The sequence below is a fragment of the Plecotus auritus genome (assembly GCF_963455305.1).
Source record: "Plecotus auritus genome assembly, chromosome: 5".
Taxonomy (NCBI): Eukaryota; Metazoa; Chordata; class Mammalia; order Chiroptera; family Vespertilionidae; genus Plecotus; species Plecotus auritus.
Genome location: NC_137776.1, coordinates 134,339,508 through 134,411,596, shown reverse-complemented (window position 1 = coordinate 134,411,596; position 72,089 = coordinate 134,339,508). Strand labels below are relative to the sequence as shown.

General features: G+C 39.4%; 1 protein-coding gene across 6 annotated transcripts; it reads left to right on the top strand.

Annotated features, from left to right (window-relative positions):
* Window positions 1–17,214: 17,214 nt before the first annotated feature.
* IL33 (interleukin 33) lies at window positions 17,215–70,233 on the top strand. 6 transcript variants are annotated; one of them, XM_080668138.1, is made up of 9 exons: window positions 17,217–17,261; window positions 54,519–54,626; window positions 60,164–60,289; window positions 60,817–60,843; window positions 61,025–61,168; window positions 65,282–65,389; window positions 66,064–66,114; window positions 67,674–67,771; window positions 69,856–70,233. In XM_080668138.1, the coding sequence occupies exons 2-9, from the start codon at window positions 54,542–54,544 to the stop codon at window positions 70,057–70,059; spliced, it is 843 nt and encodes a 280-aa protein (XP_080524264.1). In that variant the 5' UTR covers window positions 17,217–17,261; window positions 54,519–54,541; the 3' UTR covers window positions 70,060–70,233. The 6 variants fall into 6 exon arrangements, with proteins under 6 accessions (XP_080524266.1, XP_080524264.1, XP_080524263.1 ...); XM_080668137.1 differs by having other exon boundaries at window positions 65,282–65,380; window positions 69,856–70,188; XM_080668136.1 differs by lacking the exon at window positions 17,217–17,261 and adding an exon at window positions 37,166–37,276 and having other exon boundaries at window positions 69,856–70,188.
* Window positions 70,234–72,089: the final 1,856 nt, after the last annotated feature.

Below are 72,089 nucleotides of genomic sequence, written 5' to 3'. Positions count from 1 at the left end.
TCATTAGTCATTTTTATCATTTCTTTGAATATGTTTTTAACTCCTTTGCTCCTATCTCCCTCCATCATTCTCACCCAACATAATCCATTGTGTGCGTGTATAAAACATCTTTTTATCCAGTCATCTATTAATGGACTTTTAGATTGCTTCCATATCTTGGCTATCCTATCTAATAAAAGAGAAACATGCAAATTGACCATACCTCCGCTACGCCCACAAGCCATGCCCACCAGCCAATCAGGAGTGAGTATGCAAATTAACCCAACAAATATGGTGGCAGCCATGGAGCTGGAGCCAGCTGGAGGCTTGGGTTGCCCCCGGCAATGGAGGAAGCCAAGCTTCTCACCCGCCTTGGCCGGCCCTGGCCTCTGCTCAAGGCTACAAAGTTTCAATTATAGAAGATAAATAAATCCCAGATACCAGGGCCTCCACGTGGGTCGCCGGGGGGCGTGGCTGGCCTGCAAACCACCACAGGCCCCTCGCCCAGGCTGCCCCGCACCCCAAGGGAACCCCCACCCTGACTGGGGACACCCTTCAGGACAAACCAGCCGGCCCCCACCCATGCACCAGGCCTCTATACTATCTGATAAAAGAGTAATATGCAAATTGACCATCACTCCAACACACAAGATGGCTGCCCCCATGTGGACACAAGATGGCCACCACAAGAGGGCCAGCAGGGGAAGGCAGTTGGGAGGGACCAGGCTTGCAAGGGAGGGCAGTTGTGGGCAATCAGGCCAGCAGGGGAGGGCAGTTCAGAGGGACCAGGCCTGCAAGGGAGGGCAGTTAGGGGTGACCAGGCCTGCAGTGGAGGGCAGTTAGGGGCAATCAGGCTGGCAGGGGATTGGTTAGGGGGCGATCAGGCTGGCAGGCAGAAGCGCTTAGGGGCAATCAGGAAGGCAGGCAGGTGAGCAGTTGGGAGCAAGCAGTCCTGGATTGTGGGAGGGATGTCCCAGATTGGAGAGGGTGCAGGCTGGGCTGAGGGACACACCACCCCCTGTGAACGAATTTCATGCACCGGGCCTCTAGTTACTAATAATGCTACAATGAATAGAGGGGTGCATATGCCTTTTCAAATTAGTGTTTTTATTTTCTTCAGATAAATACCCAGAAGTGGAATTGTTGGATCATATGGCAGCTGTATTTTGGATTTTTTAATGTTTTTTTAATAAATCTTTATTATTCAGATTATTACAGTTGTTCCTCTTTCCCCCCCCCCATAGCTCCCCTCCATCCTGTTCCCATCACACCCCATGCCCTTACCCCCCTCATTGTCCTCGTCCATAGGTGTAAGATTTTTGTCCAATCTCTTCCCGCACCCCCCACACCCCCTTCCCCCCAATAATTGTCAGTCCACTCCCTTTCTATGCCCCTGATTCTATATTTACCAGTTTATTCTGTTCATCAGATTTTTTATTCTCTTGATTTTTAGGTTCACTTGTTGATAGATTTGTATTTGTTGTCACTTTGTTGTTCATAATTTTTATCTTTACCTTTTTCTTCCTCTTCTTAGAGAATACCCTTCAGCATTTCATATAATACTGGTTTGGTGGTGATGAACTCCTTTAGCTTTTTTTTTGTCTGTGAAGCTTTTTATCTGACCTTCAATTCTGAATGATAGTTTTACTGGGTAGAGTAATCTTGGTTGTAGGTTCTTGCTATTCATCACTTTGTATATTTCTTGCCACTCCCTTCTGGCCTGCATAGTTTCTGTTGAGAAATCAGCTGACAGTTGTATGGGCACTCCCTTGTAGGTAATTAACTGTTTTTCTCTTGCTGCTTTTAAGATTCTCTCTTTGTCTTTTGCCATTGGCGTTTTAATTATGATGTGTATTGGTGTGGTCCTCTTTGGATTCCTTTTGTTTGGGGTTCTGTGTGCTTCCTGGACTTGTAAGTCTATTTCTTTCACCAGGTGGGGGAAGTTTTCTGTCATTATTTCTTCAACTATGTTTTCAATATCTTGCTCTCTCTCATCTTCTGGCACCCCCATAATTCAGATGTTGGTACGCTGAAGTCCCAGAGGCTCCTTACACTATCTTCATATTTTTGGATTCTTTTTGCTTTTTGCTTTTCCAGTTGGGTGTTATTTGCTTCTTCATATTTCAAATTTTTGGCTTGATTCTTAGGGTCCTCTAGTTTGCTGTTGGATCTCTGTATATTATTCTTTGTTTCAGTCAGTGTATGCTTAATTTCTGATTGGTCCATTTTCATATCCTTGAGGGTCTCACTAAATTTCTTGGAGGTTTCTATAAGATTCTTGAGCAACTTTATAACCGTGGTTTTGAACTCTATTCTATATCCAATATTTTGCTTTCATCCATTTCTTTCACTTATGACTTGTTTCTTTGTCTCCACATTTTGGCTGCTTTCCTGTGTTTGTTTCTATGTATTGGGTAGCTGCTAAGTCTCCTTGAGTTGATAGAGTGGCCTTGTATGGTTGGTGTCCTATAGGGCCCAGTGGCTCAGCCTCCCCAGTCACCTGAGGTGGAAGCTCTTGGTGCACGCCTTTGTGGGCTGTTTGCACAGTCTTGTTATAGTTATCCCTTGATTGCTGTTGGTGATATCCAAGGAGGTACAAGGTCAGCCACTGTCTGGGGCTGCCCAGCAGGAGCTACAGAGACATCTGCAGATTCCTTGTCTTTGTATACGGTTTGGAAGAGCCCAGATGAGGCCCAGCTGTGAAGCAAGGCCGCTGTTGCTGCCAGGCAATAGGCCTTCTTTTGGAATCTCTGGGGCTCTCTGACCCAGTTTGTTTTAGGGACAGGCCATTCATATGCAAAAGCCGCTGCTCACAGATTGGGTGGGGTTTAAATTGGGTGGGGTGGGGTCACTGGGAATCACCAGGGTGGAACAAACAGCAATGGCTGCCCTGAACCAGAGAAGTTCTCGGTTCTCCGTGTCCCTTGCCCCTGTGCAGGAACAATGATCGCTGTGAGCACTTCTAAGAGAAAGCCACCCTCACATTCCTGTCCCGATGCCAGACAGTCCAGTTTCACCCCGTATGTGCCTGGGTCCCCCAGAGTCTCACCCAGAACTGGAGTTCAGAGCAAGCGGGAGCTTGTATCTCCCGGTTTAAAGAGCAGCACATCCAGGTGCCAGCACTTTCTGCACCTCCGCACCTCTTACCGGTCTCAATGCGCTTTCTTCACCTCTCTAGTTGTGGAACTTCCACTCAGCAAGCTTTCCCGCAGTTCTAGGTGGTAGTTGTTCTGCCTTTTAGTTGTGGCTTTGATGTGGTTGTGAGAGGCAGCAAGTATAGGTGATTACCTATGCCGCCATCTTGGTTTCTCCAGATTTTATTTTGGATTTTTAAAGAAATCTCCATATTGTTTTCCATAGTAGCTGCATTAATTTACAATCCCACAAACAGTGCAGGAGGGTTCCCTTTTCTCCACATCCTTGCCAACACTTGTTATTTGTTGGTAAACTCCTAATGAGACTACTATTTTTTTAAAATATATTTTTATTGATTTTAGAGAGTAAGGGAGAGGGGGAGAGATAGAAACATCAATGATGAGAGAGAATTGTTGATCAGCTGCCTCCTGCACATGCCCACTGCGGATCAAGCCTGCAACCCAGGCATGTCCTCTTGACCAGAATGGAACCCGTGACTCATCAGTCCACAGACTGACACTGTATCCACTGTGCTAAATCAGCTAGGGTGAGTCAGTTACTTTTAATCATGTGGAAATTTCAATTCATTTTATTTTTTAAACTTAATTAAATTTAATATTTTTTCTTTATCATTTATCCCCTCTATGCCCTCTTCCACCTCCTCCTACTCCATGCCCCCAATCACCAAACTGTTGTCCATGTCCATGAGTTCTCTCCCTTTTTTTTTTTTTTGCTCAATCCCTCCACCGCCTCAACATCCTCCCACCAGAGCTGTCTGCCTGCTCTCTATCTATGAGCTTGTCTCTATTTTGCTTGATAGTTCAGTTTGTTCATTAAAATCCATATATGAGTGAAATCATATAGTACTTGTCTTTCTCTGACTGGCTTATCTCAGCATAATATTCTCCAGGTCCATGCATGCTATCACAAAGGGTAAAATTTTCTTCCTTTTTATAGCAGAGTAATATTCCACACATCCACTAATGGGTACTTGGGCTGCTTCCAAGTCCTGACTATTGTAAATAAGACTACAATAAACATATAGAAACATATATTCTTTTGAATTAGCATTTTGGGTTTCTTTGGATAAATTCCCAGAAGTGGAATCACTAGGTATAAGACAGTTCAATTTTTAATTTTTTGAGGTAACACCATACTGTTTCCCACAATGGCTGCACCAATCTGCATTCCCACCAACAGTACACAAGGGTTCCCTTTTCTCCATATCCTTGTCAACCCTTGTTGTTGATTTATTAATGATAACCATTTGACAGGTGTGAGGTGATAACTCATTGTGGTTTTAATTTTCATTTTTCTGATGATTAGTGACATTGAGCATCTTTTCACATATCTGCTGGCCCTCTATACTAGTATGTCCTCTTTGGAGACGTGTCTATTGAGGTCTAAATTTATTGAGACTTGGTTTGTGTCCTAAGATGTGGTCTATCCTAGATAACATTCCATGCACACTTGAAAAGAATGTATATTCTGCTGCTTTAGGGTGGAATGCTCTGAAGATATAAATTAAATTCATTTCATATAATGTGTCATTTAAGGCTGCCATCTCCTTGTTGATTTTCTGTCTGGACGATCTATGCATTGATGTCAATGGGGTGTTAAAATCTCCTACTATATATAATTGTATTACTGTCAGTCTCTCCCTTTATGTCAATCAAGTTTTGCTTTACATATTTAGGTGCTCCTATATTGGTTGCATAAATGTTTGGAAGGGCTATATCTTCTTGTTTGATTGATCCCTTTATCATTATGTAGTCTCTTTCTTTGTCTCTTACTATAGCCTTGGTTTTAAAGTTTATTTTGTCAGATATAAGTATTGCTACCACAGCTTTTTTTCTCTTTCCATTTGCATAAAATATCTTTTTCCATCCCTTTACTTTTCATCTATATGTATCTTTCATTCTGAGGTAGGTCTCTTGAAAACAGCATATACAATGGGTTTTGCTTTCTGAACCATTCAAGTGATTATTGATAGGTAAGTATTTATTACCATTTTATTTTTTTAACTATGTTCCCCCACCCTCTCCTCTTCCTTCTTCTCTTCCTCCTCCTCCTCCCTCCTCTCCTTTCTCCTCTCCTTCTTCTCCTTCTTCTTCTTCTTCCAAGCCCTGTAACATTTCTTGTACTACTGGTTTAGTGCTAACAAACTCCTTTAGCTTTTTTCTCTCTGAGAAGTTCTTTATTTCTCCTTCAATTTTAAAGAATTGCCTGTCTGGGCAAAATAGCCTTGGTTGTGAGTCCTTGTTTTTCATCACTTTGCATCTTTCATGCCAATCCCTTTTGGCCTGAAATGTTTCTGTTGAGAAATCAGCTAACAGTATATGGGAGCTCCCTTGTCAGTAACTTACTGCCTTTCTCTTGCTGCTTTTAAGATTCTCTCTTTGTCTTTAACTTTTGGCATTTTAATTATGTCTTGATGTAGGCCTCTTTGAGTCCAATAATGACTGCACATGTACCTGATAACAGGCTTTAAATACATGATGTCAAAATTGATAGAGAAACAGACAATTTTATAAGCATGGTTATAGATTTCACATCCCTTTCTCAGCACTTGATAGAACTAGACAAAAATTATGTGAAGACATAAAATATCTGAACAACACCATAAACCATCTTGAGCAATTGACATTTACAAAACACTACACTTAGGCAAAAATTGATGGTGACTTGGATCAGATGAGAGCAATGAAGTGGTAACAACTGATCACTTCTAGATATATTTTAAAGACTAACTTGGGAAAGTCACCTAACATTTCAAAACACTGGTTATAAACCAGTGAAATGAGGATAAATAATACCAACCTCATTGAGTTATTGTGGGATTAAATGAGATAATACATGTAAGGTGCTTAGCATAGTGCATGGCTCAGAGTAAGCAATCAGTACACTTAGAATTAGTCTTACTATTACAATCTTGGGAAATAATTCATTCAGAAAATACTTATTGAGCTCTTCTATGTGCAAGGGCCTAATATGGGCACAAAGGATACATATTTGAATATGATGAGGTTCATTAAGGAGCTCACACCTTATAGATGCAATGGAAACCAAACATTACACTTCACTGAAGTACCAATGGGAGCAGGAATGCCCATCAGTGATAACAATGGGACATAAAAGCCACCACACTCAGTCAAATAAAGAGAAATACCATATGATTTCACTTATATGTGGAATCTAATGAGCAAAATAAACAGAATAGAATCAGACTCGTAGATACAGAAAACAGATTGACAGCTGTCAGAGGAGAGGAGGCTTGGGGGCTGGATGAAAAAGATGAAGGGATTAAGCAAAAAACAAACAAACTCATAGACATGGACAACAGTATGGTGATTATAAGAGGGAAAGGAGAATGAGGAGGAGGTAGAAAAGTTAAAGGCGGGATAAATGGTGACAAAAAGATTTGATGTTAGATGGTGAGCACACAATACAAGATACAGATGCTGTATTACAGAATTGCACACTTGAAACCTATATAATTTTATTAACCATTGCCATCCTCGTAAGTTCAATAAAAAACATTTTTTAATGAAGAAAAAAGAAGCCACCACATTCATTTGCTAATATGGCTTTCAGGAGGACACAGCTATGATTCTCTGCATTTTACAACTCCCACAATTTTATCTTTGAGTCCCTCTGCAGAGTCAAATCATCCAATAATAGCTTTAAGTCAAGCAAAAATTGGTGGAAAACAATGTGATAACCTGATACCAGGTTTCAGGGTTGAACTTAGTTTTTTTCTATCTTGAATGAATTCAGGGCTTCTATTGTTTTTAACTAAAGGAAGACTGACCTTTAAGCAGTGCTGGTTTCTGTGGGATTAAAGGAGAATAGGAACTCTAAGAGCTGGAAACTCAAGATGGAACATTTACAATAGATAGTTGAGAAGCACATTGTTTAAGTCATACCACATTCTGGCCAGTAAATATCTTGACATGAGGACAGAGCCTTTTCAAAGTAAATTTTCAAAGGTATTAATTCCAGAGGATCTTATATGAGTTGGAAGAGAAATAGGGAAATTGTATAATATAATCCTGTAAAATTAGTGGGTTGGAAGTAAGTGTTTCTATGGGTCAACACCTACATCTTTATTACACCTCCCATGAGCAAGTGCTGGGCCCAGAGAATACAAAGAAAAATGAGGTACTTCTAGAGGTTTCTTCCAGGAGGTGATGTCTGTCTTGGAGGACCACCCAGTGACCCAAGGATCATGCCACCAGCTCTGACTCAGGCTAGATTCCTAGCCTTCAGAGAGACATGACTACTGAAAGCAAAAGCCTAAAGAAAGGGACCCCCTGACCTTTGGGCTGTATGCCTTCTAGTGCCCCGCCAGGCCCACTCTCTACTACCTACAACCCTGCTTTGTGACCACAAAGGCTGACATTCTAGGCTTCCCCACTTGTTTCCATTGCCTTCAGGCTTCTGGTGAGCTTTCACTAAGGGATGCTGCATAGCCAACAACCTCAGATTATGACAACAAATATCTGTTCCTGTCTCACGTTACATAAGGACTGATTTTAAAATCTGCTGCCAAATATAAGGTCATAAAGACTTACCCCTATATATCCTTCTAAGATTTTAATACTTTTAGTCCTTAAATTTAGGCTTTTGATCCTTTTTTATGTATTTTGTACATTGTGTGGTAGGGGTCCAACTTTATTCTTTTAATTGTGTATATCCGTTGTCCCAGCATAATCTGTGAAAAAGATTATTCCTTCCTCCATTGAATAGTCTTAGCACCCATGTCAAAAATCATCTCATCATATATGTGAGGAATTACTTATGAGCTCTCTATTCTATTCATTGTTCTATAAGTCTATCTTTATGCCAGTATAACATTATGATTACTGTGCTTTGTAATAAGTTTTGAAATTTGGAAGTGTGTGTCCTCCAATTTTGTTCTTTTTAAAGATTATTTTTGCTATTCTGGGTCCTTTGCAATTATGCATAAATTTTAGAATCAGTTTGTCAGTTTCTATAAAGAAGTTAGCTGGAATTCTTGTAGGGATTGTGTGCATCTGTAGATCATTTTGTGGAGTTATGCCAACTTAACAATATTAAGCCCTTTAATTCATGAACATTGAATGTCTTTCCATTCATTTAAGTCTTCTTTAATTTCTTTCAACATTTTGTAGTTTTCAGTGTATAATTCTTACACCTCTTGTAATCAAATTTATTCCTAAGTATTTTATTTATTTACTAGAGGCCTGGTGCACAAAATTTGTGCATGGGAGTGGGTCCCTCAGCCTAGCCTGCACCCTCTCCAATCCGGGACCCCTTGGGGGATGTCCAACTGCCGGTTTAGGCCCTGTGGGATCAGGCCTAAACTGGCAGTCAGACATCCCTCCCGCAATCCAGGATCATTGGCTTTTAACGGCTCACCTGCCTGTCTGCCTGATCACCCCAAACCACTCCACCTGCTTGCCCGATGCCCCTAACTGCTCCCCTGCCTGCCTGATCACTCTTAACCTCTCTGCCTGACAGCCTGATCACCCCTAACTGTCCTCCCCTGCCAGCCTGGTCACCCCTAACTACCCTCGCTGCCGACCTGGTTGCCCCTAACTGCCCTCCCAGTTGTCCCTAACTGCCTCTGCCTCAGCCCCCACCACCATGGCTTTGTCTGGAAGGATGTCCAGATGGATGTCTGGAAGATATCCGGTCTAATTAGCATATTACCCTTTTATTAGTATAGATTTATTTTAGAGAGAGAGTGGAAGGGAGGAGGAGAGACACAGAAACATTGATGTGAGAGAGACACATCAATTGGTTGCCTCCCACACGGACCTGACCAGGGCCAGGGATTCAGCCTGCAACCAACGTATGCGCCCTTGACTGTAATCAAATCCAGGACCCTTCAGTCCACAGGCCGATGCTCTATCCACTGTACCAAACCAGCTAGGGCAGTATTTTGTTCTTTATGACACTATTGTAAATACAATTTATTTTTATTTTTATCTTTTTATTTATTGTTGTGGTGTAGAAATACAACTGATTTTTATGTGCTAATCTTGTAACCTACAACTTTGCTAAATTTATATATTAACTCTAATAGTTTTTTGTGAAGTCTTTGAAATTTTCTACATATAAGATCATGTACCTGAAAATAGAGATTTTACTTCTTTTCCAATTTAGATGTCTTTTATTTCTTTTCCTTGCCTGGTTGCACTGGCTAGAACTTCCAGTACAATGTTGAATAGGAGTGGTGAAAGCAAGCATCCCTGTCTTATTCCTGATCTTAGGAATAAAGCTTTCAGTCTTTCACCATTGAGTATAATGCTAACTGTGAGTTTTTCATAAATGCCCTCTGTTTTGTTAGAAAGTTTCCTCTACTCCTATTCTAAGTGAGTATTTTTATAATTAAATGGTAATGGGTTTTGTCAAAAGTGGTTTGGTGGGTGTCTTTTTTTTTTTCTTTCTTAAATCAAAATAATCATGTGATTTGTTTGTTTTTTCCTTCTTTCTATGAGTTTGATTTTCATATACTGAATCATTCTTGCATTCCTGGTATAAATGCCATGTAGTCATAATGTAGAATCTTAATATTTTGTTAAATGTGTTTAGCTAGCATTTTGTTGAGAATATTGGCATCTATATCCATAAGAGATATTAATCTGAAGTTTTCCCTTCTTGTGATGTTTTTTATATGACATTGACAGAGTATTTCTGGCCTCATAGAGTGATTTAGAGTGTGCCCACCTCTTCTATTTTTTGGAAGAGTTTAAGAAGGATTGGTGTCAATTCTTCTTTGAATGATTAGTGAATTTCACCAGTGAAGCCATTTTATCTTGGATTTTTCTTTGTTATAGGTATGTTCAGATTTTCTATTTCTCCCTCAGGCAATTTTAGTAATTTCTGTGTTTATAGGAATTTGTCCATTTCATCTAGGTTATTTAATTTTTTCCCTTCTATTTGTAGTTTATTGACAGTTTTTTCTCCTTCCCTTCTTCCTCCCTTCCTTTCTTCCTCTAATTTTTTATTGAATTTATTGGGGTGACATTGGTAATAAAATTATGTAGGTTTCAAGTTTACAATTTTATGATACATCATCTGTGTCTTATACTGTGTGTTCATTGATATATTATTGTTCATGGTATTCTCTTGTAATCCTTTCTACTTCTATAAGGTCTACAGCAATATACCCACTTTCATTTTGGGTTTTAATAATTTAAGTGTTCTCTCTCCCCCCCCCCCCTGCCCCCCCCTTGGTCAGTCAAGCTACAGTTTTATCACGTTTGTTGATTTTTTCAAATAATCAACTTTTGGTTCCAATGATTCTCTATCTTGTTTACTTCTCTATTTTATTGATCTCAGTTCTTATCTTCATTATTTCCTTTCTTCTACTAGTTTTGGATTGAGGTTGCTCTTCTTTTTCTAGTTTCTTAAGGTTTAAAGTTAAATTATTGGTTTGGGGTCTTCTTTTCTTGCATAGACATTTACAAAATGTATTCCATAATTTTTGTCTTGTTACACTTTTACTTTCATCCATTTCAAATTATTTTCTAATTTCACTTGTAATTTCTTTTTTTTAATATTAGTTGTGTTAATTTCCTCATATTTGTAAATTTTTCCATTTTCCTTCTGTTAATTAATTCCTAGTTTTATTCCATCATGCTTAGAGAAGAAACTTTGGATGATTTTAATCTTTTTAAATTACTTAAGATTTGTTTTGTGGCCTAACATTCTCTTGGAGAATGTTCCATGTACACTTGAGAAAAAAATATGTATTCTGCTGTTGTTGGGTGAAGTGTTCTAAAGACATCTGTTAACTCTTAGTTGCTCTATAGTGTTATTCAAGCTCTATATTTCTTTCTCAAACTGTCTTGTTGTTTTACTCATTATTGAAAGTGGGTGTTGAAATCTTTAACTATTACTGTTGAATTGTCTGCTTTTTCCTTTAAATCTGTCAGTTTTTGCTTCACATACTTTTGGGTTCTGTTATTTGGTGTATTTGTTTATAATTGTTAATTTTCTCAACGAATTGACCCTTTAATCAATATGTAATACTAGTGGCCTGGTGCACAAAATTCATGCACGGGGTGGGGGGTTCCCTCAGCCCAGCCTGCACCCTCTCTAATCGGGGACCCCTTGGGGGATGTCTGACTGCCGGTTTAGGGGATTGGGCCTAAATCAGCAGTTGGACACCCCTCTTGCAATCTGGGACCGCTGGCTCCTAACTGCTCACCTGCCTGCCAGCCTAACCTCCCTAAATGCTCTCCCCTGCCTGCCTGATCACCCCTAACCACCTCTGCCTCAGCCCCGCCACCATGGCTTTGTCCAAAAGGACATCTGGAAAGTTGTCTGGAAGTTGTTTGGTCTAATTAGCATATTACACTTTTATTATTATAGATTCTTACTCTCTTGTTACAATTTTTGCCTTAAAGTCTACTCTGTCTGACTTTAGCACAGCCACACCAAATCTCTTTTGGTTACTATTTGCATGGAATACTTTTTATCTTCCTTTTACTTTCAACTTATTTGTGTCTTTGGATCTAAAGAAAGTTGTTTTTATTTTCTTAATTATTTTTATTTTTTTTTAATTCTCACCAGAGGATATTTTTTCCATTGATTTTCATAGAAAATGGAAAGGAGAGGAGCGGGGGAGAGGGAGAAGGGAGAGAAAGAGAAAAATATACATATGAGAGGGACACATCAATTGGTTGCCTTCCACACTCACCCTGACCAGGGCCGGGAATCAAATCTGCATCCCAGATATGTGCCCTTGACTGGAATGGAACCTGCAACCCTTCAGTGCACAAGCCAACACTCTAACAACTGGACCACACCAGCCAGGGCATATTCAGAACTTTTTCATCATGCCAAACAAAAGCTTCGTACCCATTAAATAATGATTTCCTTAAACAACTTCAGCCAAAATTAGAAAAGAAAAAGAAAAAAATTACTGTCCAACCCTGGTTGGAGTGGTTCAGTTGGTTGGAGCATTGTCCCATACACCGAAAGGTCATGGGTTCAATTCTGGGTCAGGGCACATACCTAGGTTTCAGGTTCAATCCCTGGTTTGGGCGAGTTCGGGAGACAACCAATCAATGTTTCATGCTCACAACAATGTTTCTCTCTCTCTCCCTCTTTCTTCCTCTCTCTCTAAAAATCAATAAAGGCATATTCTTGGGTGAACATTTTAAAAAAAAATTACTGTCCCAATTTTTGCAGAGTGGTTCTGTATTAGGCATGCCTTCAAAGCTTAGCTACATATTTTTTAACTATATAATAGCCTTAACTTCATGTTAGTATAGAGCCTAAGGGTCAGCCAGAGGTGAAAGTGTAGGGTCTTCTCAGGCCTGCTCTGAACATGTGTCTAGCCTTAGGTATGAGCAAAGTTTTTGGATTCCCCAGTATACATGAGAACAAAAGTCCTTACTCTCCCACGTATCTCCTTTCTCAACTTCTTCCTTCCTAGGATTAAAAAAAAAAAATTGTTTGTTGCTTATTCTAATTGGTTTATCTCTTGCCCCAGACTGCTGCAGCAAATACTTTTGCCTCTAAATGCTTTCGGCAAACACTGCCTGGGAAGCCACTCCAGCCCCGGGAACACTTCCAATCAGATAAAACAAAGGCAAGCCTTTGTACCAGTCCTTTCAGGTACCCCCAGACAGGTAAAAAACACACAACCACAGTTATCTGAGTATAACGTTCATCTTGCTCCCTCTGGCACTAGCACCTGCATCAGGTGTGTAGGCTGCCATCTGCATGGCTGCAATTAATTTGGGAGGTAAGGGATGGCAAGTTGGCAATTTAAAATAGCACAGCACTATCCCACTGCAATGCATCAGCTTCTTTCTTCACTAAGCTTTCTGTGGTTGTAAGTCTTCACTAGAATGCAGGGTTATGAGACATTTATTCCAACAGTTTTTACCAGTTTATTAGCTGCCTTTGTGGAGGAATTCCCTACTCTGATATACTCAGTGACATAAACTGAAATAGTTTTACAACTCACTTTATGAACAAGAATATGTTTAATTTTATGAATGTTCTTTGTGTGTGCGTAAAGAGTATGTAAACTCCACTCTTAGATTAAGTATAATTTATATATCCATATGATGTAATTTATTGATGGTATCATCCAAAATTTCTATATTCTTACTAATGTTTTCTCTGCTTAACAACAATTGTTAACATATATGCATTTTATTTCTCATTAGAATAATAGATATGTGTATTTCCTCCTGTAATTCTGTTCATTTTTGTTTTATACACTTTGGACTGTGTTAATACGGTGTTTGTTAGTTTAGATATATTTCTTCCCAGTGAATTGAATGTTTTGTCATTATTCAGTAAACTTCTTTATCTTTAATGTTCCTTAATCTTAAAGCATAACATGAATGGAGCAATATCAGCTTTCTAATGATTAGGATTTGCCAGCATATATTTTTTTTGTCTTTTAACTTATAGATTTGTAGATATGTCTCTTAAAAACAGGATATAGATGGGCCTTTTCTTTGCCAGTCTAATATAAGTTCTTTGATCAGAGCTTTTAATTCGTGTACTGAAATTAAAGATATATTGGGTTAAATCAATCATATTTTGTATTTTCTCTTGTTTTGCCTTTCCTATGTTTTATTCTGATTCCTTGATTTCTATTTTATAGATTATTTTTTTCCTCATTGCATTTTTTCCTTTCAATAGCCTAGAAATTAGCTATGTCCTCAATCTTTATTATTTTGAAAAAATTCTCCTAGAAAATGTAATAGGCATGCTTAATGCATCAGAGCCTAAAATTCAGTAATATTTTTATTCCCTTCCTGACCAACACATAATCTTTGGGAACGTTCATTTTTATCATCACCTCTCCAGATGTATGGGCTACTTTCATCATGTATTTAGTTTTAGCTTATTTTTCTTAATATTACAAAATATTATTAGCATTATTTACAGTTATAGCATTACCTTCATATTTATCATACTCTTTGCTCTTCAATTCCACCTTGAATCTCAGACTTACCACCTAGGGTCATATTTCTCTGTTTGAAATATGTCCTTTATAATTTCATGTTTTAAAGTCTGTTGGTAGCAAACTCTGTGTTAGCTTTTTTTCTTTCTGAATAAAATAACATCACCAGATGTATCCATGGGTCAGCAAACTTTCAAATATCACCTGTATACCTTTAATCTACCCTGAAAGGAGGCAGTTGGTAGGGAAGATTTAGTATTTGAGAAGGAACCAGTAGTAGAGAAAGAACTATATAAAAATCATAAAACATGACTAAAGTGACCATATCTCAGTGTTCATCCATTTTGGGGGGGACCTAATTATTAATAACATTCTTTATTTCAAAAGTTTTGTGGTTTGGATAATAAATTCCATGATCACTTGAATCAAGCCCAAATGGCATGTTGTCCTGGCTTCTGGAGCCATGCTTTCATTTGTATTTAACTCAAATCGCTAGGGACTTTCACTTCTGATGAAATGGAGAAGTTTGTGGCAGTCCAATGTTTTAACTTGATAAGAAGAAGAAGAATGAGCAGATAAAATACCAGAAGAAAAAAGAATTACAGGCAGGAGAAAGCTGCTAAAACACTGAGGGCAAGAAACCAAAATTCCAAGGGAAGAGAAACTGGCAGTTACAGCTGCTTCTTCTCCAGAGGCATTTGCTAATTCTGTGTGTGTGCAGCATGAGGCAGGGAATCTAAATTTTGTCTAGGAAGAAGCCTGGTTGTTTTATGGGGCTGGATAGACAAAATTGGAGGCTTAATGGGCCAAGCATTCAGTGGAAAGGGTGGGCTGGAGATTGAGCCTAGCATACAAAGAGCTTTCTCCTTAAAACTTTTGCCAAATTATACAACTGCATGAGGTAGATTCAAAAAATAAAATTATAAAGCCTCTTAAAAGCATGGTTAAAGTTTGTTTTCCAGTGTTACTCTACTGAGGAGACAGTGATTATAGTGCATGACTACCAGGGGAAGATTTCATAGTTTTTAAAACTGATTAGTCCAAAAGATGCAAAAAAAAGGAAGAAAATGAGGTATAAACCAGTGGGACAAAATAGAAAAGGGAGGAGCAAGATAGGAGAAATAAATCCAAATAGCTCCATAATTACAATAAATGTAAATAGACTTTTCCAGTTCAAGGATACAATGGTACTCAAACTGTGTTTTTTAAAAAACAACAACAACCATATGCTGATTATAAGAGACACTTCTTAAGTAAATAAGGAGGGATCTATATATATAAAAGGCTCAGCAACCAACCAACTGGCCAGTAGGTATGATGCACACTGACCACCAGGGGGCAGACACTCAACGCAGGAGCTGCTGAGTGACCACAACTTTGCAGAGTGCCCTCTCACAGTCTGGGACCCCTCAGGGGATGTCAGAGATCTGGTTTCAGCTGATCCCCACAGGTCAGGCTGAGGGACCCCACCTGCGAGAGGGACCCCGCTCACTTCGCAGATGCTCTTTGAGCCCCAGCGTGCCCCAGGTGCAGCTGGCCAGGGAGGGACCACAAGAGGTTGGCTCCAGGGTGTGTCCAGCCCATCTCACCCAGTCCCACCCACCGGCCACCTTCTAATTAATTTCCTTCCAGTGTGCACGAATCTGTGCACCAGGCCTCTAGTATTTTATAATAATGTAGAGTACAGCATACATGAAAAAGTCACACTATCCCTTGTAACCTCAGTATTTGTAAGAATTCCCATAATAGAGTATGCTGACATTCCCTTGGTTGTACGAACCTCTCGCTCCCATTTACCTCACACAGTTCAATTTCCTATTAGCACGGGTCATCTTGGCTTCCTTCCTGTTTGCCTTCTGTCTTCACTGCTTTAGCCCAAGAATGGACACAGCCCTCTTCCTTCATTTCTGACAAACACAACACTATGGCTTGTAGCAAATAATTGCTCAGAAGGAATTTACTACACAGAACAGTAAATTCCTTTAAAATAGATAAGACTTCTGTGTTCCTCATTTCCTTGGTTGTTTTTGCCAAAGGAAGTCTATCACAGTAATAAGTTTCCCAATTCCTGACCAGCTACCTATTGCTATCTCATCTCCGCTTTCCCCTGGATTTCAGAATCCTAAAGTTCTATTTTTTTCAGTATACCAAGAGTAAAACTAAAAGATTCCTGTTATTTAATTTTACAGAACATTTTTTTCTGCCCCTTTGTTTCAAGTTCACCCTTCTAAACTCGTGGGTAGGATGATTGTGGGGCTTGCTAAGCCTGCACATATTTAACAAACAGCCCCAGCACAATGTCCTTCTAAGAACAACAGCAGTCTTTCTTCTGATGTGTGATCTTAAAATGCAGAAACAGCCCAAGTTTTTAAAAAGCATCTCGCAACCCTTTGTTTCCTGCTGTTGTTATATTACAGATGCCAAGAGAGAGGGAGAGGGGACATGTAACAGCAAAATTTCTTATGAGGTAAGAAGAGCTGGGATCTATAGTTCAGTATTTGCTTTTGCAAGAAAAAGCAATATATTCTGTGAGATTTTGGGGATAAATGGAAATGGGGAGCAGAGAGACATGTCAGGTATGTTAAGATGCATGGAGTATCTGAGAACTTCTCTTTGCAGATGAGTAGCATATTACTGATAAGCAAGTGAGTGTGACTATGCATCAAGGAGTTTAGAAGAATAAGCTGATCACTTAGTGAAGGCTGCAAGTGAAGAAGCCAATTGCCCAAAGTGCAAATATAAATAGCCAAGAGTTTCAAAATAACAGCACTGAAGGTGAAGTTGTGAAATTGAACTCTGAAGGGAGCCAAGTTGAAATTTGTAGGGGGCAGAGGAAGGTTGTGAGCCGGACATGGGATGAGGGTTGCATGTGAAATGATTCTGATGTGATTAGTAAGTAAAACACACACACACACACACACACACACACACACACACACACACACACAACCAAGCAAAACAAAAATGCAGAACATAAAATCTGTAATTGCTGTATTAATTTTCAGATGAATATGGGGAGATAGCAGTGAATCTTAGATGTTGACAGGACTGATCCCTCTACTGGCTTTTTACATGTAATTCAAGACCTAAAATCTCACCCACTCAGATTTCCCCTCTGCAGCATCTTGGTTCTCTACCAAGTTTTGGGTAATAAATAGAGTCTGCAAGTTCTCTGAACACAGAGCTGCAGCTTTTCAGGGAGAATTCAAAACAAGATCACAAGGTAAGAATGAAACCACTATTTTGATAGATTTTTGTCACATTTTGCAAACTAAGATCTTAGAAACCATGAAAAACTGTTTTATATTTATATGGAATAAATGAGGCTAACTTGCTATTATTATTGCAAATAGCAGTATAAATTGATTATGACAGTTGCTACCAACTTATAATACCGCTTTGATTTCCTTTGGGTGATTTGGAAAATCAACTAATTGCTAAAATAGATTGTAATAGACTTTATAGTAAATGTTCCCTTCCCTCACCACAAAACTTCACAAAGGAAGTTAGTGATTCTCCTAATGCTTATCTAAGACAAACTTACAATTGTTTAGGTGCCATCTCCTCAAAATCATCTGTTAAAAAAAACCCATTTGTGTAAAAAAAAAAAGAAATTGACATCCGAACAGGATAAATACAAAAGCTCATTAGTTTTGATACTTTTCTTTATTTAAATTTTCCTTTAAAGTTTGTTTTGCTCTCTTTATTTCTTCCTGTCCATTTCATGGCATTTTTTTTCTCCTTGTCTATTTTTCTGCCTTATCTTTCCATGCATGAATATATGCCTCCAGACTATTTTAATAATGAAGGTGAAGCAAGTCAGAAGCAGTCACTAAAGGAAATTGTTGTTAATTACTGAACATGCACTAAATGTAAGATATGTTTCCCACATTACCCCATTTGCTCCTTATAGTACCTCTGTGACAGAAATACTGTCTTTTCCATTTATTAAATTAAACAAGTGAGATTTGGAAAGATTGTACTAAGCCAGGATGACATAATCAGTAAATTTTAGATGAGAGATTTAAACCCAGATGCAAGAAAGGAAAAAGAACCATGAAGGAAGTTGAATTCCAAACGATATCATTTAGTGCATTTCTAATCCTCTTTGAGAAGACATCGTCTATTCAAAGTTTCCATCATTATCAAACATAAAATATATTAGTGAGATGACCCATTTTCTTTAGGGCTACATTCATAGCCATGTGAAAGAAAGAATGCCCTGCCAAAACCGGTTTGGCTCAGTGGATAGAGCGTCGGCCTGCGGACTGAAGGGTCCCGGGTTCGATTCCGGTCAAGGGCATGTACCTTGGTTGCAGGCACATCCCCAGTGGGAGGTGTGCAGGAGGCAGCTGATCGATGTCTCTCTCTCATCGATGTTTCTAGCTCTCTATCCCTCTCCCTTCCTCTCTGTAAAATATCAATAAAATATATTTTAAAAAAAAGAAAGAAAGAATGCCCTGCCAGCCACCATTCTTGTATGTAACTTTCATTTGCCATTCCATTGGTATTGCCTGATTCAAGAGGAGTCCATCCACAAAATTGGCTAGGTGCTTCACTTTTAATCAGCACACTAGTCTACATCTAATTCCCCTTCACTTTATAAATTGGATGATAGTCACAATTTTTCCTAGTTCATCTGAGACATTTTGTACAAATGTTTTGCTCATTATGACTCTTGGATGTCCTAGCCGAAGATTCAATTTTTTTTTATCCTAACCCAAGCACATGCTGAGAGAGAGAGAGAGAGAGAGAGAGAGAGAGAGAGAGAGAGAGAGAGAGAGAGAAACATGACTGGTTGCCTTCCCCAGGTGCCCTGACCAGGGATTAAACCTGCAACCCAGGTATGTACCTTGACCGGAAAGTGAACCGGCAACCTTTCAGTGCACCAGATGATGCTCAACCAACTGAGCCACTCTGGCCAGGCTAAATATTTTCTTGAAGTGTTTGACAGAACTTCATTGTTGTTCATGTCTGCTGGGTTCAACTCTAAACTACTCAAACATCTTAGCCTGTTGGCTCTACCAATGGCAGTTATTTAAGAAATGCGATTTAAGCAGTTCTATTTTCTTTATAAAGAGGAGATTATATGCTGTTTCCCATCTATAAATGAATGCCCAAACCTGTAAATATTTTTATTTATTTATTTGAGAGAGAGACAGGAAGAGTGAGAGAGATTTGTTTTCCCACTTATTTATGCATTCATTGGTTGATTCTTGTATGTGCCCTGACCACTGAAAATAACTTCTACAAGAATTTAGTTGAACCAAAATGACATCAATGCCAGGAAGCAAGATCTCAAATGCTCCAAAGAATGAGTTTTGCAATTTCCTTTATAACTGTGGAATGAAGGAGGGAACATAAGGAAGATTACATGAAGGTGGAAGAAAGCAGGTGGAGATTGAATTACAGGATAGTTAACAAGATTATGTGCTCTCCTGAGAGTAGTTACACCTTGAGAGGGGTATTACTTCTGGCATTTCAAAGGTGTGTTAACCTAGATGCACAAGAACAATGGACAGGACTAGTTAAAAACCTTTCACTAAAGACGTTATAGGCCTGAGATGAGACTACCCACCATGACCTGCTCAGTGAGGAATTTATAATCACATCACCCTGTGAAGTTACTTTTGGTTCCATTTATTATAGTTCTCCTTTTTTTTTTTTTTTTTTTTTTTGTCCACACCCCTTTGTTCTTTTATTTGGGGGCTTATTACATCCAAACATGAATTTTTCTCTAACTTGAATTTATTAGTTCTAAAGTTTTCCCTCCTGAGGTTTTATTTTTTTCATTATCATGTATACATTTTTATGTATTATTTGTCCACTTCTTTAACAATCCTTTTTAAACAATACTTCATCAGTAGTCAACATGATTGGTTCATAGCAGTAAATTAGTGGTAGTAGTAGTATTAAGTTTCCTTGAGTAAGATTTCTTTCTAATCTTTTTAAAAGTTCAGTCACAGACATAGATGCCAACATTCTTTCTAATATAATTTGGTGACTATCTTCAGCTTCCTCTTTTTTTTCTTTTCTTTTCTTTTTTTTATTTCAGAGTGGAAAGGAGAGGGAGTGAGAGATAGAAACATCAATGATGAGAGAGAATCATTGATTGATCGGCTGCCTCCAGCATGTCCCACACTGGGGATTGAGCTCACAACCCAGGCATATGCCCTGACTGGGAATCAAACTGTGACCTCCTGGTTCATAGGTCAACAACACTCAACCACTGAGTCATGCTGGCTGGGCTTCAGTTTCCTCTTTTTAAAAAATGTATTATTTATCCTATCTAATAAAGAGGGAATATGCTAATTGACCATCACTCCATCACAAAGATGGCTGCACCCACAGCGGAGGCCAAGTTCCCATAAGGAGTCTTAATGAGCAATCAGCAGGGACCTGAGGCTACACCCTCCCATGCCCACGTGGGGCTTGACAGGGGACCTCAGGCCATGCCCCCCACCCCAGTGCCAGGCCAGGGGACCTGAGGCCATGCCCCCCACCCGGTGGGGCTTGATAGGGGACCTCAAGGTGCACTTCCCGTCCTGGTGCTGGGCTAGGGGACCTCAGGCTGCTCCTCCCGCCCCAGCGCCAGGCTGGGGGACATCAGGCCGCGCCCCCCACCAGGTGGGGCTTGACAGAGGACTTCAGGCCATGCTCCCCACCCCGGCACCAGGCTGGGGGACCTCAGACCACAGCCCCCGCCCGGCAGGGCTTGACAGGGGACCTCAGGCTGCACCCTCCCCCTGCCCAGCAGAGCTTGATGAGGTACCTTAAGGTGTACCCCCAGAACTGGGTCGGATGAACTCAGGCTGAGCCCCAACCCAGCGGGGCTTGAGAGGGGATCTCAGGCCGTGTCTCCCACCTGGCAGGGCTTGATGGAGGACCTCAAGGGACACCCTCCGCCCTGGTCTGGGCTGGGGGACCTCAGGCCACGCCCCCTGTCCTGGCACCAGGCCAGGGGACTTGAGGCTATGCCCCCTGCCTGGCAGGGTTTGACAAGGGTGGGACTGGCTGGGTCTGGATCTAGCCCAGTGGGGGGCTGGCTGGGTCTGGGTCTCATGCAATTTTGAGGTGCATGTGGGTGGGCGGGGATTTGACTCTGGGTCCCGTGGTGTGCCCCAGACTCTGACAGGAGGAAGGTTTTCATATACATTTTAATTTTCTTTCATCTCTGACACTTCTATTATAGAGAAAGGACAAATAGCAATATTAAATTATTTCCTCTAATTAATCCCCTTTTAATGTGCATGAATTTTGTGCACTGGGTCACTAGTATATATATAAAAGCCTAATATGCAAATTGCCCCCCTGAGCGTTCGACCGGGAGACCGGGAGTTCCACTATGACATGCGCTGACCACCAGGGGATGGCGTGGAATGAAGGGAGGCCTAGGCCAGCACCTGGAAGAAAGGCCCCAGCCAGCACCTGGAAGGCCCTGATTGGCCCTGATCACCGGGCAGGCCTAGGGACCCTACTCGTGCACGAATTTCATGCACTGGGCCTCTAGTGACTTGTATAAGATCCATATTACCTGAATGTATATGTAGCATTATTTTATCAAAAAGGGTGAATATTTTTCATTCCCTGACTTACTCAAGAGCCATATGGTTTGTGAAACCATATTGTAATTATCACTATGTGGTGGTTGTTAGAATAAAGTAGATGTCATTAACTCAAAGGAACATAAGCTGTTTTACTAAGAAATTTTGGAGGGTTTCATGCCTAAGATATGGCATGTAATGCTTACATCTGGCTATCCAATTATTATTAACCTTTATTATGTCATATGGAAAGATTTCTCCTCGGTACTATGAAGTCTATGAAATTAGACTCAACATTAGAAACATTAAAGTCATTTTGCATTGTGAGTGCTAGTGTGTGTAGGGGGGAGATATTGTTTATAAATCTTTATATCTTTTAATTCATTATAGTATAAAAATTAGATAGAAGTCCATTTTTTAAGTACCATCCAATTGTTTTTTTCCTGATTGTTTGTGTCAAATGCTCCTAAAAGAGTATCTGGGTTTAGACTCAGAGACTCTCCCTACTATCTAGGCAGAATCATGCAGTGACTACTATAACCTCTAGGGTTGTGGTTCATTGTTAGTTCCAGATAACTTTTATGCCTATAATATGTAAGTCCTCTTCTTGGCAAAGGAAGAGACACCAGTTACATTCTTTTGCTCTGGATTGTTGAGTATAAACAGGAAGAGGTCATATCTATTCAGAGGAAAATGAGTAAGTCTTATCTTGGAGAAAAATAAGATATAGAAGACTGTGTTTAGCACAATTTTTCCATTTTAGTAGTTTTTATCTCAAACCCAGCTATCAGCTTACCAAGGCTGAATCCCATGTAAAAATTATTAAATCAGCTGAAGCAGTCTATGAAGTAGGCAAGGTGGGAGACAAAGGCTTGTCATACTATGGTGGACAAGTTTCTAGACTTCTGAGCTGTATTTTCTGAATCACAGGGAAGCTCTGTTTAATCTTTTATTAAGTATCCAGAGTGTGGGTTTTGACTTAGTTCACTCCGGTCAATGGCCATCTGTGAGTGGAAAACTTCCATACTCTTAATTTTTAAATATCTTCTAAAAATCAAATTCAATATTATCTAATGCACTATGTGGTGGTTGTTTCATAGAATAAAGAAGATGCAGTTTATTACTGAGTGGTGATCGTATTTTTGACTGTGAAAAAAAAAATCTCATGGCTCATCCAGGGGTAATGTTTAAAATAGTTAATAACTGGTATGTATGAGCATAGATAAATGAAAGAGGAACCAGTCACATGGAGCATGTGTCCATTTCCTGTCTGACCATTTTCCAGTCAGCTCAATTCATTCTTTCTTTTAAAATATTTTTTTAATTTTCAATTACAGTTGGCATGCAATATTATATTAGTTTCAGATGCACAACCCAACAATTAGACAATTTATATAAGTTAAAAGTGACGACCCTGAAAAATCTAGTACCCATCTGACACCATACCTAGTTATTACAATATTATTGACTATATTCCTTATGCTATTCTTTACATCCCCATGACTATTCTGTAACCACCAATTTTTACTTCTTAATCCCTTCACCTTTTTCACCCCTCCCCCAAACCTCTCCCATCTGGCAATGATCAAAATGTTCTCTGTATCTATGAGTCTGTTTTTGTTCTGCTTGCTTGTGTAGTTTTTTAGAATCCACATATAAGTGAAATCATATGACATTTGTCTTTCTCTGTACAACTTATTTCACTCAGTATAATACCCTCTAGGTCCATCCATGTTATTGGAGATGGCAAAATTGCATTCTTTTTTATTTTTAATGGGTGAGTCATATTTTATTACATATATGCACCACTTCTTCATCCATTCATCTATTGGTGGACACTTAGATTGCTTCCATATCTTGCCTATTATAAATAACTAGTAGCCCTGCACACATATCCGTGCACCAGTAACTCTCTGCGGGGCCTGGCCGCTCCGTGCCCACTACCCAGAGGCTCTCCGCAACCCAGAGGCCCATCGCGGCCAGGCACAGAACGCTTGCCTCATCGCTGGGGCAACAATGCAAGCATTCCATGCCCTGGCCTGGCCAGAGGCCCATCCACGGCCGGGCGCAAAACACTTGCCTTGTCGCCAGGCCACTCACGTTGCCCGCTCTCAGCGGCCGCTCCCCTGGGACTGGGGGACTCTGGCATGGCTGAGAGGACTGGGCACCATCTTGTGGCTATGGGCATCGCTATCTTTGTGACAGAGTGATGGTTAATTTGCATATTACCCTTTTATTAGATAGGATGCTGCAATGAACATATAGTATATGAATGCATATGTCTTTTCAACTTAGTGTTTGGGTTTCTTCAGATAAATATCCAGAAGTGGAATCGTTGGGTCTTTATTTGTCTCTTGTTATAGCCTTTGTCTGGTGTTAATATTGCTACCCCAGCTTTTTTGTTGTTGTTGTTTTCATTTTCATTAAATATCTTTTTCCATCTCTTTCAACTTATGTGTCTTTTTTTTTTTAATATATTTTATTGATTTTTTACAGAGAGGAAGGGAGAGGGAGAGAGAGTTAGAAACATCAATGAGAGAGAAACATCGATCAGCTGCCTCCTGCACACCCCCGACTGGGGATGTGCCCACAACCAAGGTACATGTCCTTGACCGGAATTGAACCTGGGACCCTTCAGTCCGCAGGCCAACGCTCTATCCACTGAGCCAAACCAGCCAGGACAACTTATGTGTCTTTCAATATAAAATAAGTCTCTTAACGACTGCATATGTTATGAATCTTGTTTTCTTATCCATTTAGCCATCCTTTTGATTGGAGTATTTAATCCATTTGCATTTAAAGTAATTGTTGATATATACTTATTGTCTTTTTATTATTCATATGTTATATTTTATGTCTTCTTCTTCTTAAGACCCTTTAACATTTCTTGTAATACTGGTTTGGTGTTGAAGAACTCCTTTAGCTTTTTCTTGTCTGGGAAGCCCTTTATCTATCCTTCAATTCTAAATGATAACTTTCCTGGGTAATCTTGGCTGTAGGTCCTTGCTTTTCATCACGTTGAATATTTGTCACTCCTTTTTGGCCTGCAAAGTTTCTGTTGAGAAATCAGCTGACAGTCTTATGGGAGCTCCCTTGTGGATAATTAACTGCCTTTCTCTTGCTCCTTTTAAGATTCTTTCTTTGTCCCTAACCTTTGGCATTTTAATTATGATGTGTCTTGGTGTGGGCCTCTTTGAGTTCACCTTGTTTGGGATTCTCTGTGCTTACTGGACCGGTGTATCTATTTCCTTCATCAAGTTAGGCACATTTTCTATCATTTTTTTTAATAGGTTTTCAATTCCTTGCTCTCTCTTCTCCTTCCAGCATCCCTGTGATGCAAATTTTGATATGCTTGATGTTATCCCAGAAGCCCCTTAAACTAGCCTCATTTTTTTTGGATTATTTTTGCTTTTCTGATTGGGTTGCTAATTTAATCCTTTACTTTATCTAAACTGCTGTTGATTCCCTCTAATGTATTTTTCATTTCAGTTATTATATTATTCATTTCTGACTTATTCTTTTTTATGTTTTTACCTCCATTTTTACCTCTATTTCTTTGTTGAAGTTCTCACTGAGTTTATCTACTCTTCCCCTAAGTTAATTGAGCATCCTTATAATCAGTATTTTGAATTCTGCATTTAGTAGATTGCTTATTTCCATTTTATTTAGTTCATTTTCTGGATTTTTGTCCTGTTCCTTCATTTGGGACATGTTTCTTTGTCTCCCCATTTTGGCTGCCTCCCGGTGTTTGTTTCTATGTATTAGGTAGAGCTTCTATATCTCCCAGTCTTAGTAGAGTGGCCTTACATAGTAGGTGTCCTGTAGGGCCCAGTGGTACAGCTTTCCCAGTCACCCGAGCTGGGCACTGCAATCCCCTGCAGGGGGGTTTATACATACTACTGTTGTTGCTGAGCCTTGATTGCTGTTGGCATGTCAATGGAAGGGATTGACTCCCTGGGCTGATCAACTGTGCGGACCAACCATGACTACAGCAGAGAAGTTGCTGTGCAGGGACCAAACCCATGGAGCAAGACTCACTTCAGCAGGGCTCTGGTTCCCAATGAGTCCACCCCTGAGTGTGTCACTCGTGGAAGTGGTTGGGTGGCACTCCAGTGTGTTCTAAAGCTATCTACCTAGTGTGCTGGTTTTGGGTCTTCCTGAGAGGTGCAGGCCAACATCAGCTGCCACCTGTGCCCTGCCCAGGGCCACCTGGCATGAGCTACAAAGTGATCTTAAGATGGCTGCTACTTGTGTTGAGAGAGAGGCTAAACTGTGAACTGAGGCCGGCTGCTGCTAGTTGCCAGGCCTGGGACTACTTAGCAAGAGGTATGGGGCATATGGAGGCCAGATGCAGCCTGTGTGGAGTTTATGAGCCTTTGAGAGAGTTTAGGAAAGTGCAGCATGGGTCATTTCAGGTCATTTGTATGAAAAAGCTACTGGAAGCAATTTGCATGAGCCCATATTTTGGGGGGTGGGGCATCTCAGAGAATCATCAGGGCAGGTGATCAGTGTTAGCCAGGTTGAAGGAGACTCAGATATGGTGACCACCTGCAGGAGGAGGGCTCAGAAAAGGAACAATGGCTTCTGTCAGCACTTCTATCTGGAAGAAAGCCGCTCCTCTAGCCCTTGTCCCAAAAACCAAACAATTCAGTTCCTCCTGTGTGTCCCTCGTGCCTTCTAAGCTGCTTCCCAAGCACTGGAGCTCAGAGTGAGTGAGTCCAAGTAAATCTGTGTGCCTGTTCTTCAAGAGGAACTTCCTAGGACCCCAGCAGCTTCCTGTATCCCTCAGGACAATCCCCACTGGTTTTCACAGCCATAAGTTATAGGGACTTCTGTTGCTGGCACTGGAACCCTGGGCTGAAGGTCCTTATATAATGCTGGAACCCCCTCACCCCTCCAGAGCTGAAATATCCTTCCTGTTCCACATCTCCACCCCTTGTAGTTTCTTCTGTATATATTTAGTTAGAGCACTTCGGTTCAGCTAGATTTCAGGTGATGCTGAATGTTGGTTGTTCTGTAATTTGGTTGTAATTTTGATGTGGTCATGGGCGGATGTGAGTACCTCATTTACCTACTTTTCCATCTTGAACAAGAATCTCAATTCATTTTTTTAAATTGATTTTTAGAGAGAGGAAGGGAGAGAGAGAGAGAAACACACATGCTGACCTAGGATCGAACCTGCAACCTGCATATGTACCCTGATGTAATCAAACCTGTGATGCTTCAACCAAATGAGCCACATCAGGGAGGGTTCAATTCTTTCTTAAACACAGATGTTGATGCTCCCTTAATTGTTTTAACCACAAAATAGAGTACTTATTTAATTCTGTCAATGCGTCTCTTTGACCACCACACTTGAAACTGTGGACTTCATTTTATTTATTTATTTAGTTAGTTAGTTAGTTAGTTAGTTAATCCTCATCTGAAGATATTTTTTCCATTTATTTTTTAGAGAGAATGGAAAGTAGAGGGAGAGAAAGAGAGAGAAAAACATCGGTGTGAGAGAGAGAGAGACACAGCAATTGGTTGCCTCCCAACAGGAGCCAGGGATAGAGCCTGCAACTGTGGCACCTCCCTTTGACTGGAATTGAACCTGTGCCACCCTTCAATCTGCAGGCTGACCCTCCAACCACTGAGGCAAACTGGCTAGGGCTCAACTCCATATATTTTAGAATCAACTGACAGTCTCTCTTCCCTTTAACTTAAGTTTAATTTAATTAACATATAAATATAACATACACATAGAAAATTGCACAAATCATGACTCCACAACTTAAGGACTTGTCACAAAGTAAACAAACCTAAGTAATTGTATAAAGAAATAGAAGAATACAGAATTTCAGAAGCCTCTTCATGCTACTCTACCTTGAGAATAGCCATTGTTATACATTCTAATATCATATATTTAATTTGCTGGTGTGGTTTCAGAACTATTTATAAATGAATTCATACATTATATACCCTTTTGTTTCTGGCCTCTTTCACTCAACATTAGGTTTCTGAGTTTCATCTGTGTTGTTGCACATAGAAGTAGCTTGTTTATTCTCATTACTGTTTAGAATTCCTCTAAATAAATGAGCCATAATGTATTCGTTATACTGTAGATTGATATTTGTGTTGTTTACAGCTTAGAATTATATGAATAAGATGCTATAAACATTTCCTTATATGTATTTTGGAGACATTTTTATGCCTTTCTTTTGGGTATATACCTTGAGGTGGAATTGTTGGGCCAAAAGCATGCATATGTTCAGCTTTAGTGGATACTACCAAATTATTTTCTAAAGTGGTTGTAGCAATTTATACTCTCATCAGCCATGTACACAAATTCCAGTTGTCCTGAATCCTTGCAAACACCTATATTTTCTGTCTTCCTCATGTTAGCCATTTTGATAGGTGGGCATTGTGGTCCTCTTCAACTTTAATGCATACATTTATTTCACCTTTCCTAGGAATATATTATGTCAGACTCAGACAACTGGTATTAATTCCCCAGACTTGAGTTACATAGCAAACACACTTGAGAAGAAAAAAATCTTTTCTGGGATTATAATTTTGGAGCTGAGGCACTCCTCTGTTGTGTCACATCCCAGTTGCAAGGCAACATTAAGTAGAGAAGAATACATGTCATTATATTGCATTTGGATTTCAAACTAATAGCCAGGAATCACATTTTTAAAAATTATACTATCTATAATAATAAAAGGGTAATATGCTAATTAGACCAGATGTCATTTCGGACGTCCTTCCTGATGAATCCGGGGCCAGAGAAAAGCCAGCCCAGTCCCAGGTGCCTGCCGGCAGCTGAAGGAGGGAAGCCCGGGTCCTGGGTGCCAGAGAGAAGGCCTACTCTTGCACAAATTTTCGTGCATCAGGCCTCTAGTAGTAAAATAAAAAGGGATAATCTCTTAACCCCATGTTCAGAAATTGAGATTTTTTACACTTTGACTACAACATAGATTAAAAATTTAGTCAAGTTATTGTTGAATCATTATGAGCTAAAAATAATCCACCCTTGTTCATTTTCTTAATTAAAACATTGTTCAAATAACATATAATTTAACAAAGTATCTACTTTGTGTGATGTATCACAAGCATTTGATAACTTGATCATCTAGAGCAGTGGTCGGCAAACTGCGGCTCGCGAGCCACATGCGGCTCTTTGGCCCCTTGAGTGTGGCTCTTCCTCAAAATACCACGGCCTGGGTGAGTCTATTTTGAAGAAGTGGCGTTAGAAGAAGTTTAAGTTTAAAAAATTTGGCTCTCAAAAGAAATTTCAATCGTTGTACTGTTGATATTTGGCTCTGTTGACTAATGAGTTTGCCGACCGCTGATCTAGAGGTTCTACATGTGACATCAAAGTACTAAATGCTGATTGGTTGACAGTTTTTTGTTCATTTTTAGCACAAAGATAGTTGTTATAATCTAGTAGGGTGTCAGAAGCTTTAAAATAGAAAATTCAGACAAAGCAAAGTGCATTTTTGAAACTTATCTTTAGTCTTCATAGTATAACTAGCAAGCAATTTACAAACCAGTAGTTCACTCCTATCCTTGAGAAAACTTTTTTAAATGTTTTTATTTTAAAAGCTGATACATTAATCTTCCACCAGTACTAAGTTTTGCTACATCATTTAGTACTTTGGGCTCCCTTTTCTTGATCCTAGATTTTAGAGATTGGAGTCCTTCATTCCCCATTTCCATAAACATCTGGCTCATTCTTTTAGAAACTCCTCTGTTATTCCTTCGTTTTCCAAATCTGCCTTCAAAGGAAACCTACTAGTTCCCAGGTTCAATTCCAGAAGTACCTAGTGGCATCCCTATGCACTGGGAATGGAAATTGGGCATACTTTCACTGACTTTAAACATACATGTGTGAAATCAGAAATAAATTTCTTCTTATCAATGTTTTATGTGGTTGAAAATTATACCCAAATCAACCTTCTTCTTTACAAATGAGCCAATTTAAAGTTATATATATCACTCTACCTTGAAGATTATCTTCAAAATAATAAAGACCTGTCTGTCTAAAAATCTTGCTTCTCTTAAAAAACAAACAGCATGCCCTTACCACCCTCCCAGTGTCTTGCGTTTATTGGTATGCTTATAAAAAACAACAAATTACTTGATAGAATTTAAGGTAGGTAATGCTCAAAGAACCATGTATTTGTTAGGATTTGAAATTGTGCATATTAAACCACTTTAGGTTTTGGAATCTGGACACTATTCCCAGAGTAAAAGCTGACATTAATGGGCAAGTTCTGATCCTCAACTAAGCAATCTGTTTTGATTGTATTGTTGCCAATTCCAGATGACCTCACACTTGTTGGCCTATATTTGCAAAGAATTAGGAGAAATCCAGAAATAATTCTTACTTACTTACATACATTCATTCATTCATACATACATACATACATACATACATACATACATACATTCAAACATACATACACACATAGATGCAATTACTATCTTTTCATGAATAAACAGAGATGATACATTTTGATATGTCAGCACTGCCTACCCTTGCAAGTTGTCTTCTTTTGTGGATCCAGGTGTAAACATTTAGAGATCAAAACAAGCCATGTCTAAAGCAGTGAACTTAATTAAAATAGATTAGATTTTATCTCCAGTGTTGAGTGCTGATTTATGACCTATGACTCAGATATACACACATGTTTTTTCCTTGTCTATCTCTCAGCAAAGCCTTTGTCCAGGTGGAGATTTTGCCCCCACCCTTTGTTCCTTTGCCACCTTCTTCTGTGGCAGAATGCTGTGCCAGAACTATTTGCTATGACTCAGTTTTAATCTAAAACCTTTCTCTACCTGCATGTTCTCTTATAAGTTAAAAGGAAACAAATCAAAGCAAGAACTCCTAACCGATCCAAAAAAGTGAGCAGTTTTATTGGTTCCCAGAGATGGCACACTGCATTGTGTAAGAATGTTTTCAAACGGCTATTAAATTCCATATATGAGACATAAGGACAATACCAAAAATTTTCCTGATTAACTGAAACTGTTCCCTGTACTTTCTTCACTTTTTGTTTCTTTTTGCAGTTAATAAGTATTTTATTTTATTATTTTTTAATAAACATTTATTGTTCAGTTTATTACAGTTGTTCCTCTTTTCCCCCCCATAGCTCCCCTCCACCTGGTTCGCACCCCACCCCATGTCCTTACCACCCCCCCACTGTCCTCATCCATAGGTGTAAGATTTTTGTCCAACCTCTTTCCGCACACCACACCCACTTCCCCCTGAGAATTGTCAGTCCGCTACCTTTCTATGCCCCTGATTCTATTATGTTCACCAGTTTATTCTGTTCATCAGATTTTTTATTCACTTGGTTTTTAGATTCACTTGTTGATAGATATGTATTTGTTGTCACTTTGTTGTTCATAATTTTTATCTTTACCCTTTTCTTCTTCTTCCTCTTCTTAAAGAATGCCCTTTAGCATTTCATGTATTACTTGTTTGGTGGTGATGAACTCCTTTAGCTTTTTCTTGTCTGTGAAGCTCTTTATCTGACCTTCAATTCTAAATGATAGCTTTGCTGGGTACAGTAATCTTGGTTGTAGGTTCTTGCTATTCATCACTTTGAATATTTCTTGCCATTCCTGTCTGGCCTGCATAGTTTCTGTTGAGAAATCAGCTGATAATCATATGGGTGCTCCCTTGTAGGTAACTAACTGTTTTTCTCTTGCTGCTTTTAATATTCTCTCTTTGTCTTTTGCTCTTGGCATTTTAATTATGATGTGTCTTGGTGTGGTCCTCTTTGGATTCCTTTTGTTTGGGGTTCTCTGCACTTCCTGGACTTATAAGTCTATTTCTTTCATCAGGTGGGGGAAGTTTTTGGTCACTATTTCTTCAAATAGGTTTTCAGTATCTTGCTCACTCTCTTCTTCTGGCACCCCCATAATTCTGATGTTGGTATGCTTGAAGTTGTCCCAGAGGCTCCTTACATTATCTTCATATTTTTGGATTCTTTTTGCTTTTCTGATTGGGTGTTTTTTGCTTCTTTGTATTTCAAATCTTTGACTTGATTCTTGGGATCCTCTAGTCTGCTGTTGGATCTCTGTATATTATTCTTTATTTCAGTCAGTGTATGCTTAATTTCTGATTGGTCCTTTTTCATATCCTGAGGGTCTCACTAAATTTCTTGGCGGTTTCTAGAAGATTCTTGAGTAACCTTATAATCATGGCTTTGAACTCTATATCCAGTAGTTTGCTTTCCTCCATTTCTTTCATTTGTGACCTGTTTCTTTGTCTCCGCATTTTGGCTGCTTCCCTGGGTTGATAGAGTGTCCTTGTGTGCTAGGTGTCCTATAGGGCCCAGTGGCTCAGCCTCCCCAGTTACCTGAGGTGGACACTCTTGGTGCACCCCTTTGTGGGCTGTGTGCACAGTCTTGTTGTAGTTAAGCCTTGATTGCTGTTGGTATTACTGGGAGGAATTGACCTTCAGGTCAACTGGCTGTGAGGATCAGCTGTGTCTACAATGGGAGAACTGCTGTGCTAAAGACACCCTTATGGGGCAGGACTTGCTTCAGTGGGGCTTTGGTGCTCACTGAGTCTACCCCTTGAGTGTGTCGCTTATGGATGTGAAGGGTTGTAATCTGGTATGGTCTCACACTGATCACTGGGTAGAATGGCTCCTGGATCTCCAAGGAGGTGCAAAGTCAGCCACTGCCTGATGCCACTAAGCAGGAGCTACAGAGAGACCTGCAGATTCCTCCTCTTTGTTTGGGGTTTGGAAGTGCCCAGATGAGGCCCAGCTGTGATGCAATGCAGGCTGCTGCTGCTGGGCCTTAGGCTTTCTTTTGGACGCTTTGGAGCTCTCTGACCCAGCTGCAGTTTGCTAGGTTTTAGGTTGCAAGAGGAACAGGCCATTCATATACAAAAGCTGCTGTGCACAGCTTGGGTGGGGCGGGGTCTCAGGGAATCACCAGGGCGGAGCAAACAGCAATGGCTGCCAGTCTGCCCTGCCCTGGAGAGGTCCCCAGGTCTATGTGTCCCGCGGCCCCATGCAGGAACAGTGATCACTGCGAGCACCTCTGATAGGAAGCCACCCTCGTGTTCCTGCCTGATGCCAGATAGTCCAGTTTTTCCCCGTATGAGTCTGGGTCCCCAGAGTCTCGCTCGGAACTGGTGTTCAGAGCAATCGGGAGCTTGTATATCCCTCCCGATTAAAAAAAAAAACAACAATAGCGCACCCAGTTGCCAGCCTGTTTCATGCACCTCCATACCTCCGCACTTCTGCACCTCCACACCTCCTACCAGTTTCAATACGCTTTTTTATTTCCTTCTAGTTGTAGAACTTCCACTCAACCAGGTTTCCCGTGGTTCTAGATGATATTTGTTTTGTCTTTTAGTTGGAGTTTTGATGTGGTTGTGAGAGGCAGCAAGTACAGGTGTTTACCTATGCCATCATCTTGGTTGTCCTAATTAGTATTTTAAAGAAACAGTATCCCCCTAGCTGGTTTGGCTCAGTGGATAGAGCGTCGGCTTGCAGACTGAGGGGTCCTGGTTCAATTCTGGTCAGGGGCATGTGCCCAGGTTGTGGGTTCCATCCCCAGTGGGAGTGGAGGTGGGGGGCATGCAGGAGACAGCTGATCAATGATTCTCTCTCATCATTGATGTTTCTCTTTCTCCCTCTCCCTTCTTCTCTGAAATCAATAACAATATATAAAAAAAGAAGAAACAGTAGCAAGATACAGAAGAAAAAGCAGTCACAGCTACCACCCTGAGTTGGGAAACCTGAGTTCTAGTCTTGGTTCCACCCTGTACCCACTCAATAACTGCGACTTTGAGTAAGATCTGCTCTGAATGTCACTTCCCTCATCTGTAAAATAAGGAGTTTTAAGTCAGCTGTGCAGGTTTTTTAATATGTGTGTGTTTTTTTAATCCTCACCCGAGGATATTGATTTTAGAGAGGGAGGAAGGGAGAGAGAGAGAGAGAGGTGAGAGAGGAACATCTATCAATTGCCTCCCACACATGCCCCAAGCGGGAATTGAACCCACAACCTAGGTATGTGCCCTAACAGGGAATCAAACATACCACCATTCAGTGTACAGGACAATGCTCCAACCAACTACGCCACACCAGCCAAACATATTAAAATCAGTTTATTTATATGTCATTTCTTTTTTTAAAATATATTTTTATTTATTTCAGAGAGAAAGGGAGAGGGAGAGAGAGATAGAAACATCAATGATAAGAGAGAATCATTGATCAGCTGCTTCCTGCACGCCCCCACTGGGGATGGAGCCTACAACCCAGATATGGTGGCCTTAATCGGAATCGAACCTGGGACCCTTCAGTCCACAGGCTGACACTTTATCCACTGAGCCAAACCGGCTAGGGCTATACATCATTTCTGATTGTTCTAGTACATGAAGCCTTTGCAGATTGGTTTCTGCTGTCTGTTTCTGCTGTGGGCTCTCGCCATGGTGTTTAGTACTTTTGTTCGCTTTGTAAACTTTGCCCAAAAACTACTCATTTGGCCTGGAAGTTTTTCTGTGTAAATACTTTGTGGCTTTGACTACAGTTGAATTCCTCAAGATAAGATTTATGTTTGCCCTTCCCATTTGTCTTGGAACACTACCAACCTAAAACCATTTTGTATTAAATTCTCTATTTCCGGCTTTTGGAAGCACACAGGTAGTGTGATTTCAGATTGCAACTCCATGTGGGAGCTGACTTTTCATGAGGAGATAAATTCTCAGAGGAATAGTTTTCTTTCCATCTAGAGCCAGAGTTAAGACAAGCTTCCTAGCTGTCCCTTTCATTTATTTACCTCAATGACCCTTACAGTGTGAGTTTATTCTTTGGGCATCTGGGTTTAGGCAACAGTTTCCTATTAGATAAGGAAAATAAGAGTACCCCCAATAAGGTTGTTATGATAATTGGATGAGTTAAATGTATAAAGCACTTAGTACAGTACTTGGCACATAATCAACACCATATAAGGGTTAATTTTTTAAAAACACAGAACTTTTAACTCTGCACACTCCTATTGATTTTTTCATACTCCTCTGATTTTTTTTTACAAAATTCATCATTTGTATATTACTTGTCCAGTTTTACTTAAAAAGAATTTTAAAAGAAAAGGAAAAAATTATCTTAAGTTTAAATTTCAGAGTTAAACTAAACCAAAGACCTATGTGTTCCACATCGTTTCTTTCCCATACGTTGTTTTCTTCTAGCACTTAGAGTAGGCGCCGCGCGCACACACACACGTCCATAAACTGCCCTTTTCACTGTAATATTTCCTAAGAGAAAATGAAGCCAAGTTCTTGGCTTACCTGGATTTCATATTTCCTCCACCTAAAACATAACTCCAGGTTAATTAAATTTATTGGGGTGATGATATTTGCAAACAGTAACTCTGACAAAGGCTTAATATCCAAAATACTTTAAGAGCTCATAAAACTCAACACCAAACAAACAACCCAATTTTAAAAATGGGCAGAGGACCTGAACAGACACCTCTCCCAAGAATACATACAAACAGCCAAGAGCTGTTTGTTCAACCTCATTAGTATTTAGGAAAATGCAAATCCAGGTTACTTAATTCCAGCCTTATTCGCCTGTCTCATCCTGTCTGCTGTAAGGTTAATGAAATGAGAGGAGGAGAACACAGGGCTGAGGCATAGCTTGTGCATTTCACCAAGGGTGGTATCTTTTGGGTGGGCAAGGGGCTGGTGTAGCTGCTTGTGTAGAAGTGGCCCAGGAAGAGGGGAAAGAAAGGGCTGAACTGTGAGCCTATACAAGAGCACAGGAAAGAGAGTCAAGGGATGGGAAGACTCTGGCTTCCCTGCATCCTCTTCATTTTTGAGCTAAGAAGACTGAGACCTGCAGAGATCTGGGTCTAAGTTTGGGAATGGCGGGGAGCTGAGAGGGGTGGGTGTCAACCATTCTACCTCTGCTTCTTCAAAATCACTAGAGACTTAGTCCAACACACAGCTGATTCTCCCAAGTATGTGAGGCATGAGGAGGGGCATTGGAGGAGAATAAAACAACACATTGAAATGAATAATTAAAATGTTTTAATTTAAAATGTTTAGTCACACTAAAACTACAGGGCCAATTGCTAGTTGTCCAGCAGAGGAAGTAGAGAAACAAACACAGTTGAATATAATAAGCAACTAAGAAAGGAAGCAATAAATTCTGCCTGATTGTTGGTGGTTAAGGAGACAAAGACATTTGAATTGGGCTCCAAGGGTTAGCTAGCAGCTTTTTAGGCAAAGACTATGAGGTATCTATAACAAGAGGAACAGCTTGAACAAAGTTGTGAACATGTGAAAGTGTGTGATGAATTAAGGAACAGGGAGCAGTCCAGTGGTTCTAAAATGTACAGGGTGTGGAAAGAGGGGCTGTGTGAGGCTAGAAAGACTGAAGGGGCAGGTAGTATCAGTGCATAAAAATGATTAGATAAGACTGCATCCAGGAAAACTGTGGAAAAGCATAGAAGTGCTGTATAAATGCTAAGGGTTTTTCACCTTGGAGATGTTAAAATAGTTTTCCCTAAAAATTCATACTATCCCTCCTCTCTTCTCACAAGGGGTTGGCTTGAGTCATAGATTGATTCACCAGATTTCTTTATTCAGTGTTTCCTCTCTCTAGGAGAATGTTTTCTCTTAGGTCCAGGTAAGTGACACATAGGAACTTTCAGAGTGGTGAAGAGTGGGGGGACAGGAAGTGATTCAGTTTGGGTAAGGAGAGTGCTATCTCACTTCCCCAAACTTCAGCCTCTCCTTCTTCCACATCACTTATTCTGATCTGTCCCAAGAAAGAAGTGAAGCCACTACACCAAGGGAGCAGAGAATCAGTGTGAGCACCCTCCTTTCCCGCCCTCTCCTTTCTGCTCCCATGCAAAATCTCCCAGAATGAAGTCATATAGTATGGCCAAGCTTAGTCATGCACCCCATTTCCTCTCCCTCCTACCAGCCAGGACCAAAGAGGCAAACTTGACAAGGTGGCGAATGGATTTTAAGGCCCAGGAGTTCAATCCCACCTCATTCTTATAATGGCTGTCATGGAGTAAGAGAAAGAACCAGATGGTCTTGATTTCAGAGATTGGCTTTACTATTTATTAGCTATCTGGCCTTTTGCAAGACACTTAATCTCACCTCTAAAATGGAGACAATCAGCCTTGGCCAGCATGGTTCAGTTGGATGGAGTGTCGTCAGGTACACTGAAAGGTGGTGGGTTCAATTTCCAGTCAGGGCACATATTCAGGTTGTGAGTTCAATTGCTCAACCTTTTTTAGGCAAAGAGGAAGAGGTATCTATAGCAAGAGGAACAGCTTGAACAAAGCTGTGAAGATGTGAAAGTGTGAGATCAAACCCAGGAACTAAGAGTCCACCAGTTGGATACCAGTAAGAGCTCATGCTCAGGTTGCAGGCCAATTGATGATGTCGGGGGGCGGAGGCAGCCAATTGATGATATTTCTGTTTCATGGATGTTTCTATCTCTCTATTCCTCTCCCTTCCCCTCTCTCTAAAAAATCAATAGGACAGTTTTTGTTGTTGTTTTGTTGTTATTAATCCTCACCAGAGGATATTTTTCCATTGATTTTTTTAGAGAGAATGTAAAGGAGGGGAAAGACAGGGACAGAGGAACATTGATGTGAGAGAGACACATCTGGTAGCTTCCTGCATGCATCCTGACCAGGGCCTGGGATCTAGCCTGCAAGCGAGGTATGTGCCCTTGACCAGAATTGAACCTAGCACCCTTCAGTACAGAGGTGGATGGTCTATCCACTGAGCCAAACTGGCTAGACCAGATAGGGGAGTTTTATAAAAAAGAAAATGGAGACAATCATACTCAAATACCAGGGTCATGGTGACAATTACAGATCATGTATATAAAGCATCTGGAGAGAAAAACCAAGATGGCGGCATAGGTGAACACCTATACTGCTGCCTTGCACAACAATTTCAAAACTACAACTAAAAGATAAAACAGGCATCATCCAGAACCACCAGAAAGCTGGCTGAATGGAAATTCTACAACTAGAAAGAAAGAGAAAAGGACACTGAGACACAGAGGAGCTGTGGAGGACAGAGGTGCAGAGACACAGAGACGCGGAGAGGCATGCGCTCACACGGAAAGGGCAGGCGGCTGAATATGCAGCTGGCTTTCTCAAACAGGAGGGAGACAAAGGCTCCCCACTGCGCTTAACTCCAGTTCCGGGTGAGACTCGGGGAACCCAGACTCATACTGGGTGAAACTGGACTGTCAGGAGGAAGCACACTGAGACTCAGGGGAGCTGCGGAAGGCAGAAGTGCGGAGGCGCGCGCATGGCTGGCTTTCTCATTCGGGAGGGAAACAAATCCTCCAGACTGCACTGTATTTCAGTTCTGGGTGAGACTTTGGGTACCCAGACTCATTTGGGGAGAAACTGGACTGTCTGGCAGTGGGCAAAACTTGAGGGCAGCTTTCTCTCAGAGGTGCGTGCAGCCATTGCCGCAGGACACTGAGACCCAGAGGCCTCTTAGGGTGGGGCTGATGGGAAGCCATTGCTGTCTGCTCCACCCTGAGACTCCGCCCCATCCAAGCTGAGCACAGAAGCTCTCCCAGTGTAGACACAGCTGATGCTCACAGCCAATTTGCCTGGAGGTCAACTCCTCCCAGTGATACCAACAACAATCTAGGCTTAACTACAACAAGACTATGCACACAGCTCATAAAGGGGTACACCAAGAATGTCCACCTCAGGTAACTGGGGAGGCTGAGCCACTGGCCCTATAGGACACTTCACACACAAAGCCACTCTATCAACTCAATGGAGCAGCTAAAATGCAGAGACAAAGAGGCAGGTCACAAATGAAAGAAATGGAGGAAAGCAAATGACTGGATATAGAGTTCAAAACCATGGTTATAAGGCTTTTCAAGAATTTTCTAGAAAAGGCCGATAAATTTAGCGAGACCCTCGAGGATATGAAAAAGGATCAACTAGAAATTAAGCATACACTGACTGAAATAAAAATATTATACAGAGACCTAAAAGCAGACTAGAGGATCGCAAGAATCAAGTCAAAGATTTGAAATACAAAGAAGCAAAAATCACTCAACCGGGAAAGCAAAAAGAAAAAAGAATCCAAAAAGTTGAAGATAGTGTAAGGAGCCTCTGGGACAACTTCAAGCGTACCAATATCAGAATTATGAGGGTGCCAGAAGAAGAGGGAAAGCAAGATACTGAAAACCTATTTGAAGAAATAGTGACCAAAAACTTCCCCCACCTGGTGCAAGAAATAGACTTACAAGTCCAGGAAGCACAGAGAACCCCAAACAAAAGGAATCCAAAGAGGACCACACCAAGACACATCATAATTAAAATGCCAAGAGCAAAAGACAAAGAGAGAATATTAAAAGCAGCAAGAGAAAAACAGTTACCTACAAGGGAGCACCCATACGATTGCCAGCTGATTTCTCAATAGAAACTATTCAGGCCAGACGGGAATGGCAAGAAATATTCAAAGTGATGAATAGCAAGAACCTACAACCAAGATTACTCTACCCAGCAAAGCTATCATTCAGAATTGAAGGTCAGATAAAGAGCTTCACAGATAAGAAAAACCTAAAGGAGTTCATCACCACCTAACCAGTATTATATGAAATGCTGAAAGGTATTCTTTAAGAAGAGGAAGAAGGAGAAAAGGGTAAAGATAAAAATTATGAACAACACATATCTATCAAGTGAATCTAAAAACCAAGTGAATAAAAAATCTGATGAACAGAATAAACTGGTGAATATAACAGAATCAGGGGCATAACAAGGAAGTGGACTGACAATTCTCGGGGGGAAAGGGGTGTGGGGGGTGCGGGAAGAGACTGGACAAAAATCGTACACCTATGGATGAGGACAGTGGCGGGGTGGTAAGGACATGGGGTGTGGTGGGAACCGGGTCGAGGGGAGCTATGGGGGGAAAAAGAGGAACAACTGTAATAAACTGAACAATAAAGATTCATGTAAAAATAAATAAAATAAAATAAAGCATCTGGCCTGTAGAAAAGACACAAGACACTATAATTGTTTCACCATTATTATCATCACCAACAATGCCATTATTTAGAACTTGAATTAATGCAGACTCTTTGATGATTTCATTTCTTCCCGGTTACTATCCTTACATAGCAGCCAGAGCACTCTTAAAAACCTCCCATATTACTTAAAACCCTTCTTTGGCTTCCCATTGCACTTTGAATAAAACCAAGCTCCTTCTCCTCATCTCCAGGATGCAGCCTTCCCCCCTTTCCCTTTTATTTCCACCTTCATTACATTATACTCTCCCCATTGCCCACCTGCTTCAGCCACACTGGCCCTCTCAGTTCCCTAAACATTACAAGTTCTGTCAGGTCCTTTGCGCCTGAGATTTTCTCTGCCCAGAGAGTAACCTCTGTCCCCTCCTTTCCATATGTTCTCACACCCTTTGGTTACAGCTTAATGCCACCTTCTGTGGCCGCTCCACTCCTTTATGTTTTTTACCAGCCTAATTCTTATTTATCACTGTTCATAAATGATTTGTTTTGTGATTATTTGTTCAATATCTACCTCCCCCAAAGAAAATAAGCTCTAGGAGGGCAGGAAAGAGTTAGCTATGTAACCCCAGCACCTAGCCCAGCATGAGACAAGTGTTTGAGTTATTTTTGTTGTTATAACAAGGCAGCACTCTGTGCTATAGTACAAACAAATACCAATCCAGCATCATTTGTGACCTCAGGACCTCAGGGAGGTTAGGATTTCCAACAATGATTTGCATGTTTCCTTTCAAAGGACTTAACTACTTACTAGGGCAGTGATTTTTAACCTTTTTCATTTCATGGCACACATAAAGTAATTACTAAAATTCTGGAGCACACCAAAGAAATATATTTTTGCTGATCTGACAAAAAAAATATAGGTATAATTTTTATTTATTTACTCCGGATGGCTATTGTTGTGTTGGCTGTTGTCATTATTTCTTTTTTTAAAATCCTCATCTGAGATGTTTCCATTGATTTTAGAGAGAGAGGAAGGGAAAGAGAGAGAAAAAAACATCAGTATGAGAGGGAAACATTGATTGGTTGCCTTCTGTACGCACCCCTACCAGGGATCAAACCCTGCTACCCAGGTATGTGCCCTGACTGGGAATTGAACCCCCAACCTTTTTTCTTTTCTTTTCTTTTTTTTAATATATTTTATTGATATTTTACAGAGAGGAAAGGAGAGGGATAGAAAGCTAGAAACATCGATGAGAGAGAAACATCGATCAGCTGCCTCCTGCACACCTCCCACTGGGGATGTGCCTGCAACCAAGGTACATGACCTTGACCGGAATCGAACCCGGGACCCTTCAGTCCGTAGGCCGATGCTCTATCCACTGAGCCAAACCGGTTTCGGCCCCCCAACCTTTTTTGGTGCATGGGACAGTGCTTCAACTGAGTCACCTGACTAGGGCTAATGTCATTTTTTTAATTTGACAATTTAATGGAAAAGAGGTCAGTGTCCCTGAATAAAAAGTTAGGCATTGCATTTTATAAAAATTCTTGCAGCATACATGTTGAAAATCACTGTACTAGGGCATCAAAGGTTGAACTTACAATTTTCTGTACTGTCCAAATTTTCCATAACAACATGTATTTTTTTAAGAACATGTATTTTTAATAAAAATATCTTGTAAACCCTGTATTTTAACAACAAGATATCTCATAGGAAAAAATATAATTAAATGCATTTGTTTTAAAAGTAAAATTCACAGTAAGATAAGAAAGACCAACAATGGCCCTGCCAGCATGGCTCAGTGGTTGAGCGACATCAACCTATGAACCAGGAGTTCAAGGTTCAATTCCCAGTCAGGGCATATGCCTGGTTGTGGGCTTGATCCCAGTGTGGGGTGTGCAGGAGGCAGCCAATCAATGATTCTCTCTCATCGTTGATGGTTCTATCTCTCTCCCCCTCTCCCTTTCTCTCTGAAATAAATAAAAATACATTTTAAAAAAGACTGACCGACAACATTTTTATGGGTATTTTAAAGGAGAGAAACTACTAAACAAAGGGTATTGTCTGGTATGTAAAAGAAGGTTAGTGATTCAATAAATGATTTTCCAGTTGGTCAAATGTAGATAATATGACAAAGTTAAATGAAAATTTTTACAGTGTCCCTTGGGTTAAGGCTGATGGAATACATAGTCCCTGGCAAATAATGAGCACTTAATATTTGTTGAATGTAAGTTTCTGGAAGCCTTTTCCAATCAAAGAGGTAACCACACATGTTGTAACTTTGGAAAGGACTATATCCCCATATATTTTTCTTGTTGCTCTGGGGTGCATTACCAATTACAATTTCTATTTACAATTACATTTCTATTTAATTTTGATAAATTAAAATCTTCTTTCAGGTTTAAAAAAATAAAAATTTAAATGTATGTCATCTCCTCTGTAATATTCCCCTCCCACACATATGCATACTCCTTACCCACTCCCTCCTCTTTTCTTGAAAAGTTCCTGTTTCCTGTTATTACCTAAAATGTGGCTTTTCCCTGGTGATACCATTATTCTCAAAACCCACTCCCTTTCCTTGTGTGCTCATTTCCCAGGGCCAATAGAGAAAGTGACACATTTCTTATTTTCCACTGCCCTTGCTAACCCCAACCCTGGACCCAAGGACTTACGTTCATTTCTTTCTATTCTGGTCATCAGAGACCCTGATGTTCTTTTCTATTCCATGTTGCTTCTGCTGTCATCACCCTTGATAACTTGAGTGCCTGTCTTGATGACTCTTTAATACTTTTCCATAGCTCACCCACAAAAGCTCATCCTGACTACCATTATCAGCAGAACATCTCTATCTCCAGGATAGGGAACATTGGCATTTCCTGTTTGCAAACAACCGCCTCTTCCCCACTCCCTCCCACCCCCCATCTTTCTATTTTTCTCACTCCCATTTTTTTAAATCCTTTAAAAAATAAATTTCAAAATTGTGGTAAAATATACATAAACATTTTACCATTTTTACCATTTTTAAGTGTACAGTGCAGTAACATAAGTACTTTCACATTGCTAAACAACCATCTCCAAAACTTTTTTCATCTAACTAAACTAAAATTCAATATCCATGAACAGTAGTTCCCCATACCTTAGTTAATTTTTGTATACATTCTCCAAGAAACTGTTTCAGGCTTTTCCCACTTATCCTCAAAAAATCATTCGCATTTCTATTAATCTCTACAATTCTTCTCACAATCTATTTTATGAAGAAGATTCAAACCATTTACAAGATTTTCAAGGTCATGTTCCTAGACCTTAAAATCTCTCTCATTCTTTCACTTTTCCTTTTCTCCTATTAAAAAAAAAAAAAAAAAAAAAAAAAAAAAAAAAAAAGAAGTATGCCTTCTCCTTTTCAAAGCTTACTCTTCCACTAGAGTTATTTCCCTCTCTCTTCTCTGTCTCCACTAGGGCTTTATTATATTAGTTTTCTCCTTTTCATTGGTTCCTTTCTCTATGAATTAAAACATTCTCAAGAGTCCCACATCACAGTAAAATACTGTTAGGGTTGCGGAAGGAGAAATGCATGAGGCCAAAAGTGGTAAATTTTTTAGGTCATCTGGATACCAAATGGGCTGAGCCCCAAAATGGCACCAGCACCCAGAGACAGGAAGTCAGAGATTTTAAAGGACTCTAGGCAGGCTTTTTCTGGGCAGAGAATTCTCTAGGTAGGTATAGTTCCAGAGGGGAAGAATAATAGTCTCAGCAAGTGGAATGTGGTCTAAGTAAAAGGGAATGTCGGTTGTGAAATGATCTAAAGGTCAGTTCCTAGTGGAGGGGGTGTTGATTCAATTATTTGATCCAACCTAACATTCCAGCCTTTTTGTTTTATGGAATAGGGGCAAAGGTCCTATCTTCTGTAGTTGCTTCCTGCTGGGGCTGGGGGTGGGGGGTTGTTGAGATCAGAGGGGAATGGATTTTGATTGTGATCAGCTGGAACACTGTATAGATTTCTCATGGTTGGAGTGATGGGTTGCAGCAGCATGATTTCCCCAAGAGACTGGTTGGTGAAGGCTCAAAAGCAGTCCTGCTGAGTGACTTGGGAGGTAAACGCTGGTCCAGAGGCTGCCACAGTGTCACTTGTCTGGTTTTGCTATTTTTATGGGCCTGGAGCTAAAATACAGTTCAGTCCTGGATGTTATCTTTAGGAATGAAAATATCAGGGCTCTAAGCTGCCTTCCTAGTTAAATGAAAGGGGAATATAGGTTACCCTGGGGGTGAGGTTCTTGTTTTCCCAGTTTTGCCCCTTGCTAGGAGCTTTCTGGCCCAGTGAGTTTCTATACCTATACCTGGCCCATCATCCTTGCTCTGGAGGTCTCAGAGTCTACATCCCCTCCTCAAGGACTTTTGGCACTGAATTCTTTCAGGGAAAAGGGTGCGCAGGGTCTCTTAGCTGCTTCCTGCTGAAAGAGGATGTTTTCCTTCAAAGCCCAAATGCTTGCTCTCTGTCAGAGAGACGATGAGGCCTGAGCAAAGGAGGTTGTGATGGTGTCTAGGAGTGGTATATCCTGAGTACAATCAGGGCTTGTAACATGGTGGAGATAAACTGTTTTATAAATTTTAGTACTATTGAGGCAACAACTAGAACAACAAGAATTATAACAAATGGTCTGGTGAAAGGAAAGAGACATTAGTTTGGAGGGTTGTAGTCTAATATAACAAAATGAGGTTTATTCTCTTAGCTTCACTTGTCTTTGGGTGTGGTCAGCAAATGGCAGAAACTGGATTTCTGTTATGTGTCTCCCTGAGTAGGTTGATTTAAGCTATTTATCCTCTGGCTGGGGAGGAATAGTGCAAATCATATACTTTTAAGTGTCCTTGGTTTATGGAAAATAGGATTTACTAGATGGCTACAGACTGCTTAGCATCTAGGTTTTCTAGATGGCTGCAAACTGCTGTTTAACCATCTCGGTTTCCCTATTCTGCTTGTCATGGCTTACTGGCCTGTGTCATTTATATAACTTCCTTTTAACATTTCTCCCTACAAACCTTCTATAACTTTCACAAACCTTCTTACAACTTTACCTCACTTTCTTTTTCCTTCAAAATGCATGTCCATGCCTTATGCTTCTATTACCAAAACCATACAATTTCTTTCCAATTTAATTAGAATTCTTAACTCTTAGAAACCTTAATTTTCCAATGATAACTAAAAAATAAACAACAAGCATTTCTTAGATTGACATTTATGAACACCTTTCAAGAAACACACCTTCAACAAAGAACAAGACATTACATTAACAGTTACAAATCTACTTTATAGATTTTCTGTAACAAAAGCTAAAATCAGTTGAACTTAAAAATTGGAAAATTATGTATAGGCATATGAGGCTGGAGGAAAAGAGGAAGCAGGCACCAAATGTTAGCATCACCGAAGGAGGAATGCACGAGGGCAAAAGTGGTGAGGGATTATAAATTTATTAGATCATCTGGATACCAGGTTGGCTGAGCCCCCAAATGGCACCAGCACCCAGGGACAAGGAGTCAGAGATTTTAAAGGATTCTAGACAGGCTTTTTCTGGGCAGAGAATTATCTGGGCAGGTCCGGATCCTAAAAAGGTCCAGAGGGTAAGAATAATGGTCTTAGCAATTGGAATGTGGTCTCAGTAAAAGGGAATGTTGGTTGTGAAGTGGTCTAAAGGTCAGTTCCTATTGGAGGGGGTGTTGATTCAATTATTTGATCAGACCTAACAAATACCTCAATACTAACAATAATGATACAACATGTATTAAGTTCTTGCTATGTGCCAGGTACTGTGCTAAGTGCTTAAAATATACCTTTTCATATAATTCTCACAAACCCAATGACTTCAAATCATGAGGATAAATCATTATTATGAAGAAACTGAGGCTTTAGAGACTGATTTTCCCAATATCACCTAACTGGTGAGCAGCACTTGCTCTTCTACATGTATTCTGTCAAAATACCATTCTCTCTTTCTTTGTTTCCCTTTCACTATTGTACTTCTTGAAAAAGTCTCACTTCCTCCTTCTTCAGACTGTGCAGTCCACTGCAGTTTCTTGGAGAGCCCACCATGCTTAAAGGACTCTCTCCAAGGTCTCTAATCTCCAGCTCGGTCTCTAGTGCTCCTCACCAAATGTTCATTTTTGAGAAGATCTTCTCTCTTAGCCTTCATAATATGACCTCTTTTTTTTTTTTTTTCCTGCTTTTCTTTTTGGTCTTTTTCTTTTTTTATTAATCCTCACCTGAAGATATTTTCTATTGATTTTTAGAGATAGTAGAAGGGAGGGGGAGAGACAGAGAGAGAGAAACATCGATGTGAGAGAGACACTTCAATTGGTTGCCTCCCACATGCGCCCCAACCAGGGCTGGGGATCAAGCCTGCAACCAAGGTATGTGCCCTGACCAGAATCAAACCCCACCCTTCAGTCCACAGGCCGACGCCCTATCCACTGAGCCAAACTGGATAGGGTTGGTCTTCTTTCTAATTCTTCTCTTACCTCTTAAATGTAATATTCCCTATAGTTCCATCTAGAACAAGCACGTCAAACTGAAAGGCTAACACAGGCCAAATAAACAAGGTTTAAGTTTATGTGGGCAGCAAAAAAACAAAAGCTTCAATTTTCATAGAAACATAGGTTTATTTCGATAGAGACATGCTGAATACAAAGAGCTGAAATAAATGAGTAATCATTAACATAAAATAATAGAACATTTTAATAAAAATTAATATTTTTTCTTGAACATTAACTTACCAGACACTGAATAATTGCACAAATTAATAAGTGTAATGCAAATAAACCTATTTTTCTTGTTCTCCAAAAGTTAAATATTTTCTGTTGTGCACACCAAACAAGTCAGTACAAGACTAATGGCCTGGCAATCGGCTGCTAAAATATGCACTGCTAGTATCAGTGGATAGAAATGGTGCGCCTGCGTGTAAGGCACTAAGGGAAATGAATGCAACACGATTATAGTAATCAGTCATTAGCGAATGTTGTAGTTCGTTATTAGTAATTATGTAGAACAGGATATTATAAAAATTAAGTTACAAAATTTTTATTAAAACATTTCTTGCATACCGTTATATTGGCTGGGCCACAAAAATATTCCTTGTGGACCGCATGTGGACCTCGGGCCACAAGTTTGACATGCTTGATCTAGAAAAACTATGCTTTCTCTTTCTGCTCCACATTCAGTTAATACAATCTCATTTATTCCTACACCATCTTCAACTCTTATGCTTTCACAATGAAGAACAAATCCACATAACTAATTCTGGCCTCCTGTTCCCATAACTTAGTTTCTGCTCCCTGCCAAAATGTCCATATAATTGTTCTTCAAGAATCTCAAATGTCACCTGTCCCACATCATACTCATTACCTGTCCTTGCCAATGAACTCTACACCTGAGTTTCCTACCCTGAACCACTGGCACCACTTTAACTTCCCTTTATCTCCTGTCTCCCCGAGTCCAGAGCTGATACACTCACATCCAAAAAGGGCTGTGGAGGCTCTGTGGCAGACACAACCCAGAACTGGGAGTGAAACTTAGATTGTAACCTTACCTAGCCACTAGGGATTGTGTGACTTAGTGGAGCTAGAATAGAGATCTCTGGGACCCTTTCTAGTGAGACAGGCTAGTAAACCAGGACAAGTGGAATAGGGAAACTGAGACAGATAGTTAAACAGCCAAGCAGTTTACAGCCATTCTAGTAAGTTGCAAAATCCTAACTCCTCTACCCAAGGACACTTAAGAGTAAATGACTACCATCAACAAATGACAAGTGCTGGGTAGGATGTGGAGAAAAGGGAACCTTATACACTGCTGGTGGGAATGCAACTGGTGCAGCCATTATGGAAAACAGTATGACATTTCCTCAAAAACTTTTAAATATGGAACTGCCATTTGACCCATTGATCCCATGTCTAGGGATATATCCTAAGAAACCCCAAACACCAATCAGAAAGAATGTATGCATCCCTCTATGTTCAATTTACAATAGTTAAGATTTGGAAACAGACCAAGCACCCATGAATAGACAAGTGGATAAGAAAGCTGTGGTACATTTACACCATGGAATACTTTGCAGCAGTAAAAAAAGAAGGATCTCTTACCCTTTGAGACAGTATGGAGGGACCTGGAGAGTATTATGCTAAGTGAAATAAGCCAGTCAGAACAAGAAAAGTATCACATGATCTCACTCATATGTGGAATCTAATGAACAAAATAAACTGATGAACAAAATAGATCCAGAGACATAGAAGCATAGAACAGACTGGGGAATCTCAGAATGAAGGCAAGGGAGGGGCAGGTTAAAATGAGTCAATGAAGGGGAGGGCAGGAAGGGGACATATGTAATACTTTCAACAGTAAAGATTTAATTTTAAGAAAAAGAGTAGAAATCAACCAAAGGACTTGTATGCATGCATATAAGCATAACCAATGGACACAGACACCAGGGGGTAAGGGCATGAGCGGGAGGGTGGGGAGAGGGGGGGAGGGCAGGGGGAGGCAATGGGGGGATAAGGACAGGACACATATGTAATACCTTAATCAATAAAAAAAAGAACAAAAAAATGTGTAACAACTAAAAAAGAAAAAGAGTAAAAGGTTTATACTTCTCCTCAACCAGAGGGTAAATAGCTTAAATCACCCTACTCAAGGGAGACAGATAGCAAAAATCCAATTAGTGCCATTTGCCAACCACACCCAAGGACCGATAAAATTAAAGGAATAAATCTCATTTTGGTGTATCAACATAAAGCTGATGAATATTCTATTGAGATCCTCCTCTAAGATCTTGCCTAAACTCCCAGCCTTTAAAACCCTCAAGACCCAGGACTCAGAGCATGCAGAGCATGCTCTTCTCCCAGGAGCATGCTCATGCCTTTCCGTTCTCCTTCTTCTTTCCTCACAAACTCTAAGGGACCTCATGAAACTTGCAATCAGGGGAGCCATGGGCAGCAGCAGTTTGTCCCAGGCTAACCCCCTGAACCTGTTTCCAAGGCCCCCCTTTCTCTGATTTTCCAGTGAGCTGACAGATGCCCCACCTAGACTCACTTCATTTACTGTGACTTTTATTTCTCAAGTGAGCCAAAGCAGCCCCGCCTCAGCTCCCTCCTGTTTCTTCTTCTGTCCTACACCCTTCCTGTTTCACCGTCCCCACTTTAATAAACATACTCTCAAAATCACCTGGATTTGTGCTGTGAAATCTTTCCTGCACAAATCAAGAACCACACACTACTGGCCGGCTCTGGGCCTGTTTCATGTCCGGTAACACTAGGACTATATAAAATGCCTGCAGCACTCATCACCTTCATTCCCTCCTTACCAGTCTCACTAATATTGACCTGGCCCTGTCCTCACTACTTTTTGCCACGCTATTTTAATGCCTTCCAAACTGGCCTAAAATTACATTCACAAAACACATTTTAATTATATCTCACTTGCTTTAAAAACCTTTAAAAGATTCCAGTTGGCTACAGGATAAAATTCAAAGTTCATATTGTTGCACTCACAGCCCTCTACTTTCTGGTCCCTACATAACATGAAACTTACCTTTGTCTAAATTGGATTACATATGTAGTTAGGATAAGCACTTAGGGAGTAAAAAAATTCTAACCTATTCTCTTTCTTTAAAATATATTTTTATTGATTTCAGGGAGGAAGGGAAAGGGAGAAAGAGAGAGAGAGAAACATCAATGATGAGAGAGAATCATTGATGGGCTGCCTCCTGCATGGCCCACACTGGGGATCAAGCCTGAAGTCTAGGCATGTGCCCTGACCGAGAATCGAACTGTGACCTCTTGGTTCATAGGTTGATGCTCAACCACTGAGCTATACCAGCTGGGCCTAACCTATTCTTTACACTAAATGTAATAGTTAATCAAAAATTTAGGTTTTAAATAGTAAGCTGTAAGAGTTTTAGAAAATGTCATAATCCTATCTAATAAAGAGGGAATATGCTAATTGACCCTCATGACATCACAAAGATGGTGGTGCCCAGAGCCAATAAGGATGGAATATGCTAATTGACTGCCCCGCCTTCAAAGATGGCAGCGCCCACAGCCACAAGATGGCAGCACCCAGTCCCCTCAGCCCTGCCTGGGCAGGCGCTTAGCAAGGCGGGGCCCACCCCCAGGTGGGCCCGGCTGTTCCACGCGCCTGCCTCTGGAGTCCCCCAGTCCCCTCAGCCCACCAGCTGCTGAGGGCCAGCCCAAGGCGCAGGCAAGCCTCAGATAGAGAGGCTTCCCAGCCACCCAGGGCCAGCCCGAGGAGCAGGCAAGCCTCGGATGGTGGCTGCCCAGCCTCCTAGGACCGCCTGGGGCTTAGGTGACCAGGGCTGGCCGAGGCTTGCACTGCCAACAGTGGCAGCAGCATAGGTATGATGGGGCATCACCTTCTCCTGATTGCTGGGTCGCCTCTCACCCCTGAGAGCACCCAGACTGTGAGAGGGGGCAGGCCAGGCTGAGGGACCCCTCTCCAGTGCATGAATTTTTATGCACCGGGCCTCTAGTTTATTTATAATCTTTGAAGAGCGGAGGGAATCCTTTAGAAGCAGGACACAAAATCCAGCCTCAGTTTGTCCCAGGATAACCCCCTGAACCTGTTTCCAAGGCCCCCCTTTCTCTGATTTTCCAGTGAGCTGACAGATGCCCCACCTAGACTCACTTCATTTACTGTGACTTTTATTTCTCAAGTGAGCCAAAGCAGCCCCGCCTTGGCTCACTTGAGAAATAAAAGTTTTACCTCAGAATATTTGAAAACTTATGTGTGGGAAAAAAATACCATTAACAAAGTTTAAAGATAAATGGTAGTGAAAAAAATTTTTCAACACATAGCACAGGCAAAAATTTAATGTCTTAATTTACAAAGAATTCATATAAATCTCAGTAATTTAAATTGACAACAAATATGTTTTTAAAAAGATGCTCAATCTCACTAAATAATAAAATAATTTGAAACTATGAAGTATTGTCCTCTCTTTAGAAAGACAAACATTTTAAAGGTGATAACACTCATTGCTGCTAAGGCAGAAGAGAAAAAGGCATGAACCTGGATTGTTGAAACAATTATAAATCAATACAAACTACTGGAAGTTAATTGGGTAATATCTATTAAAATAGAAGATACATGTATTCTTTGATACAGCAATTCTACTGCTAGGAATTTATGCTACCAATGAACTTACAAAGATTTACTAAGAATCAGAAAACACACACACACACACACACACACACATACAGCTGTCAGTTGCAACATTGGTGATATCAGAAAAAAAAAAAGAGGGGGGTAAAGGGGACAGGAAGAGATTAACCAAAGAACTATATGCATATATGTATAATCCATGGGGACTGAGGTGGGGCAGGAGCTGGGTAGAGGGGTCAAAGGTGGGTAAAATGGAAGACAATTGTAATACTGTCAACAATAAAAAAATTTTAAAAAGAAAAGGAAAAACTAGAAAAAGCCAAAGTGTTAATCAATAAACCATTAGTATTGGCATACTTATATGATTGAATACTATTTATAATGCTTCCTGTAAAATAATATTTCTGACATCTCAAGTATTCATACTATTAATTGAAAAATGAGAAAAGTCAGCTTACAAAATATTTGTAGTTGATTCTATTTTTTTTATAAAAAATAGATATGCACAGTATTTCTACATTGAAAGAAAAAGTCAGAATCTATAGCATATATGCTTTCCTGTCAATTACACATTTTCTAAGTGCATATACATCATTTTTATAAACAGAAAAAAAACACTTCACAAGTTTTAAACTTTGTAGAAAAGAGAAAGGCAATTAAATAATCTGTTCCCTTAAATTCTGTATACTGAGCAATAATCACTAACTAGAGTCCATGTCATAGAGGTTTGATAAAAATTAATGATTAACTGAGAAGACTCATTGAAAGTACTGCAGCTAAAATAATGTAAAAGCTCTGTTTAGGATTTCACTGTGGGAACAAAATATGTTCTTATTCATTCTAACCTACTCAACTGGCTCTATTTGCATTGCCTCATTCATCAAATGCTGTCATTTGATATTGCTTAATCCAAGTGAATGTATATAAGTAGCGTTGGAATATAACTGCCTCAACTACTACCAAGTGTTAACGACAGGAAACCTCATCATTTGAAACCAGCCCTTCATGTTTATAACTTAGGTGAGTATCATAACCAGTGTGCAAAAATATTTGCCATAAATTATTGGAAAAGCAGCACAAAAAATAATGTTTATATTGTGATATAGTCTGAAACATTTGTATTTAAAAGTAGGAGAGTAAAGAGTAAACTTTAAGTCTGAAAAAATAGTGAAAGGAGTGATGGTATTTTTTTTTAAGTAAAAGATTTGTAGGTTGTTTAAAGAGAATGCTTTATTTTTTAGAATAGGATTTTCTGATTCTTGGTAAATCTTGGTAAGTTAATTGGTAGCATAAATTCCTAGCAGTAGAATATTTCCTGACTATGCTTTTGACTTACCATGTGATTCTTTTTTTTAAAATATATTTTATTGATTTTTTTACAGAGAGGAAGGGAAAGGGATAGAGAGTTAGAAACATCAATGAGAGAGAAACATTGATCAGCTGCCTCCTGCACACCCCCTACTGGGGATGTGCCCGCAACCAAGGTACATGCCCTTGACTGGAATCGAACCCGGGACCCTTCAGTCCGCAGGCCGACACTCTATCCACTGAGCCAAACCGGTCAGGGATATCATGTGATTCTTAAAAAATAGCCAGCTTTTTCTGTGTCAGTGACTCCATCATAAATGTGGTATTTCAGTTTCTAATACACCTTGCTTAACTCTGCAAGCTAAGGGTTTAGAGCAGAGTTCCTCCAAGTGTGTTCTCTTAAACTAGTCCATGGGGGTATTAATAGAGCAAGTAATTATTTACAAAATCAAATAACTACTGAAAATAATTAGTTAAACAAAGATACTCATGGTTCTTCAATGAAGGACTGTTAGCACCTTTACTATGCTAATGTAAGTTCTGACTTCCCAAGAGATGGAATATAGATTGGAACATTTCGCAGATTTATTTGAAAATGCAACATTTTATGTTTGTTTGCTTTTTAATGTGTATCCACGGGAATTTTTTTTCTAGGGCATAATGATCCATAGATAAAAGAGAAAACAACAAAAAACCCAGCATTGCAACTTTCATGTTATCAGTAAAGTAGTATACCTGAATGCCTACTATGTGCAGATTACTATTTGACTTATTTTCTGTACAATTTAAAGTTTAACTACAATAAGGTTACTGACCTGCACTATCCCATGTTATGATTAAAAATTAACTACCATATTCAAAAATTTATTATTTCAAACAAGTTGGACAAACAGCTAAGCATTTGAAGTTAAATTCCCAGTTCTGATTCTTTTATTCCTACATTTGGATGGGGAAGAAAAGGAGACAGGGTAGGGAAGCTCTGGCATAACAGATACGGTAGATTCTGGTCCCAGTTCAACTTTTGTGATCCTGAGCAAAGCACTTAATTTTTCAGTTTTACCTGGCCTGCTCATCTATAAAGTTAGGAGCTCAGTAAAATGATGTCTAAGGCTCTATACTTCTAAGTGTTCTTGATCAGTGAAGGTGAGAAAATCAGAGAAAGAAGATAAGGATTTATGTGAGGCCCTCAAGCTCTGTGAGGATAATATTCATTCTCAGGAGCAGAAGAGGGAGTCCTCAACTGCCCTACCATTAAAGGATTTTGCTCATGAAACTGTCTGAACATAGTATGGCTGCATGGAATATTCTACTTCCATCTAGACAAGAAAATTTTAGCCTATTTGGGGTTGGCCAGGGACAAAAATAAAGGTGCATGAAGTTTATTTTCCAATGAGTCCTTTGAGTCAGGAACTCAATGCTGCTTCCTTACCCTACTAGAAAAACTGAGCAATATGAAGAGATTTCAATGGTACCCAATCCAATAATTTGGATTTTATTTTGTTTAACATAGAAAATAAAAGGCAATGCTTAATAAAGGAAGCAATAACTACTAGTAGAATTCAGCAACGTCAGATTTTAAGACTAGAGAAGAAGTCCCATTTTCCCCACAAACCACAGCATCACTTGTCTTACCTTGATTATGAAGCCAGGTTGCAGAACCCTACTGAAAGAATATGGAGCTTTCTTCAATTTATGACAGAGAACTCCAGGGTTTTTCAGTAGAGCACTGCAGTCCACCGACGATCAAGTATTAAATTGGGGACTGGAAGATGGTGATTTTTCTAATTTTATCATTTCTTCTGTAATAAATAAATTCCTCATTCACTCTTTCTTGATAAATGCTACGGACTTGTGGGTTTCTTTTTTCATCAAATGCCTTATAGTCAATTACCATCATTATTCCTTTTGATGTCAAATTGTCCCAAATTTGGCCAGCAGGAGAACCTTCATGTATCCTTTTGACACAACCTCACTAGTTTTTGAATGATTCACTGATTTCTGGCACAACAACATATTCCATGCTCACTTCTACTTTCCCAGCCCACATCTAGAGTCCCAGTTCCCTTTAGTGAAAAAAGTACGTAGAAACTAAGATATAGGTATACCAATATTACTGATTCAAATTTAACATCATAGGAATTTCTTCTTGGATTCTTTTATTTTATATTTGTCTTTTCTCCTACAGTGAAAATCCTATGTCAAACATCTACTTATTTGCTGTATCCTATAGTATAGCAAATGGTCTCAGAGTTCCAATACCAATATTACCATCAACAACAAAAGCACTAAGTAAAGTTTAAGATTTCTTTGCAGTTCTTTTTGTCCTATATTCCAGCATAGATACATATTCAGAATACTATGTTCAAATTTTACTAAAAGAATTATTTTCTCTTGGGGGTTGTGTTATCAATTGTATATTGACTTAGCCAGAGTTGTTTCTGTTTGCTTTCAAGTTGAGACAACTGAACTAATACTATATTTAATCCAACAGAAGCCTGAAAAAAAGGGCCTGAAATGAAGTATTCAACCACCAAAATTCCCCCCGCAAATATGAACAACTCAGCAGGAAAAGTCTCGGTAAAATCTCCCAGGATGAGAAGTAAGGAATTAAGCATTTCTGATTACTTTACACACTATTTTTATCTGTTATCAAATCTTTATTATCCAATGTTCATACATGCTACTTTATCAAAAGTTACTAAGAATACAAGAGCTGAAATTGAAAGGGATAGCTCATAAGTGTGCAGTACAGCAGCATTTGGTTTTAAACAGACTACATACAGCCAACTTTTACTTATTTGATGCATCACAGGACAGGAATGGCTCAGATAATTTAAAACTGCTAATAGTAATAAACATAGTTATAGCCCTTCATATCAATCCCTTCTTTCCACCCACACCCCCTACCACCAAATCCCAAAAACTTTTCCCCGATTAATTCACAAAATTTAAATTGACCCACTTTCATTCAACAAACATTTATTAAGACCTTTGGTGTATCAAGCTTGTGGTCTTAACTGGCAATTTTTGATAAATGAGAGAATATAAGTGAAGATATTTGAATAATCCAGGCCCCAAAGAAAGCAGATTTGACCAAATGATGCTCAATTCTATCCAGTTACAAACTCAAAGGGTTTGTAATAAATTGAAGAGTAAAAAGAACCAAGTAGAAGCCATAGCTTTAAGATGAAAGGGCTCTATACTTCTTTGATCCTTATACTATCTATCCTAAGCAATAATTATACAAATTTATACTTATGTTTTTCATAAGGAGCAGTTATACAAAAGAGTTAAGAGAGCCCTGGTGGGCTAGAGCAAAAACAGAGGATGAGGAATGATGGTGGGGACTGCATATCCTTGTTTTTTGGGCTCCTCTCCATTTCCCTGAACATCTTTAAGGCTAGAAGAGAAAGCAGTGTTAAAGTACATCATTTCTGTTCTCGCTAAGGCTCTGGCTCACCCACAGTGTTCTTTGGTAATCAGGAAAAACACTAATTTGACTGTGATTTCTAAACAGCCAGGAAATCACAGTTGTTAGGTTTTGTGGTTTTTTTTTTTTTTTTTATCTGAGTCTGAGTCAAACTGCTCTATGTAGAAACAGTGACTCAGTGGAAGTGACTCTGCATCCCAAATTCCCTCTTAATAAATAATGTATTGTCTTTGTACCTCAGGAGATGTAGACTCTTTAAAATACTGGAATAAGAGAGCAGGCTGGAGTTTACAGCAGAGTTAGTGGCACTGATACAAAAATTAAAATGTAAACTTCTTTAAGGTTGCAGTGGCTTATTTAAAACATTTAGAAAAACAGTAATAAAGATATCCCCCAAATCACTTATATTAATATCATGTTATTTTAATTGTCCCTTAGCAGATCTTCCTTTTCAATAATATTGGCTCAGTTTAACACTAAAATTGTCATTAATTACTAGTAAACACTCCTGGCCCCAAACCTGAAAGCTGTGAGGTATGTGACAGGTATGAACCACTTCTCAAAACCCAGGGTGCAATAAATGTCACATTTTTCCAAAGAAAATGCTCTGAGCCCTCAAAAAAAAAAAGCAAAAAAAAAAAAAAGCTCATTTTAATTACTTTTCCTCCCTTGAGCTAACACGATCTGACACAATCCACAGCTCACAACGCCACAAAACTCATTATACAACCACTACAGGTACAGGTATCCACACAGTCAGGTTCCCTATGAGTTCTGGTCACCACCACGCCATTTCATTTTTAGTGCCAAGAAGATACAGGAACACTTCATGAGCTAGAGGTAAGCCCCTCCTAAAAATCATCCCATTCCAAGTTTCAGTCCATTCTCCTCTGCTACTTCCTCTTCTCCCAAATCCATCAATTCTTTCCCTTCCCTGACAATCCAGCTTTTGTATGCATACAGCCAGAGGTCACAATATAGAGAGCCTTGAGAGATTCATCCAGCAGAAGTATTTTATTTGGCCTGAACACTATTATTGATGTTGTTTTTCAATTGAGGCAACAATTAAAGATTAGGAGATTTTGCATAAAAATCTGAATGTGTGGTTTTGTCAAAAAAATCTGAAGATCTAGTAACACTGGCTCATATTCCTACATGCAACAATTGAGGATAGAGCTGCATAGAGATCACATACTTTAGTTGGTATCTGTCCATGGAAAATCTTCTGTTACAGTGAAGGAGTTTGTGGACAGTAGAGAATCATTGAAAACGTTTAATTGGGGGGAATTACAAGATATTTTTATTTCAGAGAAGTCACACTGGTGGTGGTATGAAGAGAGATTGAGGGGACAAGCATAGAAACTAAGACTTGTCAGAAGTTTACTACATTCATCTAGGGGACTAATAATGAGGGCCTGACCTAAAACAACAGAAAGGAAAGGAAGGACTAAATTTCACATGCTGTCAGAAGGTGAAATCATGAAGATTTAGTGACATATAAAATAAATTGAGAGAGAAAGAAGGAAAAATTGATGTTTCTCAACTTTCTGATTTAAGAATTGGGCAGACAATGGTAGATAGTGGTGCTGTTTTTCAAGATAGGGAATTCAGGAAGAATATATTGGGGGTAGGAAAGGGTAAAAAAAATTATTATTGTGAGTATAATTTTAATTTGGAGGAGGTATAGATCATCCAGGTAGAGGTATCCAGAGTTAAGGAGGCTTTATATAGATATAGAGATGTTTTATGGTAGCTGAAGTCAAAATGCCCTGTGGAGAAAGAGCAACAAATATAAAACTCAGGAGAGAGAATAAAGGTAGAGTTACAGTTTGAGGAGTCATCCGTATATAAAAAGATGACTGAAGTTGTTGGAGCAAGCAAGATTGCTCAGAAATAAAAGTCTAGAGTGAGAGGAAAAGGCAAAGGGCAAAATCCTGAAGAACACCAACATTTAGGAGCAGGTAAAGAAGAAAGAACTAACCGAGAGACCAAGGCGGACTGATCAGAGAGAAACAAGAAGAATCTAAGGAAACTGGTGACCTGACAATAAGGGAAGAAGGATGGGGTCCCTAAAGTCAAATGCCACAGACAGGTAAAAGGTAGTAAGCAGTGAGAAGACACCATGGTGAAAATTTGGGGAAGAAATGAAAGATTAAGTGATTTGCTTCTACAGATCCTGTCAGCCATAGTCTGGGTCTCCAAGTGGCAAAATTACAGGCAGATTTCCAGGCCCCTCCCATTTACTCCCCAGAAATGCCTGAGAATTTCAACATGCTGATGCTATGGTGAAATTAGTTATTTTCTTAAAAGCTATAGTAAGACACTGCCCTCAGACAGCAAATATGATGGAGATTGAGAAAGTGGCAACAGCCCTTACATAATCTTGACCTGGGTCTTTGACACCAATGGAGCACTCTCTCCTACACTGTTCCCATGGCCATGTCAGCTTTGTGCTTTCCTCCTGAGAACACAACCCTCACACCACATTTCCAGCTACCCTGAACACCAAAGTATACCTTCTTTCAAATACTCCCCATGTAAAGTATCTTTAATACAACTATAATCACCCCCAATGAATTATAGCCAGTGTTTGTCCCACTAGCCTGTACATCCATATCTTTAGCCTGACTCTTCTTGTACATGCACAATACTTTAATATCTTGACCCTCACTTCTAACTACCCAAGACCCATATCCCACTCCCCATAGAGTCCACTCGGAATATAAGACATGCCTGCCATGTCCCTATGGGATACTGATAAGCATATAAGGAATGAGAATGCTTGCAGTATCATCTTAAACCTTTTAGCTCTGAAGAGAAAACTGACACAGTAAATAAAATATTGTATTAAATTAGTTATCAGGAGACCAAGTTCAATGCTGGCTCTGGCACAGCTTTGTAAATTATCTTTGTAACTCTAAAAACATTATATTAATGTGCGATACCATAGTTGATATTTCTGAATTTGAAGCAATGTTACGGAATTCCAGGGTGGGTGTGAGTATAATTAAGTGATCTTGCCCTGTTCAGACAGTTGAAGATTCTTAAAGGTAGATGCCCATCTAAACTGGAGGCAAGATATAGATAATTCAAAATGGTAGCTAACAAATGTTTATTCTACTTGACTTTTGAAAGCATACTAGGAAGGCAAATCTTAGAGAATAAAAAAAGGTTATAGAATGGATCCCAAAGTCACAAGTAATTATTTTCATTTTCTGAAATTGCTTGATAACTCATTTACTTACTATAATGTTGAAAGTTGAGCTCCTTTGACTCAGGGGTTACAACTTTCTTTTCTACTTGACACTGAAAGTCTTTTTATGATTTCAAAGTAGCAAATTTTTATTTTATTTTAGACTTTAATTTTTCTTTGGTTACTTAAATTAAATTCTAATAAAATTAGAATTACTGGATAATATTTTTATTCAAATGATTTAATTTGAGCTTATATTTTGTTAGTCCCTAAAATTGACTGTAATATTTTCTTAGATAGAGGTAGATGGAAAGAATATCTTTAAAATATATATATATATATATATATATATATATATATATATATATATATATAGTTTTTGTTTTTGTTTTTGTTTTTGTTGACTTCATAGAGGAAGGGAGAGGGAGAAAGAGATAAAAACATAAGTAATGAGAATCATTGATCGGCTGCCTCCTGTATGCCCCCTATTGGTGATCGAGCCTGAAACCTGGGCATGTGCCCTGACCAGGAATTGAACCGTGACCTCCAGATTCATAGGTCAATGCTCAACCACTGAGCCACACCAGTTGGGTGTAAAGAGTATCTTTGATATTAGATACACTTGAGTCACAACTTCTCACCAGACCTGTAACTTTGGGTAAGTGTCATGACTTCTAGATCATCATCTGTAAAATGAGAAGGATAATACCTGCTTTGCTTGCTATATTATTGTGATGGATTACATGACATAGTATGTAAAATTATTAACACAGTGGTTGGTTCACTGCAGACACTTAGTAAATGACAGCTATTTTTAAAATCAATAACCTTTACAGACTACAGCCATGCCTCCAAAATTATTAAAAGTATATTCTAGATAAGTAGAAAAGATTACAGACTTCATATGACCATAAGAGTCTCCCGTCAGTGAGGCAAAGAATAATATATGTTGGATGTAGGTCCACACTCCCTTATATGGAATTCTGAAAAACAAAATTTTTTCTAAAGACCTAAAGTATTTTATAACTCATTTGACAGAAAAATATGACCTAAATTCACTTAACAGTTAAAGCCTGAGCTGAGTCACCATGAGGTCTTTATTCCACCTTATATACAATTTTCTATATTTCACTACAATATTATTAATTTTTAAATTTGGGTTACTGCCCTAGTCCCTGCTGGGAATGCTAAATATATACCATATATGTTCTACATGACAATTCTAATATCTAAAAAACTCTGAATCTTGAAACACAAGTGGCCCAAAAGTTTCTGACAAAATACCATGGATCTGCAATTTCCTTCTTGGTCTGCTACACTCAGCGTTTGTAAAAGGATGAAAATGGATGAATGCCCAGCCAACGTAGCTCAGTGATTGAGTGCTGACCAATGAACCAGGAGGTCACGGTTCGACTCTCTCCCCCTCCCTTCCTCTCTAAAATCAATAAAAATATATTTTAGAAAAAGAAAATGGATGGAATGAAACAGTATCACATTTTTTTCATTTGTTTAGAATCCCAACAGAAGGGCAAAGAAATTTGCCAGGTGTACTTTATGCAGCTACGCTCTGGCCTTATCATAGAAAAAAAGGCCTGTTACTTTAGGAAAGAAACCACCAAAAGGCATTCACCACACTCAGGTAAGGGAAAACTACAATTCCTGGTAGTTCTTTAATATAGTGATGAGCATCTATTTGCCTTCAATTTCTACATCTAGGTATGTAATTTTTTTCCCCCTCACACAAATTTTCCTTCTGGGAAAGAGTAAAGATAATAAACTCTTTTAAAGCCGTTTTTAAAAAGGTTTATAAAGAGTTTTTAATATAATGGGAGAAATGTTTATGTTATAATGTTAAGTGAAAACAGAGGATATAAAATAATATATATAGGTATACCTCGAGAATATGCGAGTTTAGTTCCAGACCACCACAATCAAGTGAGTTGTAATCTTTCACTGGTAGAGGGCCTTGCCTTCAATTTGTAAGAAATGCAACATCTGTAAAACACAATAAAGCAAAAAGTGCAATAAAGTGAGTATGCCTGTATATTAACAATATCTCTTAGGTGATTTTTTTTTTTCATTTAAAGGAAGTACTATAAACTAAAATGTTCATAGTGGTTGCCTTTTGGGTGTTGAAACATGGGTAACTAGTTTTTTTCCACCTAGACTCCAATGGGTGTGCCCTTCTGGAGTGTAAGTGTTCCAAGAGGTATTGAGCCCTTCCAACCTTTGGGTGGCCAAAGTCCTGGGGTCAGTCACCACTGTCAGCAAGCAGCCTTGACTGTGACTCTTCAAGTGGGGGTAGAGGGAGTGGGGAGGGGATCTGGGCATAGTGAGCACTGATAGTCCACTCCTAACCCCACCTGTCTTGCAGCTGAAGATTACAAAGAGCCAAACCTGCTACTCGCTACCTGTCAGACACGCCTGCAACACTTTGAAAAATCGGCGAGGGCCTTTGCCTTTGATATACCTATGGTCCAGGAAAATACTAGAACAAGTGATGATTCAAGAATCCTAGGTGTGACTGGTTACAGGGGTGGTGTGGGTGAGAGGAGGGAGGTAAGACACAGGACCCCGGCAAGTGCTGCTCTAGGAAGCAGCCCCAAGTCTATGTCTTCAAGTATATTAGAAACTTTTGTCCATTTTCTGCTGATGTGCCCATTAGGTGGTATCTAAAATAGGTGCAGGGCAACTGCTCTAACAATGTATGCACATTCTATAGTTAGCACTCCATTGTTATTTTGAAATGTTTGCTATGGATTAGAATCCCATATACATTATTCCTGGGGAAAATACATTATCCTTTGGGGCGGGAGGAACCCAATACATTATTCCCCAAAAATTTCAACATTTTGATAATAAAAAAGGATGGGCTATGAAGTATTTTAAATATAATTTCGACTAAATATTTTAAATAGTTGTTAAAATTATTTTAAGTTGCATCACCAACTGAGCAAATGAAGTCCAAGTAGATGCTGACTATCAAGAAGTGAAGAGATCAGGAGAAACCAAGATGGCGGCATAGGTAAGCACCTAAACTGCTGCCTCGCACAACAATTTCAAGACTACAACTAAAAGACAGAACGGACATCATCCAGAACCACAGGAAGGCTGGCTGAGTGGAAATTCTACAACTAGAAGGAAAGAGGAAAGGTCATGGAGAATCAGAGGAGCGGCAAAGGAGGGCTGAGGTATGGAGACGCGCGCAGAGAGGAAGGGCGACTGAGTGCCTGGCTGACTTTCTCTGGCGGGAGAGGGAAGGAAGCCCCCAAATGCACTGAACCCCAGTTCCGACTGCACTGAAACCCAGTTCCGGGCAAAACCCCGTGGACCCAGGCTCATACAGGGGGAGTCTGGACTGTCAGGTAGAGAGAAAGGCACATGGAGACTCAGAGACCTGGGGAAGCTGCGGCGGGTCTGGAGGCGCACGCAAGCGCACGCGAGTGCTCGCAGAGAAAGATGAATGCGGAGCCTGCCGTAGGCATTCCCTAGCGGAAGGGAGTTAGAAGCTCCTGATGTCACGGAACCCTAGTTCTGACTGCACTGAACCCCAGTTACGGGCGAGCCCCTGGGGACCCACGCTCTTGCGGGGGGAATCTGGACTGTCAGGTGGAAACTCAGGGGAGTCACGGAAGGCAGAGGTCTGGTGGTGCGCGCGCAAGGGCAGGGCTGACGGGAAGCCAAGACTGTCTGCTCCGCCCTGAGATTCTGCCCCATACAAGCTGAGCACAGAGGCTTTTGCAATTTTGCAAGTCTAATCCTATAGGGCTGTCTCCAGCACCGAACTTCTCCCAGCGTAGACACAGCTGATCCTCACAGACAAATGGCCTGGAGGTCTATTCCTCCCAGTGATACCAATAATAATCAAGACTTAACTACAACAAGGCTCTACACACAGTCCACAAAGGGGTGCACCAAGAGTGTCCACCTCAGGTTAACTGGGGAGGCCGACCCACTGGGCCATATAGGAAACCTAGCACACAAAGCTACCCTACCAACTCAGGGAAGCAGTGAAAATGTGGCGTCAAAGAAACAGATCACAAACGAAAGAAATAGAGGAAAGCAAACAACTGTATATAGAATTCAAAACCACGGTTATAAGGCTTTTCAAGAATATCCTAGAAAAGGCCGATAAATTTAGCAAGACCCTCGAGGATATGAAAAATGACCAACTAGAAATTAAACATACACTGACTGAAATAAAAAATATTATACAGAGACCCAACAGCAAACTAGAGGAACGCAAGAATCAAGTCAAAGATTTGAAAAACAAAGAAGCAAAAAACACTCAACTGGAAAAGCAAAAAGAAAAAAAAAATCCAAAAAGTTGAAGACAGTGTAAGAAGCTTCTGGGACAACTTCAAGCGTACCAACATCAGAATTATGGGGGTGCCAGAAGAAGAGAGAGAGCAAGATACTGAAAACCTATTTGAAGAAATAATGACCAAAAACTTCCCCCACCTGGTGAAAGAAATAGACTTACAAGTCCAGGAAGCGCACAGAACCCCAAACAAGAGGAATCCAAAGAGGACCACACCAAGACACATCATAATTAAAATGCCAAGAGCAAAAGACAAAGAGAGAATCTTAAATGCAGCAAGAGAAAAACAGTTAGTTACCTACAAGGGAGCACCCATATGATTGTCAGCTGATTTCTCAACAGAAACTATGCAGGCCAGATGGGAGTGGCAAGAAATATTCAAAGTGATGAAAAGCAAGAACCTACAACCAAGATTACTCTACCCAGTAAAGTTATCATTCAGAATTGAAGGGCAGATAAAGAGCTTCACAGATAAGAAAAAGCTAAAGGAGTTCATCACCACCAAACTAGTATTATATGAAATGCTGAAAGGTATTCTTTAAGAAGAGGAAGAAGAATAAAAGGGTAAAGATAAAAATTATGAACAACAGGGGGACCACAGCCATTCCGTGTGTTTGTTTGCTTTTTAATTTAGACAAAGCTTTTACCTGTGATTCTTCCCCTTCCGATACAGTGTTGTGGCCGTTTTGATGCTATGTATGTAAATGTGAATCTAGAAAGTGTGTGTGTCTGTGCCGGCCTTTTGATGTCTTTGCGGACTTCCTTCTCCGTGGGAATATGTAGTGCAATCCCCCTTTTAGCGAAGCCCCTGTGCCCACACCGTCCTGTCCAGTCCCCGTCTGCCTCTTCAGTGTCTGCTTGGCGGGACCCAAAGATCCAGGAGTCCGTATACATACCTTTGTATATAGTGACATCATTGCAGATCACACAGTCTGGTGCTAACGTCTGCCCTCTACGCGGGTGGCTGTTCCGGACTCTCTGTGAAGCTCGCGGTGGAATGCCCTGAATCGCCATCGCCTGCAGCTCACTGTGGAAATGTGTGCGGATTCATGCTCGACGCTGACCACTTACCTCTCAACAGATCATCCTGCCTGACTTTGATGAAATAAATAGTGTCCTTGAAAAAAAAAAATATGAACAAATACATATCTATCAACAAGTGAACCTAAAAATCAAGTGAATTAAAAATCTGAGGAACAGAATAATCTGGTGAATATAATAGAATCAGGGGCAAAGAAAGGGAGTGGACTGATAATTCTCAGGGGGAAAGGGGATGGGGGGTGCAGGAAGAGACTAGACAAAAATCGTACACCTATGGATGAGGACAGTGGGGGGGAGGTAAGGGCAGAGGGTGGGGTGGGAACCGGGTGGAGGGGAGCTATAGGGGGGAAAAGGAGAAACAATTGTAATAATCTGAACAATAAAGATTTATTAAATTTAAAAAAATAAAATTAAAAATAAATTAAAAAAAAAAGTGAAGAGATCACTGAGAAACTTGACTGGGAATTGCAGTTGCCATTTCAAGTATTATTCCTGACATAAATGTCTTAAGTTCCCAGAAAAATACTGAAATTTCTCCCTAGGTATTTTTAAATCATTTTACTTTAGAAGTTTACCTACAAATTCAACATTTAACATACTCATTAATATTTTGTACATTTTTCTTAGCATAATTCTATAATGTAAAGAAAAGAAAATATTTTCTTCTCCAGGACCCATATAGATAGTTCCTATATCTACTTCAGTTTACACCATTGAAATATTATAATTTTTCATGTGTGTTGGAACATTTTAAAAAGTTGGGAGTACTGCTCTCAGTGTCTCTGTTATTTAGCCAGAGGTCAGAAGGGGCTCACACCTGTATTCTCCAGGACTATTGGAAGTCTCAGAATAACTCCACACCTTACAGATGGGTATTTATTTATCCATGTCTATTTAAATTCTGTCCCTTCTTACCTACAATTCCCTAGTTCATGGGGAGCCAGGAAGCAGAAGTTTCCTCAGGCAATGTCTATCACTTTTCCAGTTTCTTTCTCCCCACCAAAACCTCCCATAAACATACTAGCATGGCCTCCCATGGCCTTTATGCAATAAATTAGTGCCTTTAATCCCATTCAGGTGGTACAGTTCAGCTTTGAGCTATGTTAAACTTGCACCAAAGGTTTTCATCCACCCAACAGCAATGGACAAAGTACAGCTCAAATAGTTATAATAAAAAGCCTTTGGGGAGGCATTTTTAAAAAATGCTAAATGATTGTTTATGAGAACAAGTTTTTGCATTCTTAATGACAAGATTTTCACTTGTTACAGAACGTTCTGTTTCCCTGAGCACATACAATGATCAATCCATTACTTTTGTTTTTTCGGATGGAGGTTATGAGATCTATGTTGAAGATTTGAGGAAAAAGGGTGAGAAAGGTAGAATATTTCCTTTTGTCTATAATGATATAATGATTACTAATAAGTAAAAAATAAATTTACCAAACCATTAACAATGGATTAACTCAAATATGGTAAATAGATCTTATGTTGTGTGCAAACTGTGATGTGTTGGCAATAGATGCTTGAATATCACTGTGTTGAGGAGGATTACAAAGCTTAGTAAGCGTTCATTGGGAGGAAAGAACGCTGACATTGAGAAGTGGTGTCGTGAAAGATGGAAGGAGGACCATACATATTTGATATTGCTAAATTACTTACTAGATCTTTCTAATCTTATCAATGTCACCAAAGTAAATCCTCAAATAAGAGTATATCTGCCTTAGCTGGGTGGCTCAGCTGTTTAGAGCATCATTCTGTACACCAAAATGTTGTGGGAAGTGGGAGAAGGAGGAAAGAAGAAGGGAGGGGTTCCTGATCAGGACACATACCTGGGTTGTAGATTCTATCTCAGTTGGGGTGAGTATGGAAGGCAACTGATTGATGGTTCTCTCTCACATCAATGTTTCTTCTCTCTCTCTCAAATCAATAAACATATCCTTGGGTGAGGATTAAAAATATATATATACAAGTGCTATGAACAATATTTTAAGTATTTTATGGGGAATTCATCCGAGTATACCATCATTTTCATTTTATGCATTCTCTTTCAGACAAAGTGTTATTCCATTACTATGACTCACAGTCACCTGCAAGTGAAACAGGTAATTTGGACAGCTGTAATGTTTGAATTCTTAAATGTGACTAAAAATAAATCCAAAAATGCTCCATGTGGGCAGGCTGTCTCTGAAGGTTCTCTCCAGCCCAAGCTCATAGTGAAATCTTAGATTCTTAGAGGATTAACTTCATTCCAACCATTTTGCAGTTTTATAGGATAAATGCTTGGCTACATTTAGCAGAGACCCAGAATAATGGGTGCTAAGCTACACAAAACTTTATTTCTGTCTGAGCCAGGGCTGGAATGGGAACTCTATTGAATAGGTTGTCCAGGAACCTAGCTCCTTCTCTCTTTGTGGCTCTGCTAACACCTACATCAGGGGTGAGGAACCTTTTTCTGCCATGGGTCACTTGAGTATTTAAAAATCATTTGAGGGCCATACAAAATTATCAACCTAAAAATTAGTCTGCTATATTTGGTCAAGCATTTAATTAACTCACCCCTAATGCCTTGGCAGGGCCAGACCAAATGATTTCTCGGGCTTATACTGCCTGTGGACTGGACGTTCCCCACCCCTGATCTACATGTTTTAAGATTACTTTAGCCCTGGCCAGTTTTGCTTAGTGGTTACAATGTCAGCCTGCAGACTAAAGGGTCTTGGATTCAATTCATGTCAAGGGCACATTTCTTTTCTTTTTTTTTTTTTTTTAATATATTTTATTGATATTTTTACAGAGAGGAAGGAAGAGGGATAGAGAGCCAGAAACATCGATGAGAGAGAAACATCGATCAGCTGCCTCCTGCACACCTCCCACTGGGGATGTGCCCGCAACCAAGGTACATGCCCTTGACCGGAATCGAACCCGGGACCCTTCAGTCGCAGGCCGACGCTCTATCCACTGAGCCAAACCGGTTTTGGCAAGGGCACATTTCTTGGTTGCAGGCTCGATCCCCGCCCTAGTCAGGGCATGTGTGGGAGACAACCAATCTATGTGTCTCTCTCACATCATTGTTTCTGTCTCCCTGTCTCTCCCCTCCCTTCCACTCTCTAAAAATCAATGGAAAAAATATCCTCAAGTGAGGATTCACAACAACAAAAAATTATTTGCCCCCATGACAATATCCAATTAGCTGGACAGAGAAAGATGGGTATGTGAATTCTCTTCCCCTTTAAGGACACAACCTGGAAGTTTCACCTGACATTCCACTCACCTCACGTTGGTCAGAACTTAGTCACATTGCTACACTTAGCTACAAAAATATGTTTTATTATATCACAAGAAGAGGAGTTGAATGTTGGGGGACAACTATCTGTGGCTTTACATGCAGACAGACAAACACTCAGAGAAATACTCATTAGAGTTCCAATTCTACAATTAGAAAGCATGTAAGAAAACTAACCTCTCTTCTTCAAGGGGCTTGGAATTATCTCCTACTTATCCAATGACTCCTTAGTTTCATTTAGGTACAAATTTCTAAGAGACATGTTGCTGAATGAAGTAGTTATTTTACATGACATTGTAAACTTGTTTCCTGGGTATTAAATTTGTTTAAATTAAAATGAGTTACAATCTTTAACTTTTTAATTTACTTTTTAATTGCAAGGTGATGATGTTGATGGTCACAAATTAATGGTAAGGATGAGTCCTGCAAATGACAAAGACTTCTTGCTGCATGCCAACAACAAGGAGCACTCTGTGGAGGTAAAAAGAAATATGCACTTAACTGTTGTGATTAATATCACTAGTTTGTATGGATTTGGGTGTTTGGATATTTTGAAGAAGGATTTTTGTTTGTGCTATTGTACATAAAACACAATGAGTTACCACCAATATCTTGCTCTTGGAGCTACTTAAAGTCTGGTCTCTGCCAGCAGTACATCATCCCCTGGGAGCATGTTAGAAATGTGGAATTTCATTGTCAAGGAGAAAGACAGAGGCTGTAGTAAGAAAAACATCACTTTCATGCTCGAAACAGAAATACTTTGCATGCCACATATGGTCGACTGTCATTTGGCATCCATGCTTGACACCTCCTAGAGTCTATAGGATCTGGAAAAGGAACACTATATTTCTCAGATGCTCTTATAGGTAGGATTTTTGTTGTATATAAAGAACTGGCATATGTATGCATCCACAAGAGATGTAAAATGTGAAAATAAAACAGAAGTTTTTTGCAAAAAAAAAAAAAAAAGTGGAATTTCAGGCTCCCTCACAACTGAATTAGAATCAGCATTTTAACAAATCTCCAGGATATTCAAATGCACATTAAAGTTGGAGAAGCACTACTATATAGAATGATCTCAATCCTTCCTATTTGGCTTTAGGAAGTATTGTGTTCTTCTAGGAAATGTTTCTTTGTAAAACATAGTTTTGTTAGGAAAATGTATAAATAACTTTATACCCTAAGCCTGCTAAAGAGAAGGTCATAAACATTTCCATATGCCAAGATTTATAGATAGCATAACAATCTACATTCTATTCATAGGATTCACTGCATAGTCTTCTTCAGTTAGTAAATGGCAGTATTATATTGGTCATGATGAAGAATTATAAACAGCCCAGCCGGCATGGTTCAGTGGTTGAGCATTGACCTATGAACCAGAAAGTCACAGTTCGATTCCCAGTCAGGGCACATACCCGGGTTGCGGGCTCAATCCCCAGTGGGGGGGAGGGGACATGCAAGAGACAGCCAATCAATGATTTTCTCTCATCATTGATGTTTCTATCTCTCTCTCTCTCTCCCTTCCTTTCAGAAATCAATGAAAAAATATATTTTTTTTAAAGAATTATAAACATACTAGTGGCCCGATGCACGAAATTCGTGCAAGAGTAGGCCTTCCTTCCTCTGGCTGCCAGCACCGGCTTCCCTCTGGCACCTGGGAATCGGGCTTCCCTTGCAGCCCTGGTTTCATCCAGAAGGTTGTCAAGAAGGATGTCCGGTCTAATTAGCATATTATGCTTTTATTATTATAGATTAAGTAACAAAGAAGCCAAAGGTGGAGACAAGTAAGAAAACATGGAAGTCTAATATAGAAGATAAATTATATAAATACACAAAATTATAAAGCTAACTCATACAGCCATGTAAGGTATTAACATAAACACTGATGGTAATTAACATCTTCCTTAACAAAACATTCTTAAGTATATATAACATTCTTAACAAAACATTCTTAAGTATATATAACAGTGTTTGGCATATATAAGTACTCAGTAATAAGAGCTGACCCATACTGAACTCTATTATATATCAAGCACTATGCTAAATGTTATATAAGTACTATCTCATTTAATTCTCACAGTAACTATAGTAGAGTTATTGTATTGGTCAGGTATTGCTGTGTAACAAATCATCCCAACACTTAGTGGCTTAAGATAATAATCATTTTATCACTCACATGTTTGTGGGTAAATTAGGGGTTGACTGATCTAGAAACTAGATCAGTTTTATACAAAAAAAAAAAAAAAAATGAGGCCTGAGAAGTAAAGCAATGTGCCCAGGTCTCAGAGATAATATGTGGCAAATCAGGCGTACAAATTCAGAACTATTGCATTTAGATCCAGTCATTCTAAGCCTCTCTCAAAGTATACTATTAGTGAATCAAATCAAATTCTCCCACTTTGACCCTCTACTTCCACCCCTTCCATTCCCTGCTCATTAAGCAGCTTTACTAAAAATACCAAGTTATATGTAATTATTCCCTTTTAGTTTCTAATACAGGGCTGTGGAGTTGAGTCTGGACTTCCTACTCACATATTGGTTGCTTTCTCTCTTGTTTCCTCAGCTACAAAAATATGAAAATTCGTTGCCAGACCCGACCTTATTTCTTCTTCATACAGAGCTCGGGCCCTCGCCATGTGTTTCCTTTGAATGTAAGAGCAATCCTGGAGTGTTTCTAGGAGTAAAGGATAACCATCTTGCTCTAATTAAATTAAAGGACCAAACTGAACATTCAAGAAGAGAGAATATCAAATTTAAGCTCTCTTAAATGTAAGATGTTGGAAAGTTGTGAATCCTGGGTTGAGTAGCCCCAAGAGCTACCATTGAAGAGACTGTCAAAAAAAGAGAGAAACAGATAACATTTAAGGGAAATGGAGAGTGCTTAACATGCTGTGGAATGTTTTACGCATTATGTTAAAATTATATATTTTTTGTAATCCTCTGTTCTGTTTTTTATTTCCCTCTGTATCACTGCATATTCAATACAAGTATTGGTATATTAAATAGGGTATTGGTAAAGCAACCCCCCAATATTCTAAAGACATACAGACCTTTACTTTTTTCTACTTTCAGTCCAGAGAGAACTTTATATTTAGAACTGAGATCTCTGGAAAGAAACAAGCCTTAGCTCAAGTTTCATTTTAGACAGAGATCTATTTTAAAGAGCTACATACGGACATACTTTTCCCTGGTTCCAAACAATGGCTCAAACCAAGAGCTGCTAGTAAAAACCAGATGCTGCATAGAGTGACTATTTCATAAATACCAAGTTAGTAGATGCCCAAAACTTCACTTCAGGTGCCTACATGGCTAGGCAGGTTATATATATATATATATATATATATATATATATATATATATATATTAATTTCAAAATTAAGAAAAATAAATCCAGTACAGATTTGTGAAGTGGGTGATTTCACCTCTAATTTTTCATTTTAAAAATTCTGATTTTTATAGACTAAGTTAACTATAAATAAAGCAAGACATTCTTGCATTAGGAAATGAAATAAATTTTAGTTCAGACATAGAATTAGAATCATTAGGAATAAACTAAAACATTTTTTTGAAAAAGCACTAAGCCACAATGTAGGTTAGGGCATCCAAGTACCATGGTGGAGCCAGAAGTCCAAGATAGAACACAAAATTAATATTACAATTTCAATAACTGGCTAGCCCTCATGTTTGTGGCATACCATGTCCTTCTGACCCAAACTTCCAGAAATCAATGACTTTTTATATACTTTGTCACCTTGGATAAAATTTCTTCTAACCCTTTGTTGTCCAACTTACCAATGACCCTACTTACAATGAAATATGTATTTGATTTCTCTTTTACCTTCATTTCTTTTGACCAACTGTGTTCTTGATATACCTTTGGCATCCCCGAGCTTAATTTCCAAACCACCTGACATATGAATGCCAGAACCTTTATTCTGCTTTGTCTACCTGATATAAAATTTTATATAAACTTATTGATAGCAATATTTTTTATTAAACATCTTTGTGTTTTACTGTTACTAAGGTAGTAAAATAATTTATACTCAACCATAATAATATTTCAACTACTAATGGAATAGTTTCTGCTTATCTTAAGGCCTTAACAATTTCTACTATGATTTTTCATAGGCTTAATACTGACAATAAATGATAAACATAATAATGGAATACATATGAAATATGACTTTTTCTCAAACTGTAGGCTCTTTGATTTCTAATTTGTTGAAATCTACTGGATATAATTGCTGGTGGAACATAAGATAAAAAGGTTGAGAATTGTAATATAGGGGCAAACAAGTGTAGAACAATATAACTTTGTTTCATTACTTTGCCAATAATTTTACTACTATAGAGACAATAAAAGCAAAATCTATATCACCATAAATATTGACTATGTGCATTTTGTATGACATACTTAAAATAATAATTATTATTATTAAGTAACCAAATATATCCATTACATTATTTATATTCTTAAATAAACTATATTTTCAAAAGTATGTAAAGCCATAATGATTTTTTTCATAAGACAGTTCAATATTCTAAAATTCTTATGTGAACGTAAGCATATCACAATACACCAATATTGGTATCTGGAGTAGGTCATTTGTCTGATATTTTGGTGATTCAAAACTAAGTAAGATTTTCCAGAGTAGGAATTATATCTTTCTTTACCTTTGTACTCCAAGTGCCCATCATGGTGATCAACACATGGCAGGTATTCAGTGACTTTAACCCAAGATCAATTAGCCAACATGTACCTGCATTAGAACTTTAACCTGAGATTTCTGACTCCTT

Bases quoted from the DNA above. Each gene is read 5' to 3' on its own strand.
- IL33 (XM_080668138.1), top strand. From the start codon at position 54,542: ATGAAGTATTCAACCACCAAAATTCCCCCCGCAAATATGAACAACTCA. The intron at 66,115-67,673 runs GTAATTTGGACA...TTTAATTGCAAG, and splicing joins GTCACCTGCAAGTGAAACAG to GTGATGATGTTGATGGTCAC. The intron at 67,772-69,855 runs GTAAAAAGAAAT...TTGTTTCCTCAG, and splicing joins ACAAGGAGCACTCTGTGGAG to CTACAAAAATATGAAAATTC.